General features: G+C 43.0%; 1 protein-coding gene across 1 annotated transcript; it reads right to left on the reverse strand.

The window, feature by feature from the left end:
• Positions 1–6,101: 6,101 nt before the first annotated feature.
• TOB2 (transducer of ERBB2, 2) lies at positions 6,102–41,952 on the reverse strand. The gene is made up of 2 exons (XM_083156546.1): positions 41,720–41,952; positions 6,102–12,375 (listed from the first exon to the last, which is right to left on the reverse strand). The coding sequence occupies exon 2, from the start codon at positions 12,368–12,370 to the stop codon at positions 11,474–11,476; it is 897 nt and encodes a 298-aa protein (XP_083012672.1). The 5' UTR covers positions 12,371–12,375; positions 41,720–41,952; the 3' UTR covers positions 6,102–11,473.
• Positions 41,953–72,089: the final 30,137 nt, after the last annotated feature.

Genomic DNA, 72,089 nt, shown 5'->3' on the forward strand with positions numbered 1-72,089 from the left:
GCTAACCTGCATCCAACACATCCGTAGATAGTACCCGCGCATAACAACAGTTGCTGGGAACAACTGAATATTAATCCTGAACTCAGGGTCACTCATTTTGCTCTGATGAAGCTGGATATCCGTCGAAATGCACAACAGTTTGATTAGCTGACGATATAGACTGTGTTTGACATGTGGTGTAAGACGCTAAAGTATTAGAGGACCGTGTTGTCAGCAGAGAATAGTATAAATTCAATAAATTGTCTATCTAACTTTTACTGCTAAATGATTAGGAGGGTGGTGAGGGGATACCTATAATACCATAGATGCTTCAATGTATCAATTTATACCAGCCTGAGAAATTGGAAAGGACGATCTGCCATACTCACATGCGGCACTGAACACATGTGTATTTAACTAGTGTGCATGTCAGTCTGAGAATATAACTCTTAGGGGCACTGCCACAATATAGCTACCACAGTATAGCAGGAAACAGTGACAACCCAGACAGCAATAATCCATATATTCATGATATGTTCACTGGCCTTTCAAAATATTGGTGTATTATATGCGGCAGATAATAGGGACCCTTTATGGCAGATCTGTGGACTAGCGGTCCAGCGGACACAGATCAGCTTAGGAGTATCAAATAATAGAATCTTTTGAGCATATCCCTTTAAGCCATACACAGGCCATGCAGACTATCACAGGCTGTGTTCAGTAATTTGACACATTTCCTAGAGAACATTTATGATTGTTGCAGATTGTAGAAATTACTACCAGTTCACTCACCACACCTCAAGCAGACACAATTGTATTTACATGCCAACCACGGTCACTCGGTGTGAATCACACCTATAAATGTCATTATACGCCACGGTAGCAATACATAGCTAATTAAACGCTCACAGTCTCTCCTATCACGGCTCCACTGTTATTTAACAGTTTTTAAACACATTTTTCTATTATTTGTTCACTTGTCTGTCATTTTTCTATATTTTAATAGTTTGATTTTGACACCTCACACACAATTTGTGGGTGGGTATCACATTTCTAATATTTTCCTATGGGACAGAAGTTAATTTTTATTGTAAACATTATATTTAGTAGAACCATAAATAAGTTAGAGTGTGCACCCACAAAGTCTCTTTTTTTTTTGATTGTTTAACAGTCGAGTGCAAAGATGAGCTGAGACTCTTGGGGTTTGAAGCTTCACCACACTTTGCAAGGTCACAATTTTGTCTGGTGGCAGGAAAACGCTTTCTACTCGCGTGTCGAAGACCATACCAAGAAAGAGCAATCTCTGCGTATGGTGAAGCTGAGACTTTTAAAAATTGATGATCCATCCCATCCACAAGAGAAATTGGCATGTTAGGAGAGCGTCCTGCTGCAATTTCTCCCTTGAAGGGGCTTTTAGCAGTAAGTCCTCTGAATAGGGGACGATGATTACCCCTTGGAGGCAGAGAGCTGAAACCATGCAGGCCATGATTTTGGTAAATACTCTCAACGCCGAGGACAGGTCGAATGGAGGGCCCTGAATTGATAATGCTGATCCTTGATGGCAAAACAGGAGGAACCTTTGGTGGGAGTCCCAGATCGGGATGTGTAAATAGGCATCCATGATGTCCAATGATAGAAGAAACTCGTCTGTTTCTTAACCTGCAATCACAGTCCGGATGGATTCCATTTTGAACTTGTTGTAAACTATATACTCATTGGAGGTACTTCAAGTTCAGAATGGGTCTGGCTTTGGCACAATAAAAATGCTGGAGTAATAGTCCTGGGCTCTCTGTTCCATGGGGACCTGTACAATGACTCCCGCCCCCAAGAGTTTTGAATGGACGCACACAGAGCTGTGCTGGACTCCTGGTTTGACGGAAGGTCCGTCGAGAAGAATCTCTTTGGAAGCAATTGAGCGAATTCTAGTTGGTATCTTCTTGAAATGATTTGAAGTACCCATGAATCCTGTCCTGAATTTTCTGTCCACTCCCCCCCTAAAAGACAGTAGACGTGCGCCCACCTTGGGATCCCCCAAGTGAACTGGAAGACCATCATGCCATAACTTTTTCTCCTGGCTTGGCGTCCTGCTTTCTGGTAGTGGGCTGTGCTGTGGAAGAGGCTCTACCGCCCCTTCCTCCACGACCATGGAAAGAAGAGAAAGCTCCCCGAGATCTTCCCCTATATGAGAAGGTCCCCCAAAAGGACAGTCCTGGGAACTGCCGTTTCGGCACTGGAACAGAGGATGGCAAAAATGTTAACTTACCTCTTGGGAGAGAAGTTTATCCTATTCTGTGCCAAACACTAAGTCCCCAGTATAGGGGAAACCCTCCACTGCTTTTTTAATCTCAGCTTCCGTCTGCCAAGAACGGAACTATACCGTGCGCCTGGCTAAGACAGCATAAGCAGAAGTTCTAGCTCCTAATTCAGAAATATCAGCGGCTGCTCCCCTACATAAGAGGCAGCGTCCTTAAGGAATTCTGCTAAGGGAACCAATTCAGAACGAGGTCTATTTTTGTTGAAGACCAAGGGATAATTCCTCCACCCATTTCTCCATGGCCCTAGCCACCCAAGAAGAGGCTAAAGCCGGTCTTAACAGAACACCTGCTGAACAGTAAATACACTTCAAGGTAGACTGGCAGGGTGGTGCATTTGGATAAATGATACGGAGATGTCAGGAGGAGGGGTCTTCTCCCATTTACACCTAGACTCCGTGGAAAACGAGTAGAGAGTTTTTAAACGGTTGGAAATTTGAAACTTCCTATCAGGAGTTTTCCATGCAGTATATAAAGGCTTATCCAACTCAGTCAGGAAAAAACAAACCCTGCCAAAAATGTAAACTTGTTCGGGGACAGCCTCTTCTGCGATATTTAAAGTGGATTTAACTGCCCTGGTTTAACCATCTACCCCCTGCGAAATTTCTTCTGCAGGCTCCTCCTCCTGTACTGCATTTTGCAAAGGAGAAGTAACTTCCCCTTCAAGTTCAATTTCCTCACAATCAGAATCTATAATTTAAAACAGAGGATATAGGTATTTTTGCTGAACCTGGCTGAGCAGTGTATGAGGGCCCAGTAACTGACTGAGCCAAATCATTAACAGACTGGATAAGAGAATGAGCCCATGCTGGTTCAGCAGCAGACAAGTTTGAAACCTGCACTTGTAGTGGCTCTGTCCCTGCCAGCTCCACAGCCAAATCCACCAGGACACTCTCCAAGGGGTCCCCCACCTCAGCTTGGACTAGGGGTGCAGGAGGTTGCTGGTGAACCACAACGGGACCTGAATCTCATAACACTTTGCATATAAAGGGGGTTTCCCTCTGTGCTGTGTGTACTGGTCCTTACAATTTTTGCAGCCATAAAGCTTTAAAGCAGCCTTTTCTGCCATAGTGTACACATCACATGTCACAGACTGCACACCAAAGCAACGCCCACAATATAAACAGGGGCCAGAGTGGGCACATGGAGAGAGGAGCTACAGCCAAATCAACCCCAATTGGTGTTCGTGCACAGCCCAAAAAAAACTCTGCAACAACTCAAAGTACTGTAGTGTCAGGGGGTGCAATATTGTAAAGAGTAGGAAGCTGGAAACCCCAGGGCCTATCCTTAATCAGGAGGGAGCCACTCGCAGACTTGTGTCCTAAAATGGTGCCGGCAGCAGAGAGGAGGAACGACTCCGCCCCCCCATCATCACCGCACCACACAGATTTAACTGTCCAATCTGGCGGAAACAAAAAGCTGGAAATGTATTGGGGCAAATGACAATCAAAATTTTGATCCTAAACACTGAAAAACAGACAATGACATGCACACAGTGCATGTTTTGCAGCTCCTTCTCACAGATTTGCAAGTGAAGTAATTTGCTCCACCTGTGGCTCTTTTCAAATGTGTCAGTAAATAATGAGTACACCTGTGCACCTGCCGGGTGACCTGGAAAATGTGATCTTTGTGGGGGACAGAGTTTGAGAACCACTGGATTAGTGAGACAAATTGGTTAAATCAATGTGGTATAACACTAGTGGTTAAATCAATGTGGTAGAACACATTTATCCAAGCAATTGTTTTGCAACATTTGAGAGCATATGCTGATGGTCATTGCAACAGATTTTTGTTCCCACCAGACAGATCAATATGTAGGTGTGTACCCCTAAGATACTGTAGTAATACTAATGTGAAGGCTACAGAGATTTATCCTGTAGTGTAAAGATGATGAAGAATAATATATATATATATCTGTCAATTACTTGGATGTGGCGGTGTCACTTCGCAATGGCTCATTTGAGACTACCCTGTTTCAGAAGAGCACGGATAGGAATACCATCCTTCACGCAGCCAGTTTTCACCCCTTACCTTTAAAGAATGGACTGCCTTATTCGCAGTTCCTGCGGGCTCGCAGGATCTGCAACACTGATGCTGAGGCTGCTGCTCAGATTGACTCCATGGTTGGACGATTTGGTGATAGGGGATATGACCGTAATTTGTTGCTTAGTGCCAAGGAACGGGTTATGTCCATTCCCAGGCAGCAACTTTTGAGTAAAAAAATCTCTAACCCCGGCACCAAACGCCTACCTTGGGTCAATCATTACAGCACAGCCAGCAATGATATTAATAAAATCAGCAAGAGGTTATGGCCCATTGTACAGGCAGATTCAGATGTGGGCATTAATACCACTCGTATTATGTCCTGCTATACTAGGGGGCGTAACATCCGTGATTGGGTGATGAAGGCTGATATTTCCCGTCGCCCGGTCACGGATGATACTACTTCTAAGTTCCTTGTTATTAACAAGGGATGTTTCCGTTGCTTAAATTGCACCACATGTCGGTCGTTGGTGGCTGGTACTAGCTTCTGCCACCCGTACAGTGGTAAACGTTATTTTATCCGACATCGTGTCACATGCACTACTCCATATATCGTTTATATGATAAATTGCCCGTGTGGGTTAAGTTATGTCGGCAAAACCGACTGCACACTGCGTGTTCGCATGGCAGCCCATCGATATGCCATCCGTTTGGCCCTCTCTTCTGGCTCCAGTGATCAGCCGGTAGCACGGCACTTCCTGGAGGCCGGTCATAGCCTGGCCATGCTGAGGTACATGATCATTGATCATGTGCCGGCAGATGTCCGGGGTGGTGACCGGTCTATTAGGTTGTTGCAGTGCGAATCTAGGTGGATCTTTCGATTAAAGACTTTGTCCCCTTATGGGCTTAATGAACAGCTGGGTCTGCATGCGTTCCTTTAAATAGTGGGTGCTGCTATTATGTTATGATATATATTTAATTGTCTGTGGAATCATGCAAGTTCTTTCTGTGCTTTATTAATGCATTATTATAACTGATCTGCTTATGCATATATGATTGTTTACATTCAGCGAATTCTGATCATGTTTTTAAATGGTTTTAAAATTCATGTGCGTCCGGTTGCTATGGTAACCCGTGTGTGAAGGGAGTGACGTCATCCTGGATGCGTCCTCCTTCCGGCGTGGGCTCCGGCAGCTGGCGGCACGTGTTCTCCGGTGGGGATATAAGGTAATCTGTTTTATTTGTATGTTTATTATTGCCTGAAGACGATGTGAACTATTAAAACATCGAAACGTTGCAGTTACATCAGCCTCCGTTGATTTATTTCCTGGTGTGCCGCCGCAAGGATTCTGTGTTGGAGTATCCCCTGGGGGATTACATTGGCTGGCACCCGCCACTTGTTGGATGTTTGTATGGGAGTGCTGCTCTACAAACCGGTATATATATATATATATAAATAAAAACAAAAACACCCCACAACCATAAAAGGTGCGTACACATGGAGCAATTTGAAGGACAATGTGGGTGTTCCCGAACGATGGGAACTACCAATCGTTCCGTGCATCGTAAATGATGCACTTACCCGCTGATTATTTATGTACTTCCATGTATGCAGGGAGATCATAGACTAATCTTTGACGAAGTGTTTCAGATCGTTCAGTGTGTACGCATGATGAACGATTTGATACACTCCTGAACGATGTTGGATCGCTTCCGGCATCATTCTGTGTGTATGCATCTTAAGTTAGACATAGGTGAAGCTATGTCCTGGGTTAACAAACCCAAGTAAAAATAAAAGCAACAAAAAAAAAAAAAAAATCACAAGACTCTTAATATCATGCTTTTAATACAAACTTAAAAAACTTTGGAACAATATAAACTGTACATCTGAAACTTAACACTCCATTAGGCCATCAAATATTGCACAATGTTCCAAAAGAAATTACACAAAAAAAAGTTATTTTATCATTTTGTTTTTCAGTAAATAAACTAAAAATTTTCCCCTCCCCACCCATCGACTTGCGTTATACATAAAGGTAAAACAAAACCTGTTATTGTGTAACATTTACAAGTCAATATTTTAATATAAAGATTATATCTTTAATTCGCAATTCTGTACAACATTAGACACTGTATCCGCTTTAAGAGGCAGTTTTCGGATTTTTTTTTAACTTTTTTTTTTTATATATATAGTTTTTTGAAAAAATATTTTGATTCCTTGTGGGGTTTTTTTTTTCTTCAAATTTTTCCTTAAGAAAAAAAAAAAAAAAACCTGAACAGAAGTGTAGCTTAATGTACATTAGAAATATATATTTAGAATATATTCCTCTCACATTTTACAAATGTAGCAAACTTTCAATATTTTTATATTTTTTTTTATATAAATGCAAATAAAAACCAAAAACACATAGGGACTAGTGTTTTTTTTTCCTTGTTAAAAAAAAAAAAAAAAATATAGAATATATATATATATATCTAGCTATTGGAGAAATGCAGTGTAGCAACCTGAAAATGTAGTAGTTCCAGACTTGTGAAGTAGTATACACTTAAAATTACATTTGCGAGATTAACATTATTTCTATTCAGTAGCTGAAGAGCCCTTCCGCTAATGAAAAGAGGTTTAGGATAAACCTTCAGGACTAATGTGTAGTCCACCTCAATAAAATCACATAACAGAGGTGTAATCTGAATTAATGCCTCTAAGATGGCCTAACCACAGAAAAAGTAATGGCATGCGATTCACTTATAGTATTGGACTTAACCATACAGTAAGAAATTTTTTTCGCAAACCTGTTTACATTTTAGCGTATCCTTACAAATACATGATACTTTAGTATATACATAGGGTCATATACACTAAAAACTGCAATTTTATTACAATACGCAGAAGTCCTGCTATTGTGGTTTGCCTTAGCTCACAAGTGACATTTTTCATCAGTTTGAGATAGAATTGGGTCATTATGGGTTGTGGTTTTTACCTTATAAAGTTCGGATATTACAGAACTGAACATGGGAATGTTTAAAAAAAACAAAATTCTTAAAATGTAAAAAGAAAAAAAAGGTAATACATATAAAGCCACACTCCCTGCAGCAAAGAACTTAAGTGTATGCAGCTTTGAAGCAGCCCATACACGCTGCTATGAGGGCATGCTTTCCATGCTGTACTAGCACGGATCACATTGCATTGCATGTGCATCCGTTGTGCATGCAATGCAATGCGATGAAACCTAAGTACAAAAAGTATGTGCAAGCACATACTTTTTGTACTTAGGTTTCATCAAATTGCATCGCATTGCATGCACAACAGATGCACATGCAATGCAATGTGATCCGTGCTAGTACAGCACGGAAAGCACGCCCTCATAGCAGCGTGTATGGGCTGCTTTAATAGAACAAAGAAAGCAAATCCTCACACCATTATCTGTGCAATATAAGGAAATATAGATTATGTATTAAATTAACAAACTCCTTTTGAGTGCGGAGCTGAAAAAGGATACTGGTCATATTTGCTAGAATGGAAACCAAATTTATCAAATATAGACCTCAATATTTAAAATGTCAATGTCTCCGCTTTCATTATACTTACATGTTACCTCTGCAAAGTGAGAATCCAATAAGAACCAGATTGCAGTCCATTTTGGCAGCATGTCTTAAGTGTAAACCAACCACTTATTTAAAACACTGTGGGGGCAATTCAATTGTTTGCACACCTGATCCTGTCTAAAGTAATGGGAGATCAGGAGTTGCAATTAAGGTTTTCTTTTTGTTTTGATTTTTTAAGCTCTGTGATCAAGCCCAAATAGACAGGGCTTATAATTGAATAACTGCTAATACTGCCTAAAGCCCTAGTTAGTGCTCCCAAACCACCCACATTACTTGGCTTATGGTCTTCTAAACAAGAGAAACAATTGCATTGGTCAGTTTTGTGCCCCCTAGTGGTAGCTGTGAGGGAAAACAATCAACCCTTATGTATTTAAAAATCTGCCTCAAGTAAGTTTACAATGGTGTCGGGAGGGGATGGAATATGCAAATAATGACGGTCGGTACCCCCCCCCCCAAGAAAAAAAAAAAAAGATTATGAGTGGGAGCATAGTACGTTTACTACCAAACCCCCATCCTACACAAAAAAAAGCCACCCACTCCTTTCCCCTAAAAAGGAAACTAGGTTTTCCCGTTACTTTTATGGTCTAGAGAGTTTAAGACCAAAATCTCTCCACTATTTTGTGATTACTAAGGTGGGCATCTGAAAAAGGTGACTAGGTTTTCCCGTTACTTTTATGGTCTAGAGAGTTTAAGACTAAAATCTCTCCACTATTTTGTGATTACTAAGGTGGGCATCTGAAAAAAAAAAAAAAATCCTTTAATTAGAGTTTGTTTTTTCCTCACATGCAAAGTTACTTCAGAATCTAATATATAAAAGATTCCTTTTAGTTTACTTTATTCCCAAAAGCTACATTAAGTGCTGGGCATGCAACACTCCGTAACAGGCTTGTAAGTTTTGCGCAAGTAGGGATCTATTGGCCTGTGACCACACCAGGGTATTTTCTCTCCCCCTCATTGCTTTTCTAAAGGCTTTATCACCACAACTTTTTGGTCGAAAATAAATAAAATAGGCTGGAAGGGGCTGTATGTGCCCCACAATTGTTATTGCAGAAGATTCCATGCAAGTGGACCTTATGCTATAATACCCTGGGTGAGATCAGCCACCTAACATAATGGTTTACTTAAATCAAAGCTAGAGAAAGGACTGGTTAAAGTTTGGAAATCTTGCAAATTGCCATTTTTAATGATTCATGGGATAAAACATGGCTCACAACACCAGTGTGCTAATGTATTAACTTTCGAGACTTACATCCCGATGAAAATCTGGCAAGTGTGCCACTTATTTAAGATGGCATAAATCCAGTTCTTGCTTTTTAGAGGATTGCCGCTTTAAACTACAGGTAGATTTTCCTGGAATATCTGCAACGCATGCAGCTTGCAGGCCATCATATACGCCCCTAGATCTTTGTGGGACAGATTTTATTTTTATATTACATATGAACTTAGGAGTCATAAATAACTGCCAGAGATATCCAATATATGGTCAATGACCATGCTGGTGATTTAGAACCTAATTTACGTTCCAAAAACCACACTCCAAATTTAGGTTCCGAAAGACCACCACCCAGAACTTCTCTAAAACCTACTCTGTTGCCTAATAACCAATGTTTTAGTGGTCATTGATCAAAAGGAGTTTTAATTGATGGCCATATTGGAAAAGGAAGGACCCTCAGGCTTCTAAAACTCAAGCTCTTTATTTCCGAAATCAACATGGACATTTGTGGTTAGTCTTGTATTAATCTGGTCAGTTACCCTCACTGTTTGGATCAAGCACACCTTTATAAATTACAGATGCTGGGCTATATAATTTAGTTATTTTGAATATAATCTATCATTACTTATTCTTGCAAAGCTTGTTCCAAAAAAAAAAAAGCCCAAGAGTAAAAAAATAAAATAAATAAAAAATGGATTTATAAACTGCTTTAAAAATATAGATATAATATAAAAATTTGTTAATATATTATCTTTTTCTTTACCCAATGCCATTTCTTTGGCCCTGCAATAGGAGGTGTATGTTTCATATATACCAAAATATGTGTTCTGAAGAGGTCAGAAATAATAGAAGAAAAACAAAACACCACAATGTAGTCATGAACACAGGAGATCCCTGTATAAAAAAGGAAAGTGTAAGGGGCTCAGGTGATTTTAATACTGCATAGCAGATAAAGTTCTGCTATAAATCCCACCTTAGAAGTGCTGGCAAGTGGAGTTCCCAGTTTTAGAACGCCTTTTAGTGATCCGGAGAAAGAAATATTGGCCTTATGTTGCCAGTTTAATAGATCAACTGTCGTAAAATCTAGTACATTATAGCACAAGAAAAATAAAAAATATATAGATTTTTTCTCCTCTGCTCCATAGTACCACCTCCATAAATCAGAGAGAAGGTATGGCTACAACTTAAGCAAAGTTGTAATTAAAATGTACCCAATATTCCAGATCTCTCTCTCGTCTCTCTCTCCCTCCCTCCCTCCCCCCCCCCCCCCCCCCATACAGCAACATTTCAAAGTTGGGGGGGGGGGGGGGGATCTCACAGAAAGAACCAGCCTTCTGTGTAGAGAAAGTGGGAGTGGGGATTCATTTTATGTGAATAACACAATTTTTAGTGACAGCTCCAGTTAAAAACATTTTAACTATCTCAGGCCGTGAACTAGAACAGAGGTAAAGAAGATGTTGCCTCTTAATTCTGTGGAAGAAAAAAAGTGCTCTGGTGGCAGGGAATTCTGAGGTTTGTGGTGTAAAAGCACAACATTGCCATAAACTAATCACCGTCTGCATATAGAGTGAAGGCAGTGCAGTATATACAGGACTAACAGAAGAAAATATATCTGTATTTAAACTTGTATGGGGGAGTCCTGCATTAAGGGAAAAAAAAAATATTAGGATGCACCAGCATGTTAAGGAAAGATAGGGAGGCAAGGCAACCGTAAAATAAAAAAAAAAATAGTTATATAAATATATATCCTAAAAGACAACATCCCAAACAGACAATGCTCTAGGAAAAGTACTTCAAGAGTAAAGGGAGCAGGTTGTATGAATACACAATGACAATAAAGATTTTCAGCAACAGAAAGGAAACATACAAAAAATATATATATATATATTTTTTTTTAAATTAAAGTGTCAGGCAAGTTGTTCTTCCAGGCTGGCAGAGGATGTTGTGAAGGATGTAAGATTGTACCAAGTTGCTAAATGTACCAATTACTTTGTTAGTATGGCATTCCGGCCACTGCTCTTCGGATATGCCCATTCAGACTAAAAGAAGCCTAGAACATTTTCCATTCCTCCTTTGGGCACATCTTGGGGGACGAGAAAGCCCCAAAATAAAAAAGGGAAGATATTCCAATGCATCCCGTGAAAAAAAAAAAAAAAAAGAAGAACAAAGAACCTCCAGATCTGAATTTCACATATATATATATTCATTTTGTAAAAAAGGTAAGAACTTCACAAGTATTCAGTAGCAATGCAACCAAAGTACTTTATCTCCCAGTAATATTCTCACTTGCATTAAATAAAAAATGTTTGATTTTCTTTATTCTGGGTCTTAACAAAAAAATAAAAAAAAAAATTTCATGAGAGGAAGAAATTCTTCAATAACCTCAATTAGCCAGGACCACGGGTTGGAAAGGTTGGCTTGGATAGGGAAGGCTGAAGTTTAATCCATCAACAAAAGGGGATTTATCATTGAATAGGCTGCTCCCAGTGTTGAAGGGAGAGCCAAATTGGCCAGGGCTTGGAAGGTTCTGGCTATCCCCATCAAAAAAGAGCCCTGGTGGTCCACTGAAGACGAACTCCTTGGCATTTGGAGAAAGCTGGGATGGAGCTCCCTGGGCAGGGCTGAAGTTCAGTGAATGCATGGACAGAGAGAGACCCTTGTGCTTCACCAAATTATTTGTGGGTGATCTTGCCATACGCTGTCCACCTTTCTTCATCTTGGTTGAGCCAAACTTGGTGGCTGCAAATGTGGCAGTAGTGAAGGTAATGGGTTGAGTGGCACGAGGGATGAAAGTGGGACTTGGAGACTGCCCAAAGGATGGAGATGGGGAGTTAGACAGGGAGGTCTCTTGAGTCGTGATTGGGATGAATGCTTGTGCCTCAGGATTAAAACTACTTTTTATCTCCTTGTCCAGCTCGGTGCTGCTCTCAACATCTTCGAGGTACAATACTTTTACAGTTCCTTTCTCTCCAATTTGGTAAGAGACTTCAAATGGATCAATCCACACACTAAGCTCTTCAGGTACATTTGCTCTTACATCTTCTATGTTAAGCCCACTCCTTCGAGCTGCCTGTTCTACCACCGGATCAACAGTTTCTCCAATGTGAACACAACGATAGCCAGAGCCCTTCAGTGGTTTTTCTGGGTACCAATGACCTTCATATTTGCTTTTCAAGAGCCTCTCTAACTCTTCTCCAAACAGGTCTGCTCTTCTCCTTGGAAGCTTATTGTATAGGTATGAAATAATAAAATTCAGAGCGACCTTGATCTCCAGATGCATATTCTCTATAAGAAAATAAATAGAGAGGAATAAGTTACACAAATTCCAAAATATATACATAAATATCTGGGTAACTAGGTAAACCAACTGATTTATAAACTATAATCCTTCATATTTTTATATTTTATAAATAAATACACTTTTTTTTTTAATTTAAAAACAAGAAAACATTTATGCAGAAATACTTTACCCAATGAAATTAATTGGCACACACACACCAAAAAAAAAAAAAAAAAAAAAAAAAAAGCTTATGTGAAGCTACATAACTGTAAACTTTTAGCTCAGTCCCATTAATTAAAAAACCCTTTGCACAAATAGAATAATCTGGAACAGTGAGTTTTTAATGCCAATCCTCCGGTCAGGTTTTCTGGATTTCTGTAATCTTGCACAAGTGCTTTCTCTGGTGTCCTCGTACACTCAACGTTGAGATGTACAGCAAGTGAAGAAAGCGGCACTCTTGAGACTGCTTCAGCTTTGAAGTATGCTTCCAAGTTTATTGACCAACATATGTTTCGGGCTGTCAGCTGGACGTCAGGGAAAAACATGCAATGTACATTACATGTTACTCCCTGAAATTGGGCTGACAGCCCGAAACAGGTCAGTCAAAATTGGAAGCATACGTCAAAGCTGAAGCAAGTCACTAGAGTGCCGCTTTCTTCACTTGATACTAGCTAAAAGGTGGCCATACATCTACAGATCGATTGCCAGATTGGGCTGGTTGGAACAAAATCCTGGAAATGGATGAGAGCAAATGAAAGTTTGCTTTTTATTGCTGGAAAACTGCCAAAAACTGTCATTCAGATTGGAACAAAAACCTGTTAATATCTGAATGAGTTTTTGGCAGTTTTCCAGCAATTCAAAGCAAATGGTCAACTGTCATTTGCTCTCATCTATTACCAGGATTTTGTTCCAACCAGCCCAATCTGACAATCGATCTGTAGTAGTAGTACGTTTATTTATAAGCCGCCACAAAGCAGACAAAAAACTAATTACGTACAGGGTGAGTTTATAAAATACAGCATAAATATGGGTATAGCTGGTAGAACTAAAATCAGCATCAGTTCTGAAGAAGGTGTGGAAATTTTCAAGGAGACTGAAGATGAAGTAGAGGAAGGGAAGAACCGGGCAGGAGCACTGGTGAGGTAAAGAGGTAGGGTGAGTATGTGAGGAAGGAGGGCCCTACTCCTAAGAGTTGACAGACTAAAAGGAGGTGGGTGGACGAACGAAAAACAATAGGATAAGTAGGAACGGATGGAGGGGTAGGGTAGGCAGGATAGGAGGAGCAAAAGAGGTTAGGAGGAGGGATAGGCTAATCGGAAGAAGTGGGTTTTGAGGGAGCGCTTGAAGGAGGTAAGGGAATCAGAAAGCCTGATGGGTGGCGGGAGGTTGTTCCAGTGCAGGGGGGCAGCGCGAGAAGTCTTGGACACGGGAGTGGGAGGAGGTGATTAGGTGAAAGGTCAGTCGGCGGAGCGAAGAGGATGGGAGGGAGTGTGGATAGAGATCAGTGAAGGGAGGTAAGGAGAGGTGGAGGAGGAGAGAGCCTTGTAGGTGGTGGTGAGGAGTTTAAAGAGAACCCGGAAAGGAATGGGGAGCCAGTGAAGAGATAGACAGAGGGGGGAGGCGGAGGTAGAGCGGCGGGAGTGGAAGATGAGCCTAGCAGCAGCGTTAATAATGGATTGGAGAGGGGCGAGAGGTAGCCCAGAGAGAAAGATGTTGCAGCAGTCAAGGCGGGAGATGACAAGAGAGTGAATGAGAATTTTGGTCGCGTCAGTGGAGAGGAATGGTCTGATGCGCGAGATGTTGCGGAGGTGAAAGCGGAAGACAGAGAGGGAGGAGTCAATGATGACACAGAGGCAGCCATCTGTAGATGTATGGCCAGCTTTAGTCCGCTCAAAGCAAAAGCTTTGAAAGCTTGTCTGCTACCTTGTGATTGCCTCTGTGTTTCTGTATGTGGGAAAGATGTAGAGAATATATATACATACATACACTTTGTTGTTTTTTTAATATTAAAAGATGGAAGTGCCAAACCAGTTGTGCCCAACAGATGGTGACGTTTTGAAATCACCCTGCTCAATTGTCCCCTAGCATTCTGTACTGCATTCAGCCATCATACATGCAGCCAAACACCACAATTTTAGTTGTGAAATTAGAAATTAGTCCTATAAAGGGCCCATAGATTACACACACAAACAACAAAATAGCCCTACCACTAATCAGGGATGACAAATCTTAAAGCTTTAATTATTTTCTAAAATACACAGTAAAAAAAAAAAAAAAAATAGATCCTACAGAATCCGTGGTGTCTGTGTAGCATTTCACAATTTTCAGTGAGATCGAAAGACCATTTCATTACCTGTGCCACAAGGATTTTAGCAAGCGATTAGCTGTAGGTGTAACTGACCAAAATGTAAATTTTCAGAACATAAAGCAAAGCCCCCCCATACACTAGTCTGACTGTCTGAGGTATAAACTCGGCCCTGATTCCCTTTGAACCCCCAGGAGTCCTTACATCTAGTTTGGCACTCGCCGGGGGAGTGCATGGGAAATCAGATGCCATACATCTCAGCTACTAAAAAAAAAAAAACCCTGTGATAGCACCTGATAGCTGCACATCCGATATATCCTATGTACAGCAGAGTCAATCTCCTGAGTGCAGGATGCCACGCATTGGATCAGTTGGGATGTCAAAAACGTGCAATTTTTGCTGATTTCAAGGCCTGATCCGACGAAATTGGACAAAATTGTACTAGTTTATGGGGGCCTTTACACTGTGGGGCAGATTTACAAAGCCTGGTGAAGTGATCAAGTGGCCAGTGATAACGCACCAGCCAGCCACCTCCCCTAAGTGTCACTGTTCAAACCCAGCCTGTAACCTGACAGTTAGCAGCAGATTGGCTGTTGAGTATTCTCCAGCCACTTTCACTTTACCAGGCTTAATAAATCTACCACTGTGTGACCATATTGCAGCGGCCTCCAAAATATCCCCCTCCACACAGGTTTAATGTAAAATCATTGAAAGTACATGGATCCAAAGGAAAGCAAAACCAATTCTGCAGCCTAACCACTCTATAATGTGGGAAAGAAAAAGGAAGGGTAGGAGGAAGATTATGCATTTAAAATAAAATAATGCCTTGTTCTCTCTATATTTCTTTACATGAAAGATGTTAGACCTGAGTTTCTCAACTCCACCAACAAGTCAAGTTTTATATATTTCTTTAATCATGCACTGGTGAGTCAATCCATTTTGTAAACTCCATAATTATCCCACAGACCAATCCTCCATCAAGGACACCTTATTTGCAAAGTGGCAGTGTCTGTAAGCTGCGGCTTCCCAGCGTGTTGGAGATGTAAATTTAAGACGGCACTTGCAGTACGTGTTAAAAACACACTAGGTTTTACACTGACTGCAAGTGCCAATTTAAAATTCACATATCCAATCCGCCAGGAATCAGAGCCTTACAAAAGCTGCCACCTCAAAAGTAAACCCCATCATTTCTGGAAAACGTAAGGCTTGAGAGCCACTGTGTTAGACAATCTTTGTACTGACCTAGGAAATATCTATACATATAAAAAGGTACTATAAGTAACCCTACATTTTGGAACCCATTTATAACTTTCCCCTATAATGAGCTTGCCTACTTCTCTAGTATTACTACATACACTTATTTATAAACACTCACACAGATTAAATGACTAGTGATTCATACAATTGCACATAAAAAACTTAAATTACGCCATGTCCAAATACCCCCTTTCATACTTCCAAGGATTTGGTTTCCCTTTGCAACCATTACATGGCTGTGTTTCTACTCTCTATTAGTATTGTAAAATCTTTCCATTTCAGTCCTCCCACTCACTGATTGTATTCATTTCATTATGCTCTTTACATAAACCGGCATGTCTATCTGCCACTTGTTATGCAATTTACTATACTTCAGTAATCATTCACAGGTGGGCAATTTTGATGGGTCAATATTCATACTACCTGCTATCAGAGTTGCAGTAAACAGCTTTATCAGGACCTTCGGATATTCTCACTAGAAGATTTTAGATCAGCATCTCCGACTGTTTTAATGGTAAAATGCCAATGAATACATCAGTATTCCCGCTAGTTTTTATTTCAGGGTTCTGCGCACTGCCCATTTTTTTTATCCACTTGTTAATGCGCTCCGCCCCTTCTGCTGCCCTCCGCTGTGCTGACACGCTGAGAGCAGTGGGGGACGTGATGCGGCTGGAACAGCTGAGCTGAAAGAATGTCAGATAAGGTGAGCGGGCTGCAAGAGCTGACACGCTGCTAAACTCAGGAGCAGTTTGAAAGCTCTTCCAGCCACATCCTACCCCCCACTGTGCTGACATACCATTTACCTCCTCTGATTAGAGCGGCTGTCAGCTGTTCCGGCGCAAACTGCCATTTACAGTGTCAACATGCAGCTCAGCTCTGAGAATGGCATGTCAGCTCTTCTAGGTGCCGCCCTACAGCCGCCACCCCCAACCTACCATAAGCTATTGGTGGTGTGGGGGTGGGTGCCCGTTCCTAGAGTTAACACTAAGGGGGGTATTCAATCCCAGGTCAAGACTGTCGGGACTTCCGGACCCTGGCCCGTTCACCTGTTAATCAGCAGGCGGTATTCCATGTCAACGACAAAAAGGGGGTGCGTCCATGGAAACGGACGTGGATCGTCAACAAACCACGGGCCTGACTGCTTTTAAAGTTGGGTCCATTCTGCCGAGATGCCTCTTCAATGCTGTCGAGACAGGCAGCATTGAATAGGCACCCGCCAATATTTCTCCTGTCTGAAATAGCAGTGGGCGATTGAATAGTCTTATGTTCTTTCAGAGGAGTCCTACTCCTGGGCTCTTGAGGAACATAAAAGCCATTCACAAAATAGGCAAAGATGCAAAATTGCTGCTAAAACATACATATTTGTTATACTCAACAACTCATTCTAGAGGAATGTGTGTAGGCTAGTTTGTTCAGGAAGAAAATTGAGATATTTCCATGTTTCCCATTGGTCCCTACTTGTGGTAGATTTTACCCGGGGGCAGCACCAGTAGTAAAAGCCTGCCACTAGGGACTGCCAGCGCAGAGTATGAACAGCAATCACAGCTCAGCTGCAGCCCTAGAAGAAGTTTTACTGTAGCTCCAGTAAATTTGTATATCCATAGCATATTAATGTACAGCAAGAGGCTGCAAAAATGAGCAGTAAAGAGGGGTTTCAGGAAAACCATTTAATCACTGCCTTTTCTTTCCCCATCTAGGTTTCTTGCCATGGTTTGGTTTAATGGGTTGGCACTTACTGGAATTGCTTAATTTTGAGTATCCAATAGGTTTTTATTGATTTTAGGTACAGCTTTTACAATACAGTTCGGTTATGAGTTTGTCCAGCATGGGACAGTGTGTTAGCTTAATAAATCACATAAATAAAGAGAAAACTGGTGCATAAACAGTAGTGCAAGTATGAAGAAAGGGGAAGATAAATGGGGAGAGGATGGATAGAGGTGGGGGAGGGGGAGGGGGGGGGGGGTATTCCGGTATATTTAAGAGTGTATCAATAACAAGGCTAAGACATCTGGTATATATGTATACGGAGATGTGTGAGCTGATCGACACATACTTTCACCAGAGGAGGGGGTCGACAGGAGAGAGAGCGCGGTGGGAGGGCGATGAGCTTCCAGGACGCTGGGGGGGGTGTGTGGGAGCACTAGGGGGACAGGGAGGCCATTACGTCCTTGTAGGTCTTTGTGTCCCTGAAGAGCAGCCATCTGGACCACGTAGTCCTAAACTGGGCATGTCTATCGTCAGCCGAAGACAGAATGTCCTCCATGTCCATGTAAAAGTCTATTTTTTTGAACCAGTCTTTTATTGTTGGAGGAGAGGTGGAACGCCATCTCACCGAAATAACCGATTTAGCTGCGTTGTTCAGGTGACACAGCAGAGTTTTTGTATCTCGAGAGAGGGGCTGGGGATAGGTGAAACAGCCAAAATAGTTGGTCGGTGGGGATCTGATCGCCTATGATAATCCCCGACAACCTGATGATTTCTGTCCAGAAAGGCCGAATGAGGGGGCACTGCCACCATATATGGAGTGGGTTCCCTGGGGCTCCCGTGCAGCGCCAGCAGATATTGGGGGCTCCGGTAACCATTTTGGAGAGAGTATCTGGGCATCTGTACCAGCGGGACAGAAGTTTGTATTGTGTCTCGCGAACTCCTACACTAGTGGAGCAAGCGTGGGCCAGACAGAAAATCTTTTCCCAGTTAGTTTCGCCTATTTCTATTCCCAATTCGTGGTCCCATGTTCTCGTAAAGTGAGGGAGTTTGGGCATAGAGGGGAGGAGCCAGCACACAGGATGTTAATTTTTATTAAAGTGCACCGGCTCCTTTGGACCCATCTATACCCCATTGTCTACCTAAACCCCAGTATACCCTAGGACGTTAGAGAAATAAGGTTATACAGCGTAGAGATGGTGCGTTGGGGAGGGGACGAATTGGCGCAGAGGAGTTCAAAGGGTGACGGGGGTGTGGTAAGTGCGGTGGGAGAGCCGAGGGAATGGAGGTAGTGACGGACCTGAAGGTAATCGCCAGAATTCCACTTCCGGCAGATTCCATTCAGCTTTAGCAAAAGACAAAAGGCGTCCCCCTCTTACCAGCTGACCCACCCGGAAGAGCCCCCTGTCTAGCCAGCAGCTGAAGGCCTTTAGGTCGGTACCTGGGGAAAAGCTGTTAAGGGCAAGGAAGGACTTAAACGGAGAGGCCTTTGAGGAGATAGAGGGGAGTTTCCTAAGAGATTTCCAGGTTTGCATAGTGGGTCCTATCGTGGGGTGGTCCAGACCAGGCAAGGAGGGGAAGGTATACCGGAATGTGTATTTCCTGCTGCTCAATCTGAACCCATTGCTTCGATGTATCCCTTCTTGACCATTCAAGGATTCTAGTTAGCAGGGATGCCTGATAGTACCCTTGAATGTTTGGAAGTCGAAGGCCCCCTCTGAGTGTTGTTCTGTGCAGGAGACCCAGTCTCAAACGCGGTCGCTTTCCTGCCCATACAAAGTCCCGTATAATGGCCTGTATGTCCTTGAACCAGTGTTGGGGGATCTTAATGGGAAGGGTTTGAAGGAGATATAAGATCCTAGGGAGGAAATTCATCTTCAGGATTCCCAATCTGCCAAACCACGAGAAGGGCCGAGCCCTCCACGCACACAGGTCATGTCGCAGTTTTGCAAGAAGGGGAGTGAAGTTAGCCTCAAAAAGCTGTGAGGGGCTTCTGGTGATGGTTACTCCTAGGTATTTTAATTGGGAGTCATGCCAGGTGTTACCATATAGGCATATAGATATTGTTTTATACCACCATTAATGTAATGGGATTATTAACCATAGTATATTATATGTATGTGTATATAAAAATAGGAATAGCTTAATAATTAGGATATCAGAGTTTAATGTTTAGACATCGTAGTATAGCTTTTTGTTTTACTAAAGAATATGAAGGACCACTTTGCAACATATCAAATGCAACTGAATTTATTTAGGAGACAAAATGTCTAAGGCATGCTAATTAGCAGAGATAGATGTGTTGATTCCCCCAGTTACATAATACTTATTAACCAAGTATAAACAAAGTAATGTACTTCACACCCCAGGATGCAAATAACAGAACAATAAGACAAACGGGTATTTAAGGATATACTATTTAGCACAGACTGTATATGTCCTGCTATTGTCTAGTTATATTACAGGACAAGATACAACTGTTTATAGTCACACCCTAGAGGTGGAATAAACCAGGCGCACTTCAAAGAGAACAAACAATGTCAAATGCCATCAAACACAAGGTCCCACCATGCCCACATCCTAGAACATCTGAACAAACAGGAAAACCATAAAACTTGACATCTGGGAATATCAATAATGCCCCGAGAACAGGCAAACTCAATGGGTGAATCTGTAATATAAGGGAGGTATGGATAGTTAGTAGTGAGTTCAGATCAGAGGGACGGCTGAGAAGGAATGGGCTGGAGTGTTGGTCACAGGTAGCTATTGGTATTCACTGGTCACTATGCCCATGTAACTTGTAAGTATGTCATTTATGTCAGTATTGTAGCAGTCTGTCTGTCAATTGTTTAATGTCGTTTTATGTAATATAAGCAAGGAGGCGTATATAAATATATATATAATAGCATATACATCAATTACTGTGTTAATGTATTCTGTAATGGTTTGTTTTGCCTGTAAATAAATATCAGACTTTCTGAGCTAAAATTACAAGTCTTGAACTCTCATATTTTGGGAATCAGGTTATGAGTAGTACTCTGCATATTGTATTGTTAAGTCTATTAGAATATAATTGCAGATGTCAAATATATATGTTATATCAATACAAGATATAATAAATATATTTTATATAATATTTCACTCTCAATAATTATTATTGGGATAAGAGAGATATATGATTCCGAAAACTCAATAATGGCGACCACGAAGGGACTTGTACATTTTGGTATCTGATTGTATGATTATAATATTTATAAGGAGTAGCAGATGCGTGAAGCTGGCTACCTAACCTACAGAATCACAGTGAGGATGTATCTAGGAAAACGTAATACTATTGTGTATTTTTATCTTGCATTGTTTGTAGATCTAGATTAATGTATTGGTGAAACAGAACTGATATTCCATTGTTACCATTATCTGGGAGTGCACGCTTAGATATTGATATATGGCATCATTCAGCAATATTTTTAACTAATACTATATTTACTAGGCTCAGCACAAGGGTTGGTTAGCCTGCTGACACATTGCAAGATCACAGTGGGGTATGTTACTAAATAGGCACATGATAATTGTAAGGCCTAGAATAAAATAGAATGGAAATTAGCATTTCCAAATAAATGATAATTAGTACCAGATATTAGAGTTAACTTTGAGAATCCGGACACTCTCATTGGGAGGATATCTTGTGTACAAAATATAAATATAGCATTGCAAAACGTGTGCAATGCTGAATCTACATAAAGTTGCAGTAGCATTCAGGAAAATGCCCAAAACTGTTACTTTAGGATCTAGAGAGAAATCAGGTTCATGCCTCAAGAGGGCATGCCTGAAAATGAATGCAAAGGTGCATTCCTTCTTAAAATCCCTAAAGGTTAAGAAGTGTACTCAGAAGAATTCTGAGACAAAAGTAAATTTTCTGGCAGATTGTGAACAAACTGCCCAGATCTCTCATGAAGGGATCACAGAAGCACCCAGCAAAGGTGTTAGGAGCAGGGATGAGACCACAGAGGGGCTCATTCACAAACAGACTACAAAGTCTGAAATGGTCACAGATGCTAATCAGGGCTCTGTAATAGAGGAAGAAAGTAATATGGTTTTGATTAAGGGGGGATATCAATACATTGAGAAGGAGAGTGATTCTGCAGAATCCACTCTCACAGCCCCCATTGTGACAAAGAAACTTGTGTTGCCCTCAGGGAAAGGGGAACAGACAATAGCCTTGTGTACACACACACACCAGTTGTAGGTAAAGTTGTCACAGAATTAAATGAGCAAATGTATTCAGCCACAAATATGTCTGAGCTGAGCAATGGCATGAATTTGAACATGCATGATCACGCAAAAGGTTCCACCATCTCTGTAACCCCCACACAGCAGTTAGAGACATCTAGTGGTGGAGCAAATGTTTGCAGTCTCTCAGAGAGACCAAATGCAAAGTGTCAATCTAGAAACACCACACCAAGTTTCAGCAATGATACAAAGTGTCACCAGGATGAATATGTTTTTGTACCCTGGAAACCTAACAATTTTGTTTTAGACCCGGACAAGCAGAAAACCCTCCTGAAACCCGCAAAAGGTATCCGGCACGGATTAACAAGTTTCTCTCCCCACAAGAATATTTTCCAGGGCTGGCAAAATTCTCCAAGGCTGAAGAGTCGCACTGAACAGCAAGCACTGCAGATGGAGAAGTGCTGGATTCAGACCACTTCAGGGAGTGCAAACACAAGTCAGACGGTGGTATCACTTATTTTACTTTTAAAACCCAATGTAGCCATTGTTTGCTTTGAGAGGATCTCACATGTTACACCAGCCCAGTTTTCCAAGTTAAATTTGCCCAGCATCATATATGCAGCAGAGTTTGTGCTGTCAATGACACACAAAACTACAGAAAGTAAAGACTGCCACGGACCAGCAACCGTTGCTAGTTATTAAGTATGGAAAGTCTGCATCTGGCAGCATAGAGGAGAGAAATGGTACAAACCAGAAAACATGGCCAGCAATGTTGGACCAGTAGATAGCACAAAAGATATAGTAGCATTGTCACACCAGTTTGTAAATAGCAATAATAGTAATTGTATTTCTTTTTGTTTCAATTTTAGTCCTGCACAGCAGCAACAAAGCTCCAATTCACACCAAAGAACAAGTTCTACTAACCCTTTTATTGCTGCAATTATGCAAACAGCCAGTCTCCTGCACAGTCAGTATCTGTGGCCTAAGGAGGATCCAAAAACTGTCACATGGACAAAAATCAAAGGACTTTTGTTTTTATTAGTTTCTTTTTCTTTCTTCAGTCCTTCAGAGAAGGAAAAGGTTTAACTACAGCAACTATTTGTTTTCTGGACACATGGACAAAATCCCCTTTTCTCTTCTTCAGGAGAAGTTCATTAACCCCCTCACTACCGCAATCATTGTTTGTTTGTTTGTGTGTTTGTCAGGACACATGCTCACACCTCTTACAGTGTGAATCTCACCCCTGCAAGCATGCAGAATCCTTTTGTACTGTACATACGTTTTTAATCGCTGATCTGGTCACACATATGATCTTCATTCTTATGTCATTGTATATACCTTGTAAATATTTGTTTTCTTTTTCTTCTTCTTATTATATGCTGATTATATATGTATATACGCTTCCTTCTTAAAAAGCTTCAAACTAATTTAAATATCAGACAAAGAATGGTACGCCTTACATCAAATTGGAAAAGAAAAACGTTTTGTTAGTTGTTGGGATGGATCATTCTCTTACTACAGACTTAACCAAGTCTAAGAGAATGAATAAAAGCATAGATGGGATATTGTAGTTATTGTATATGCACATGGCTGCATATCACACAACACTGGATGCCAAACCCATTCTTAACAGATATTTAATATTTGTTTGAAGCAAAACCATAATCATTTGTTGTATTGATAGGATGTTGTCATAGATATGTCAAATCAAAATATTATTGTTAGTTATTGGATTTAGCTGGTGTATGGTTATTTTAGTTTAAGATAATATAGCATATAGGAAGGTAGGTAAGAGATCAGAGACTGAATGGTAAATTATTATTCAGTGAGGAAATTTAGTATAAATGGAGTGGATCCTTTAGAATCTACCCCAGACATTTACCTGCCAATGCCTGAAGATAAATGTGCTTATCAACAACTAAAAGAAAAATACTTGGTTAAAGTTTCAACTGCTGTATTCAACGTCACAAACTGTTTTGTTCAACACACCGAGGTTGGGGTTAAAGAGAGACATGGACACTTATCATGATTGCAGCGCGATAATCTTAAAGGACGCCCAAGGACACTTGTCACGATCACAGCGATAATCGTAAAGGACATACAAAGCAAACTCGCTAAGGACTGCATTAATGAGGCTTATCAAAGGCCCCCTGCTTTGCAAAACTGTGGTGAAGAAATTTATCAAGACCACAGCACTCCAAGGGCCACACACATTCCCTCTATACATGGCAACATGGCAAGCAAGTCAACAGCCTCAATGAAGAATTCTACTTCTACGTCCACCATACTGCAAATGTAAAGTGTCTCCAAGAACTGCAACCCACACAGGTGACAGCCCTCAGCCAGGAAATCACTGTGAGCAACAGCACAAGGAAAGTGTCCTCACTCATCGACCAAACAAGATCGACAAGGCAAGCTGTGGCGTGGCATATAACTGTCTGTAGCAATGAAAATATTTTCCTCATGAATACTGAATATAAATAACCTCTGTCCCTGGTCAAATTTAGTTATTATAGGGTAAAATAGGTTAATTAAATGAAGGATATTTCATGCCAATGGTTAATTTATGTTTAGGATAGTTTGAAAAAGAAAGTTTGGAAATATATATGAAACAAGTATGGTAATTTACTGTGTGACCAATCAAAATAATTTCTCATGGTCACAAGCGGGGGACTGTTACCATATAGGCATATAGATATTGTTTTATACCACCATTAATGTAATGGGATTATTAACCATAGTATATTATATGTATGTGTATATAAAAATAGGAATAGCTTAATAATTAGGATATCAGAGTTTAATGTTTAGACATCGTAGTATAGCTTTTTGTTTTACTAAAGAATATGAAGGACCACTTTGCAACATATCAAATGCAACTGAATTTATTTAGGAGACAAAATGTCTAAGGCATGCTAATTAGCAGAGATAGATGTGTTGATTCCCCCAGTTACATAATACTTATTAACCAAGTATAAACAAAGTAATGTACTTCACACCCCAGGATGCAAATAACAGAACAATAAGACAAACGGGTATTTAAGGATATACTATTTAGCACAGACTGTATATGTCCTGCTATTGTCTAGTTATATTACAGGACAAGATACAACTGTTTATAGTCACACCCTAGAGGTGGAATAAACCAGGCGCACTTCAAAGAGAACAAACAATGTCAAATGCCATCAAACACAAGGTCCCACCATGCCCACATCCTAGAACATCTGAACAAACAGGAAAACCATAAAACTTGACATCTGGGAATATCAATAATGCCCCGAGAACAGGCAAACTCAATGGGTGAATCTGTAATATAAGGGAGGTATGGATAGTTAGTAGTGAGTTCAGATCAGAGGGACGGCTGAGAAGGAATGGGCTGGAGTGTTGGTCACAGGTAGCTATTGGTATTCACTGGTCACTATGCCCATGTAACTTGTAAGTATGTCATTTATGTCAGTATTGTAGCAGTCTGTCTGTCAATTGTTTAATGTCGTTTTATGTAATATAAGCAAGGAGGCGTATATAAATATATATATAATAGCATATACATCAATTACTGTGTTAATGTATTCTGTAATGGTTTGTTTTGCCTGTAAATAAATATCAGACTTTCTGAGCTAAAATTACAAGTCTTGAACTCTCATATTTTGGGAATCAGGTTATGAGTAGTACTCTGCATATTGTATTGTTAAGTCTATTAGAATATAATTGCAGATGTCAAATATATATGTTATATCAATACAAGATATAATAAATATATTTTATATAATATTTCACTCTCAATAATTATTATTGGGATAAGAGAGATATATGATTCCGAAAACTCAATACAGGTGAAGGGAAACGCTGCTTTGAGGCCGGTGATTACATTAGGGGGCGTGGTGATGTTTAGTGCAATTGATTTTGTGTAGTTGATTTTAAAGTTGGAAAGAGTTCCAAAGAGGCGAAACTCCTCCATTAGGTTAGGGAGGGAGGTGACTGGAGAGGTAAGTGTTGCGAGTAAGTCGTCTGCGAATAAGGCCAGTTTATATTCCTGGCTGTGGAGGGTAAAGCCGGAGATGTTGGGATTCGCTCTGATAGAAAGGGCTAGTGCCTCCATGCACAGAACAAATATCAGCGGCGAAAGGGGGCATCCCTGGCGGGTGCCGTTCCTAATATTAAAGGAGGGGGAGAGAGAGCCGTTTACCCTGACCCTTGCCGAAGGGCTATGGTAAAGGGAGAGGATGTGTTGGGAGAAGGTGGGACCTAGTCCCATGTGTTGGAGGATGCCCGACATGAAGTTCCAGTCTACCCTGTCAAACGCTTTTTCCGCGTCGGTGGAAAGCAGGATCGCTGGTGCTCCCGTTTTGGAGATGTGGTGGACAAGGGCCAGGATTTTGGAGGTGTTGTCACGGGCCTCACGTCCCGGGACAAATCCAACCTGGTCGCTGTGTATGATGCTAGGGAGGAGTAGTTTCATTCTATTTGCTAAGAGTTTGGCGAAGAGTTTTAAATCCGAATTCAAGAGTGATATAGGGCGGTAGCTGGGACACAGGGACGGGTCTTTGCCTTCCTTGGGAATCACTGTAATTATAGCTTCAAGGGATTGGGAGGAGAAGGGGGACGAATCTGAAACGGAGTTGAAAGCTTCCAATAGCATGGGGGTCAATCTGTCTTTAAAGGCCTTATAGTAAACAATGGGGAAGCCGTCAGGGCCTGGGCTCTTCCCGGTGGGAGTCGATTTTATGGCTTCTTCTAATTCGTGTAGCGTGAATGGTTTTTCTAGTTCCTCTATGTTAGCTGGGCTGAGCTTCGGGAACCCTACCCTGGTGAGATATTGGAATTGCTTAATTTTGATTAAAAAACCCTACCTTTCAGAGAGATCAGATCTGAATACTGTTTTTAACTACATCGTGCTTTCTCCTTACTAATACTGCTTTCACATTGCAGAAATGGGTAATGACACGGTATTCCTAAATGGGACTTTAAAACGGGTCTGAGCCTTGAGACCTTTCACATTGCAGGTGAAAACCATTTTAAAAATCATTTAATACCATTCAAACATTCAACCCGTTTAACCCCCAAGGGACACGTTTCAAGCCATTGAAATAGAGCTGTTCAAACTGCCAAAAAAACGGCTTTGAACCGTGTAGGACTCTGCTTTTTAACAGTGTTGAAATACCGGTTAACTTTAACCAGTAAATCAACTCTGGCACTTTCACATTGCAGCCTTAAACGTTTTAAAATGGAAAAAAACGGCAATATACCGTTTTAAAAGTGCGATGTGAAAGGGGTATAACTGGAGCAACTGCAAACCCTGCCCGATAATATTATTATTATTATTATTAATAATGCATTGCCCCTTAATTGCAGTAACTTACTCACTTCCCGCTGAAGTCTGTTCGGTATAGGTGCTGACCTCTTTCTGAACAAGGAGACCTCAATGATTGGAGCAGGTTTTTGTCCCACCTCCAGATACACAGAGGAGCTGATAGTTTTAGAAACAGCTGGCCTAGCACACTCATTAATGCATTATACCCAATTAACAAAATGGACCACCTGTAGCGCTTTCAGATTGTCAGGAGCTCTTAGAATCCTTTAATCACACGGACATCCCCTTAGACGGACATAAGAACATTGTGTTGTAATAATCCCATCCCAACCCTCAAACTTAATTTTTGATCTGTTCACTATTGTAACGAGTTCCACACACCTACTGTACACCTTCTTAAACTGGACTCGCATACATATTTGGTCACCCAGCTATTTCTCGGAGATGCTCTACCAGTCACCTGTTAATGTTTATAATTATAAGTAATTATCTGATTAAGCTATAATTATGATTAACAATGAAATTAATTGGAACAGGTACAGAAAAGGGCGACTAAGCTAGTAAAAGATCTCGAATCACTAGAATACATAGATAGGTTAACCAGGCTAAATATTTTTCACTGGAGAAATGGAGGTTGAGAGGTGATATGATTAGTATGTTCAAATACAGGATTGGGAATCATATGGAACTGGAAGATGATTTGTTCACTAACAGGCCTATACTTAGGACACGCGGGCATGTACTGAGGCTCGAAAAAAAGAAATTCCGTACTGAATCAAGAAGAGGATTCTTCACCATTAGATTGGCATTGATTACAGCAACTACTGTTAATGAATTTAAATAAAAATTGGATACGTTTTTGGCAACTAAAGGAATCATGTAGATATTACTTACTCAAGTCAGTAGTTACAAGTCAAACAGGGTGAACTTGATGGACTAACATATTTTTTCAGCCTCAATGTAATTACTATGTAATGTAACCACACAAAAACTCCACCAGCAGCACCAAAAGTCACCCACCTCTTGCAGGACAATCTCACCCATGACTCAATGGATTTCCATGTGCAGCCCCTTTGGAGTTGCAAACAAGTTTGTGAATACAGCAGTACATAAGTGCAGCATATAGCCACACTTATAGAAGAAACTCATTCCGAACTGAAACTTCCATTTATTTATTTTTTAAATACACTTTCTATAAAATTAGAATTTGTGAACCAGGAAATACCACTCCCAACATGTTTTTTTACTGCATATTTTTGCAGGGTTTCCCAAATTCTGTTCTCCAGGTGCCCAAACAGGTCCCATTTAGCTTATTTTCATCCAATTCAGGCCTATGGGGGGGGGGGGGGGGGTATTGAATGCGCAGCCGCTACTCCCGATTAGGTGAATAGCGGCAGCTCCCTATTCAATGGCGTCTTTAGCGACAAAACAAAAATGTGTGGAGACAATGAATCCCCACTAGATGGCGCTGCCACACTTTCACAGTAAGACTCTATTCGAGATATATGTAGCTTTTTAAACACTTTTAGTTTATTAACCCCTTCCCGACATTTGACGTACATTTACGTCATGGTCGGGATGTACTTCCCGACACATGGCATAAATGTACGTCATGCCTTTGAATTGTCACCGCATCTACAGACGCGGTGACAGAGGGACGATGTCTGCTGTCCCTGACAGCAGACATCCTCCCTCATTGCCCAGGGGGGGCAGCGATGCCCCCCGTCATGGGCGATCGCTGCGATTGGCTGTTCAAACATGAACAGCCAAAAGCAGCGTTAAACTGTGTGATGTGTAAAATTTAGACTCTGCTGCCCCCTAGTGTCCAAAAAAATTAAAGGAGGTTGAAATAATGATGTAATAATAAAGTTTAGATATGGTTTATGTTAGTTATTAACTATTTTGAGTGGTATGATTATTTGTCTCACAAGCAGAAAATTTTACATTTTGCAAATAGCAAAATGTTCCATTTTTTTACGACATTTTGGTATTTTTCACAAAAAAAACCTGTATCGACCAAAATTTACCACTAATTTAAAGTACAATGTGTCACGGGAAAACCTCAAAATCACTGGGATAAGTAAAAGCAAAAAAAAGTTATCCCCACTTAAGTGATACCTGTCAGATTTGAAAAAAAGGCCTCTGTCAGGAAGGCAAAAACAGGCTGTGTCGGGAAGGGGTTAAAAAACCATGGTATGTAAAATTAATAAATGCGCATTATTACATATAGAAAATTACACTCAAATAAGACGTACTAGACACACAACATAGAACATATAAAACAGCTTAAACACGGGCTGGCTATGAGGCTTAGGCTGCATGTATAATTTTTCATGAGACAATAAAGCTATTGAGCAAATATTTACCAGTCCACATGGATAGTTTCTCTGTGTTCCACTAGGTAGGATACCAGGTCCTATATCCGAGCAAGGACTATTTTATGTTTCAGCAATGGATGTCCATTCCCTTTAGCGACAGCATTGAAGCAGGATCATGGCAGAACGGGCCTGACTTTAATAGCTGTTGGGGGCCTGTTCTGCCGATAACGGCCGTGGATTGTCTCGATCCTGGCTGCAGATAGACATTCCACAGCTGTTTTCACGACCATGCCCCCTTTGCGCCGATTGACAGGCGGGATCATAGAATCCCACCTGTCGTTCAGCTGTTGATCAGTCCACAAACGGGCCGGGATCATGGCTGTCGGGAGGGATCGACAGCCGGGATCCTGGATTGAATAGCCCCCTATGTATCAGATGAATACTGGCCAAATCGGGGGGAGTTTATTGGCAGATCGGATCTAATGTGCGTTCCTGTGTGCATAGGATCGGATCCTATTGATGTACAATCAGGGCTGTAGGTGTGTGCCTGAACTCTCCAGGTTTTAATGGACATCCATATTTGTGAACAGATAGGTACTAAGCATGAATTGCTTAACATCTGGACTGTTAAAGGTGCTGAGAAGGAACAAGTTTGGAAACTACTGCTATATAATACCTCTCATTCTGTAGCAGCATCTATTAATGTGCACTACAGGATACACATAGGACTTGCCATGTGTATATTTCAGTCAAGGGAAAACATGTTTTTCCTATATAATATTTTTGATTCTAATGCTGTGTACACACGGGGGCGATAGGGGCTTTAATCGCTGGGAATATGGTGGCAGGCGACCATATTGCCAGTGATGGAAGTGTGCCCCGGCGATAAATTGCCGGGTGCGCGCTCCCGTTTTCTGCCCCATTGTAATCGCTGGTCGCAGGAGCTTGCTCCTGCGACCAGCTAATTACCTCTGCGGCTCCCCCAGCAGAGATTCCTTTTCATCAGCGACCATCTCTGGTCGCTGATGAAAGGGAGACACTAAGCAATATATTGCTCAGTAATATATTGCAAGCAATATATTGCTAGCAATATATCTCCCCCCGTGTGTACGCACCTTAACACCAAAAAACAACGATACCAAAAGGTCCATATACAAATTAACTTTCTAACTCAGAAATATTGGATACAAAATGGGCCTGATTCAGACTTGTTTGCTGCAAATTCACAAGGCGGAAGGTTTTTTATACAATTTACAGTACGTATATGCAAGGCCATCCTGCGATGAAGGTGATCGAAAGGAAGTAGGTGTCTTGGGGTCGAAACCGTCCATTTAGCGGGAGGGCAAAGAAAAACAAAGGCGTGTCTAGGAAACCGCCGGAGCAGTTTAGGGGAGGGTGTGTGACACCAGCTTTAGGCAAGATATTCCTTTTTTGCAGCGTAACGCCGAGTAAGTCTAGGGCTATGTGGCGCCTACGGTGAGTTGTAGCCAGAGTAAGAATCATTAGATGGTGAGCCTGTTACAATGTATTTTAGACATAGTCGCACGGCTGCAACCGGATGTGCAGCTGTACATAAATTAATATGCAAGATTACACTCTAGCGGGGTGGCAACTTAACGCTGGCCATGCGATCTGGTCTGAATCAGGCCCAATGTCCTCATATCCAAGCTCAACACGCAATGTAAGAGAGAGTGAGCTGCCAGGTGCCATGCATCTCTGCTAACAATCAGGTGCCTTTTTCTGCTACTTATTTACAACGCGTCTGTATACAGAGCAATACAGAACTTGTGATGGAGAAGAGCTGCAGCTGCTGCAATGTAGCACTTCATATACAAAGACTTACACAGTTGCACATGTATACCCCTTTCACACTGCACAATAACCCGGGTCTCTGTGCAGTGTGAGGGTACCATTTGGAAAAACCCAGGTCCAGCAACCCGGTATTCTTACCCGGGTTAAAAGAAGGGTTTTACCCAGGTTGCTGGGCAGTATAAAAAAAGGTAACCCAGGTCAAGGGACCCAGTCCCATTTACCCTATAGGGAGGAGGCAGCATCAAGCACTGCCTCCTCTCCCGCCCATCAATGACGCTCCACTGCCCCCGAGTGAAATCAGCGAACCAGCTTATTGCCAAGTCGCCGATGTCCAAATCCTGGATTGTAATTTGTTCCCAGAAACATCCAAGTTTTTATTCCAACCAGCCAAATTGGAAAGAATCTTCTAGATTGTAAGCTTGCGAGTAGAGCCCTCCTACCGCCATGTTTAAATCACTGTTGTTTCCAATTGTAAAGTGCAACGGAATATGGTGCGCTATATAAGAAACTGAAAATAAATGAATGAATGTGTGCGTCATTTTATTTTTTATAGATCATTCTATATTCTGATAAAAAAAACCCGCATCTAATAATACTAATTAAGAGATATATGGCACTATTCAATTGGTGCTTCATATCACACATTAGGGTCAGATTTAGACTTAAATGGGCAACTTTTGCTTATTTCAGCTCATCACCCCAAGAGGGTGTGCTCTAAAAAGGCCAGCAGCCAATCTGCTTGAATCAAAGCAACAATTGAGTAGCTCTATCGGGAACCATCTGCCTGTAGTCTGCAACAATTGAATAGCGCCCTAAAGGTGCGTACATGGGCTATAATCGCTGGCAATATGGTCGCTGAGCGACCATGGAGTGTGCACCGGTGATAAATCGCCAGGTGCGCACTCCCGCTCCTGCGACCAGCTGATTCCCTCTGTGGCTCCCTTTCATCAGCAACCATCTCTGGTCGCTGATGAAAAGGAGACACTACGCAATATATTGCCCCCTTGTGTACACAGCTATAGGGCTTGATTCAGACCTGTACACTAGGCTGCGTATGTTTGCAGCCTAGCGAACATGTAAATGTCACCCGCCCACATTTGCATGCAAGGGAATATGTATACTTACACATCCCCTTGCATGCAGCCAAACAAGTGAAGCATCATTCAATGGTCGCAAATAACAGTCAGTTTAGACCAGGGCTCGACAAACCCCAGTCGCCACGGCGACCAGATTTTCTTGTCTGGCGACTAGATTCTGGCCTGCCACCTTCTGAGGAGATAGCATAGCACCCAGCGGCAGTGTGTCCCAGCTCCTGCCTAAGCCACCTCCTCTCCACTCAGCATAGCGCATCCAACAGAGATCCGCGGTAGAGCGGAACATCGTGGCAGGTTATTGCTGTATCCAGCATCATTGCAGCCAGGGAGGAGGAGACTGTGGTCCGGGGGCAGCTGCTGAGTGACACCGCATGCTCTCTGCCTGCTCTGCTGATGTCCACAGTAATGTGTGGTGCTGTCGAGTGTCGCTGTGTCCGTCACCGTGTACGAGTGGCAGCAGCGCCGGCATCGGAGGGGGGACATGTAGAGGCATCGGAACAGGGGCAGCTCAGCCACATTCCCTAAAGATGACGGAGCGGCGCCACTGTGCACTGTGTGCAGGAGGAGCGATGTGCGGTTAGGTGAAAGACAGCACATCACCTCCATGCAGTGCAGGCCCCAGGTCCATTTGTATAATGTATAGCGCCTTCTCCCCCTCTGGCTGCAATAAGGCTGCTGGGGTATCCTAGGCTCCCTCTGCCCCATCGTGGCACTATGGGGGGTTATTATGGTTAATTCACAAGGCGGCAGGTTTGCAGCCTTGCAAGTCCTCCAGACGCCGAATGCCGGTAGGCCCCACCCCCATCGCACGCTGCATATGGTCACAGAAGCTGCAAATGGATTAATTTAACATGAACATCCATTTGCAGGGGAACACCCACATCAGTCAATGGTCGCCGACCATTGAATGACGTGGAAGGTCCACGCATATCTAAGGCCATTTTTGTTATTGCATTATTGTTATATGCATTTCCTGTTTAATACTGCTTTAAAAGTACACCTTGTACGAGTTTTCAGTCACTGTAATATTTTGGGCGATTTACTTTGTCTGGCTCCTAAACTTTTGTCCTGGCTCCTAGATTTTAGAAAAAATTTGCCAAGCCCTGGTTTAGACTGACTTATTTCTAATGGAGATGGACGAAAAGGGGGCAGGAGCTGACGTCACCATCCATCCCGAGCAGGCATCAACCCACCTGCGTTCCTCGGCGAGTGTGACACTCGCTGAAAGGCATTCGCCCAGGAAGTCTGCACACGCGCAGACCTGCACAAATCAGAAACAGGGCTGAATTCGGCCGAGAACGATTGGGTCTGAATCAGGCCCAAAGTATTAATTTAAGGCCCAAGCAGAAGATTACAGGTACAACCAATGCTGAGCACAGGTTCCATTAATTAGGGGCAGCACGGGCGGTGTAATGGTTAGCATTACTGCTTCCCACCACTGAGGTCATGGGTTCCATTCCCACCATAGCCCCAATTGTGCAGAGTTTGTATATTCTCACCGTGCTTTTGTGGGTTTCTGCCGGGTACTCCGGTTGCCTCCCACAATCCAACAATATACTGGTAGGTTCATGAACCCTAGAATGTCTGTGAGCGTGTGTACATGTGGTAAGGAATATAGGGGCAGATGTATCAAGCCTTAACAAGAGAAGGGTGATAAGGAGAGATAAACGTCCAGCCAATCAGCTCCTTACTGACTTTTTTCAAACACAGGCTGTAACATGGCAGTTAGCAGGTGATTGGCTGGATGTTTATCTCCTTATTACCCTTGGATTTATCTCTTGTTAAAGCTTAATACATCTGCCCCAATGATTGTAAGCTCTACTGGGGCAGGGACTGATGTGAATGTTCAACTATACTCTGTAAAGCGCTGTGAAATGTGTGCGTTATATAAATAACTGGTACTAAATAAACTGCTAGCAACATCTGGCAAGCCTAAAGAATTCCCACACAATCAGTCCTGTATGCACCCAGACGTACCACACAGTGCAGTTTACAAATATAAGTCCCCAGACCGACCTTTCATATGTGGTGATGCACAGATGTAGCCACACTCACTGTGGCTACATTGCAGCCGCTGGTGCCCTTCTGACACACCAAGTTGAACAGGTATACGGTCACCAGATCGACATTGCTTTTGGGAAGGTCTACAGTCAAAAGGTTTCTTGAGCTGAGAAGGCAGTATTTCATGCCCCAACATCCACTAGGGCGTGGAAGGAGAATATAATAGTGTGCCGAGCACAGCGATGAAGCGAGCCATGTGATATGGTGTACATGTCAAAATTTGGGACATTAAAAAAAAAGGGGAGCGTAAAACCCATGTTGACCTTTTGATGACCTACCCAATGTCGACCTAATGCTTGTGTAACATTAGTAGTCAACCTCATGATCCACACCCATTGCACCAGCCTCTTAGGCTGCTGGCTAATGCATTCTTAATGAGCCGAGGTCCAACCAAGACAGACACGCGCGTCATGTATGTTGCAGAATGATGCCACAATGAAAGTGGCTACATCTGTACCAAAATGAAATAGTTCCCCAAAGCAACCAATCAGCTTCTGTCATTTTAAAGACTGGTAGATAAATTGCAGAAGTCATTATGTTCACTTCCTTCACAAACCTGGAAAGTCATGCTCTTCTACAATTACAGCAGTGGTCTGTAACAGCAGGACTTCTGACTGACAGGAGGAACCAGAGAACTTAACAGCTTTATTTGAGATTTTGCTAAATTTCGGCAGCTCTAACAAAGAACAACATTACTGCCATGCAGATCATAGTTGATGCTGCCTGTGGCACATCTGGATCCATCCACTTGATACTCCATGCCCCATCAGCTAATTAGAGCAGAAGGAGGTTTTGAAAACTGTGGCTGTTTTGGGGGCAAAGAATGGTCCTGCAGCACATCACTGGGGACTTATGCCAACCATTGCATTTATGGTGCCCTTATCTATCAGGACAATCCCACAAGTCCAGGAAAGTGGTGGATTTTCTTGCCGATCCAGGAGCTTGATTATCTGCTATACAGACCAGAAGCTGCAGGAGACCTTCATCAAGCACGTAGAAGACATACCTGGTTCGGACTAGTCCACCTGCTTTACGTGGTTTGAGCACATGCAACTTTGCAGGGACTCTCTGGGCCATATTCAATAGTCATAGTATCACCTGATCTACTGTTTAAAGTGAGAGGAGATAATTGTGCGATATGCAATTGAAGGGATTTTTCACAATAATTGCGCTCATTATAGTCAGGTTTAGCCACGCATATTGGCTAGAACTGACCAAACGAATGGTTGCACCATAGGAAAAAATAAAATAAATAAATCTTATTTAAGCGCTTAAAAACAGCTGACTTTATAGCTAGATGCACCAGAACAGAGCTTTATTGAGTAACCTCCAGTGGGTACTGGCAAAAAATTAAAATAAAAAAATATTTCCCACTATTTGCACACCCGATATTTGCATAAAATTATTTTTTTTTCCCTTTACTGCATTTCACATGTTCTAACCACCTGGGAATATTTAACTAACTAAATTTTCATGCCAAGTGAACCAACACATTAAGGTTAATGTTTATATCCTTGTGACGGTCTTAGTATATCTATAGTTCAACCAGATTTAAGATATTAGCTGGATCTATTCTTCCATGGAAACAATGTTCAAGCAATAAAACAAGTTAATCTACTGCTGGACCGATGAAGAACAATTTATGCTTCTCCACCTTTAGGGGGGTATTCCTGTCCCGTTCTCGGTCCGCTCAACCGAGAACATGCAGGCATGATTCAAGGTCCCGTCTGCAGCGGGACAAAAAGGGGGCGTGGACGCGAGTTGCGGCTGGGTAAAGGCGAGCTGCAGCCAGTTACTTCCCAGCCGTACTCGGGAGAACGAGCCTGACAGCTTGTGAAGTCGGGCTCGTTCTGCCAAGATACCCTGCTCAATGCGGTCGAGGAAGACAGCATTGAATAGGGACCGGCGGCCATCGCTGGTGATTGAATGCCCCCCTTAGACTGGTCAGCTGGACTGTGTTGTGTACCTTAGGTTAAAAAATAAATAAATTCAATAGCACATTTCCCTCAGTCATACTGGTTGAGCAGAAATTGTTTTCACATTATTAAGTATTGTTTTATCCTTTAGTTTAACATTGTTTTCACAGTAATTCTAACATGTTGAAGTTAGGAAGCCCATAGAAGTATTTTTATCAGACATTTATAAAAAAAAAAAAAAAAAAAAAAAAAAAACCACACACACACACACTAGGAGACATGCTCTCTTCACAGATCGTGTGCATCTACATTTTGATGATAATTGGGGGCTTTACATAGAATATCTAGACCCAACAATTCAAGCTGACATTAAGAATATTTTTGACATTAAAACTTGGTATCTCTATAGACCAGGGGTGGCCAAACCTGTCCTCAAGATCTACCAACGGTGCATGTTTTCCAGGCAACCTGTGGATCTAATGTGACAGTTAAGGTCCATACACACTGGGCGACTATGCCCAGCGTGTATGGACAGTGATGATCGCTTTCATCGCTGCGGGGAAAGCCAAACCTGCTGTATTGAGCGACTTTCAGCTCAAAGTCGCCCAGTGTGTATGGGCCTTTAGTAATGACTGCAGCTGTGAACCAGCTAGGTAACCTGGAAAACGTGGACCGTTGGTAGATCTCGAGGAACGGTTTGGCCACCCCTGCTATAGACCATTATTTATCTAGAGGAGTCTAGATAAATGCTGGGTACACGCCACAACAATGCAGATCGTGAGCGGGTCATAAGATGATTGTGCGACCCGCTCACGATCTGATTGCAACCCGTAGCGACTAGAATGGTAGTTTACAGATCCTACCTGCTGCAGGTGGAATCTGAAAAACGACTTAACAACCCGCGGTGCCGCGCATTGGATCGGATCAAAGGACCCAAAACATGCCCAATTGAGATACAATCTCGACCGATTGTATCTAAATTGGGTAATTTTGGGCCAAATCGTCCTGGTGTGTACCCCACATAAAGGTTGTCATACATCAGAAAGACCTGCTTACAATCATGATTGTGTTCAACTTTCCCTTCAATTCCCAGGCAATCCTTGGTGATTTTTGGAGACACAATATACTCACAATCCACCATAGGATCCAGCTGCTGCATACGACCGCTTGACTCACAATTGATTGTATACACCTAAACTGCCACTCAAATGATGCCTGTTGTATGAGCTGTCTAAAGTTGTGTACACATGCTTCGATTTTTCCCCGTTTGATTCGATTTTGCCTATAGAAGCTAAATCAAATCCACATCGAATGGTTTTTAGGACACTTTCGATTCGATGCTCACTCCAGTTTTCTCAAAAATCGAAAAGAAACAAACTGTGCAGCCAAGGAAATATCGAATTCGATCCAGTAAATGTAAGTCGAATTCGATATCTAATGCAAAAGTACAGCTCTAATGCCAAACTGAATGGGAAGATCTACGATCTACTGCCAGATCCAATAAAAAAATCTAATCTAACATCGAAACTAAAGCAAAACGAAATGTGTGTACATAGCTTTATGATCATTTGCATGTGCTTAAAAGCAAATCCAATCAGCTTCCAATGCCAACGGATCAGACGTGCAGCATGAGTGATCAGAGGACCAATCCTCCAACCTACAGGACTGTGCATTGCAAGATTGCATGCACACAACCTGCATACAATCCTTTGAGATTGTATGATTGTGTGCAAAGTCTTTCTGGTGTATGGGGGCCTAATATTTATCTGTCCAATATATCTGGTAATGTATAAGAACATAGGAGAATGGAACATGTGCTCCCAAACACTGCAAAATAGTCAATGGTCATTCAAACAACTTACTTATACCCATTTGATTTAACATATTTGTCCACTTTCCAGTGTTTAGGAGGAAATGGTTGATTGTCATATGCTCCCATACATTATAGCATGATTTTTGCTCCCACAGACAGCCTGTGTCGGCAGACCCATACCCAGTATTAGGGACCCCCAGTGACAGATGCCTTGACGTACGGCCTGGGGGCTTAGCCCTATATCTGCAGATATATGCAACCAAGATCTCTGTATTATCTGATTATTATGTAGATATATCTCTCACTCAGTGTGAAATTGGGATACAAAATGTTGTTTTCCTAACCAGAATTACCCCTCCCTTTTGGCACCTGAGTGACAGACCTCTGATTGAGCAGCTTACCAACAAAAGTGTTGCCCACAGACAGATTGGTCAGAGAAATCTGTAGATTATTCACTTTGATTTCTGCATCGTATCGTGTTGTTCCCAGCATTTGGCCTACAGAGTCATGCTACCATGTATTATTGATGATTTCTTTTTTGCAATACACAGCGATTGATTTTATTGTAATTTGGGAAATTACAGAAGAGATGTGTACACACGTTTCGATTTGCTTTACATTTGATTTGTGATTCGATTTTCCATTAGATCTCTCAGTACTTGTGTAATATCTGGGCGCCCGATTTTTACATTGGATCCAATGTTAAATGGTGCCTGAGACCCGATTTTACATTGGGTCCCATGTTAAATGCCCCTCAGACCCCATTTTTTATTGTATACCCACCCTGTTCATACCCCCACTATCCAAGTGGGCATGGAGTTGATTTTATATAGTGTGGCGAGCGCCACGTTTTGGGCTCGTTGGCTCGCCACACTATATAAAATCAACTCCATGCCCACTTGGATAGTGGGGGTATGAACAGGGTGGGTATACAATAAAAAATGGGGTCTGCGGGGCATTTAACATTGGAGCCAATGTAAAATTGGGTCTCAGGGACCATTTAACATTGGATCCAATGTAAAAATCGGCTCCATCACATCTGATTGTATGCCTTAACTTAAGGCATACAATAAAAAATGGGCACCCAGATCGGTACAAAAGTACCGATCTTTTGGTACTTCCTCATCTTTGCAGCCACCGCATACGTTAGCCGCTTTCAGTATAGGGGGCTTGCGTTGGTCGCCACAACTTTACTAAAAGGTAATAGATGGTGGTGTGGACCCAGGGTGGTGCGCCGTACGCTACATGTGTAAGCGGGGGCTGCAAAGATGAGGAAGTACCGATCTTTCCATTCAATTTGGCAATAGATCTGTACTTTTGCATTAGATTTGATATCACAGTGTACACATTCGATTTACTAGATTGTATTCAATAGTTTTGCCTGCACAGTATTTTTCTGTTTTATTTAGACAAAAACGGGAGTGCGCATCGTATTGAATGTGGATCGAACGTGTCAAAAAAAAAAAAAAAAAAAAAAAAAAAAAACCACATTCGATTTCGGGTTGATTTGATTTTGCTTCTAGAAGCAAAAATCGAATTGAAATCACGTCAAAATCAAAGCGTGGGTACACTCGATAAGTGGTTTTAGTTTTTTACTTCAATATTTCATTGTAGGAATGAGCCAAAAAAATTATAATAATTAACTCAGGGAAAACAGAGGATTAATGTATCCAGAGTAGAGCTAGCTTCTTTCAAAAGGTCAGATGTCATATCCATTTTTAGATTTCAGCCTCTGTAAACCCTTTTACTAGCAGATGGGCTGAGTGCACTGTCAGCAAAGGGGTTAAAACAACAACGAAAACATTCTAGATGGACATGTCGAGTGGGTGTGGAGTGGACCAACCAATCACAGGCCACCTTCACTGCATGTTTAAAGGGCTGGAGCAGCTGACATTAAATGGCTGTTTACACATTAAACAAGGTGAGAGGGAGGAGGCCAATAACCTTGTACTTCTGGATCTGTATTCCTAGGATTTAGTGCCCTTTTTGTTCTACTAGCAATGTACAATTGTGCCTAAAACTGACAAGGATTTAACACAAACCACTCATCACAATTATGGACTAATAGACCATAAACACTCAGACCCTGCTAGTGTATAACACAAGTATATCTGCTTCCAAAAGTTTTCTTTTTTTATATATACATATACATTGGGTAGTCATGTCTATGCCACAGTTCACACAAAAGAAAACCACTAATACCAGGTACCACACAACAGTTTCCCCTATCTGCTAAAGATTATAAAAACGGCTGCCAATGCCAGATATATATTTTTCTACATAAACTGGCTACAGATTTATATAAGAAAATCAAAAAGGAAATATAACACCTTATGTTTGACTTGATCATGTTTTACCAAACAAAATACATAGATACATTCCACCAATTGGTTGAAAAATAGGATTACTAGAATACCAGACAATAGGTTTTATTAACTTGTAAATAGTATCGATGCAGGCTTTGAAAAAGGGCCAACAAAACTATAAACTAACAAGGGGTTTAGCCATCACAATAATCCGGTTCATAGTAAGTGTAGAGAGGGTACACCAGCTTTTAACACACGACATACGATTCCTTTAAAAAAAATGTTGACGTACCAGTGTTAAACAGATATGCTGCTAAAGAATAATATGTATTTATGTTCTAGATCACTGACCAAAGTCCACTGATCCAAAAGCGTCACCAAACCCTTCAGCATTAAAGCCCAGGCCTTTGGTAGGAAAATTGTAATAAACAGCTGCTCCCTCACAGGCAGCCATATTAGATCCAGCAAACTGAGCAAAACATACAACCTACTACCCATCATATGTGCACCATTAATCCCTATGGTAGATTTCACAAAATGTAAGTTACTTGACAAGCAAAAGGTTTCATTCTAATCCATTCACAATGCTAACATCATAGGGTCTGGTTTATAATGGAGCCCAGGAGAACACACACATACAGGGGGGGGAACAGAGATGTATATAAAAATAGTAAAAAGGATAGATTATATGCCATCCCTATTACAGTAATAGATAAACAGTAGTGCTTCTTACATGTAATATAATATTGACTATTAAGAGGCATCTTGCATAGTACTAACAGGGAACCCTGTACAGTGATCTGTCACATTACACAAGGAAGGACATTATGATCAGGTACAGTGCTGGTACATGGAGAACACCCTCATTGGGTACACTGAAGTGTAGGGGTTACCATAACCATATGCTGCATATAAGTCAGGCTCTCACCCCACCACCCTACACCCACAAGACAAGTAATTATACACTACATGCACACCCACTTACATGAGAAACACTACGAGCCAGGCAGACGTTCATACCGTGGAATAAGCTACCATAGCTCTCGCATTAGGCAGTCCCTAATTAGAGATGCACCCCACTGCAACTTTAAGGGTGACATTACCACCACCACAATGCGAGTAGTATCACTATCTTCTATAAAGCGTCGTTAAGGTAGAGATAATAATACAAAATAAATACAGATATCCTAAACGCACGGTTCTCCTATAAAGCGATCCTTACTTGGTCGGTAGTTGTGTGTCAGAATCCTATGACTTGGGCTGGCTGTGCTTTGGGTGCAGCAGGAGGAGGTGTAGAAAGTGCTTGTATTGTTCTTTATGAGGGGGTCCCCTTGTGTTTTTTTAGGGTGCTATGTCGGGGAGGGGGGTCACTGAGTCCGCTGGGATCCCGCAGCCTCCCTCCTCCTGGCCCAAAGTGAGGGAAGTCAGGGGAAAAGTTTCACCCTTAGCAACCCTGCGGAGGGATCCCACATTCACACACCCAGGGTGCTGAGGCTTGGGAGAGGAGTTGACGGATCTACATTCTGAAGCTTTCCCTGCAACCTTAACTGTTTGAATACCGCTTATAATAGTGTCCTATGTCAGTGTAACTGTAATAACATTTATTGATACATATTACAATATCGGTTTGATTTTTCATTTGTGTGAGATACCAGTCAATTGAATGTACATGTTTCCATTCCTTTTAAGTGTTTATGAAATGTTTACATTTACACATAAGCATGGACTATGTGGTTTTTCCAGTATTAAAATAGTTTTATTGGCACATAAATCCAAACATGGTAGATAGTTTAAATTTGACTTGAAAAATATTTTTCACAATTAATCCTTTAATTAAAATAAATTTCCATACACAGAACTCTCTAAATAATAGACTTGTGCAGAGTCTAACGATGTTGTCTATTCCAACCATAGAACTTCAAAATCGAAATCTTGTTTAGTGTGCACACTATGGCCCTTATTCAGATCTGATCGCATTACAAATTTGTTCTCAAAATGGGCAAAACCATGTTCACTGCGGGTGGGGCAGATATAACGTGTGCAGAGAGAGTTAAATTTGGGTGGGGTGTGTTGAAACTGAAATCTAAATTGCAGTGTAAAAATAAAGCAGCCAGTATTTACCCTGCACAGAAACAAAATAACTCACAAAAATCTAACTCTCTCTGCACATGTTACATCTGCCCCACCTGCAGTGCACATGGTTTTGCCCAATTTGAGAACAAATTTGTACTGCGATCAGATCTGAATAAGGGTTTATGTTTTTGCCTATGCACGCTCCCATATGCATGGCAGCCAGGAGACATTGCTAGAATGGGCCATGTTGCATTCCCCCCCCCCCCCCCCCCCCTCCCCTCCCCTCCCCTCCCCTCCCCTCCCCTCCCCTCCCCTCCCCTCCCCTCCCCTCCCCTGCTGTCTCTCATTTCAGCCAGTATGAATGAATGACATTGCACCTAATTACAGGGTTCATGCGGTTTCTTGACGGTTCGACCCAGTAATTGGTGCGATGTGAAAGGGCTTACCAGGTCCCGCAAACCAGTAGCAACATGGCAATATCACCGAGTAAAAAGAAAGGTTCTTACCGGTTCGTTGACGGTGTGAACGGGTTAATCAGGTCGAGCAACCCGTTTCTCGTTCACAACAATGGAAGAGGCAGTGCTTGTAGCAGTGCCCGCTCTAAGCGCTGCCTCCTCTCCTGCCCCTGATGATGCACCGCCGCTCTACCGTGCCCCCGGATGATGTCAGCAAAGTAATCTGAAAAGACTAAAATGCAGGGTTGCACCGGGACTGAACCATTTCAAAGTCCCGGTGTGACCCTGCATTTTGCAGTCTGAAAGGGATATTACTTAAACCATCTTTGGTTTTCTGCCACCCTGATACTTATTTCAATGCGTCCGCTGATGAGGATAGGGGGTTATATACCCTGTACTTGTCCTCTATTGTATTCAACTATAAGCAGAGGCGGTTTAAGAGAGGAGGAGGCCCGTGTAAAGCCTCCTCCGTTCGGGCCCCCTCCTCTCTCCGGGTGGCCTCCACCGTATTGCTGCACTAGTGCACAGCACAGTAGAGTCTGAGCTCTAGAGGGCTCAGACACTACTACCAATGCCCAGAACTTCAAAAAACTGTAAGTCACTGTTTTGCTTTTTAGTTTATGCACTATGTGATTGGGCTCTGCAAATTGTGTTGCAATATAAATTAAAGATTATAATAATAATCAACAAATGTGTATGCACTTGCTGAAGCTGGTATCACCCCGGGTCTATCACCCCCGGCGTCGCATTGTGTACACTTTGGCCCTTATTCTGGTTCATTCGCAGTGGCCGCTCGTCGCACGGGTGCATGCACCAGCCTTGCGAGCGGGGGGTGGAGAGGGGAGTGGGATGCTGGGGTGGCACATTAGCATATGTGAACGCCTGGTGTTTCATGGGCGTTCACATGAAAACGCTGGGCGTACACATGCTAATGCATCCGTGGCACATGTGTAGGGGGCGGACAGCTGACATAACCGGATGTCAGCTGCCCGCCTAATTCCCTGCAATTCTACATGCATATGTAAGGGTGGTCTGGACCACCCTTACATATGCTTGTGCCTTCGCCATCATTCGATGGTAGGTAACCATCGAAAGATGGGGGAGTTTTCACACTGGCATGCTAATGGATGTTTATGTAAAATAGGGATAGTAAACCTTCGGCCCTCCAGCTGTTGTTGAACTACACATCCCAGCATGCCCTGCAACAGGTGTAGCATGACCACATAGCAAAACTGTAACAAGGCATGCTGGGATGTGTAGTTCCACAACTAGCTGGAGGGCCAAAGGTTTTTCATCCCTGATGTAAAACATCCATTCGCAAGCCTTGTGAACAAATCCCAAGTGTGAATGGGTGGCGTCAGCTTACCATTCACAAGGCGGGGTTAGGGTGACTCGCAAGGATGCAAATTCGCATCTGAGCGAGTCAACCAGAATAAAGGCCTTTGTTTAGTGTGTCCCTGGCATAACTTATTATTGTTATGTTCAGTCACTGGCTTCACTGGTTATATAGTGTCCCACCCAAATTCATCAAATGGCAATTGTTAGGACAGTTATCTAGAATGTTGGCAAAATGATGTGGGAAAGCATTATGTGTTCGGTACTCTTCCAATCAAATGCACTTTATGACACACACTATAATGCTCACTACACGTCATGCCGCACACTGTAATGCCCATTACACATTATGCCACACACCATAATGCTTATTTCACTTTATGCCACACACTGTATTGCCTAGTACATATTAAACTATACTATACACCAATGGTGTCCAAGTCATGGCCCTCCAGCTGTTGTGGATCTACATGTGCCAGCATGCCCTGCCAATGATTTTATATAATGGATCGCTAAAACTGTGGCAGGGCATGCTAGGACATGTAGTTCCATACCTCCCAACTTCTGTGTTGGGGAAACAGGGACACTGAGCGTCCGGAAAGGGGCGGGGTGTATGCAAATGAGGGTGTGGCTTATGCTAATTAGCCGCAACCTTATTTTCATACGAGAATAGACGCTGTGCGCATGCGCACAGCGTCTATTCTATTAGATTGGGGGGTCTCCCAACTGCCACCCCCCGCAGCGGGACAATGCCTGCCGCGGGTGGGACAGCGGTACAGGACCTGAAAATCGGGACTGTCCCGCTGTAATCGTGACAGTTGGGAGGTATGCAGTTCCACAACAGCTGGAGGGCCATGAGTTTGACACCACTGCCATAATGCATATTACATATTATGCCACAGAGTTATGCCCCTGACACCATTTTGTCTCACACACAAAAATGCACCTTACAATTTATGTCCCACAGTAAGGCTTCTAATTACTTTTAAATTACATATAATGCTCTCTGTGGTGCCACTTATGCATATAATGCCCCCAGTGGTTCCGCTAATACATATAATGCCCCCTGTGGTGCCGATTACATATAATGCCCTCTGTAGTAATGCTTATAGTTCTGCCTCTGCATAATTTGACCAGTTGCAGCTGGGTACTGTGGCAGCCCTGGGACTTCCTAACTCGCATCGTTTGTTTATGAAGTGGAGGTGGAACTGCTGGGGCTGGCGAGTGTGATGCCCGCGGTCCCTCCCCGTAATGCTTTTAAGCTGTGCAGGCAGTTCTCTTGAGTGCGGGGGCGGGTCACGTGTCATTATGATGTCATGTGGTGTGGCTCACACTGGGCTCGCAATGCATCTCTAGACTGCATTGTGTAAGGGCCAGGGAAGGATTTCTGGGACCCAACCATTGTACCCGCAGGACCCAAGTTGACTAGTGGTAAATCCTGACCTGTTAATATGGTTTACGTGTATATGAATATTCAAGATGCGTATTAGAAGTGAGACACATTTGTAAAAATATAAAGTGAACTAAATCACAAAAGATAATTATTTAACAGATTCCAAAATCCTGCAATAATAATATGCTATGCCAGCAGCTTGATATTCCAGAGTCATTTTCATTATGTGGAACTCATGGACTATGGGGTTTATTCTAGTTCATTCTTTCTGACAAAATCCTTCTTACATGGACAAAACCATGTGCACTGCAGGGGGGCAGATGTAACATGTGCAGAGAGAATTAGATTTGGGTGAGTTATTTTGTTTCTGTGCAGGGAAAATACTGACTGCATGAGTTTACACTGCAATATAGCTCTCACTTTGAAGTAAAACCCCACCCAAATCTAATTCTCTCTGCACAAGTTACATCTGCCCCACCCGCAGTGCACATGGTTTTGTCCATCTAAAAAGGATTTTGTCAGAAAGAATGAACTAGAATAACCCCCTATGTCTGTCCTGCAAAAAAAAAATATTAATCAGATATCATATATTTAATAGTTGTGCTGGAAATTACTATAGTCAATTACAGTATAAAGTGTCCACAATATCTAATTTGACAGTCAACAGGTAGACAACAAATGGTCGACATGAACAAGATCGACAGACAAATGGTCAACATAAGCAAAATATTGACATGGAAATGGTCGATATATGAAATGGTTGACAAGGGTTTTTCATGTTTTTTTGGAGTTAATATATCATAGTTGCCTACCCTCCTGCATTCTGCAGGAGACTCCCTGATATAGCAGCAATCTCCCTCTCTCCCTCATTAGTCTAGCAATCTCTCTCATGTCACCTAGCCCACATTACACTGTTACATTTTGGGGGGAAAAAGGAATGAGAGACAGATACATTTACAATGAACCATCAGCACCATTTCCCAGCACTTTACCAAGTACAGTAGCTCTTACTAATGGCTTTGGGGCTCATCTACATTTGTACTAAAGTCATTTTAAAAGATTGCTCTCAGATGTAGCAGTACACACCCACGCTTCTAGGTGCCACATTCACAACCGATTTTCACAATCTCTCCATATATGGAGCTAGACACGCCCTTTGGGTGGAGCATGACACGCCCCCTCAATGGGGCGCTGTGCAAAATTCTGCTACCAACTATAATCTTCCTGAAATGATTTTGCAAAAGTAGGCAAGTATGTAATAAAAAGATCATGTGGACCCCATATTAGTGTACCACTTCACTCGGCACTCTTACCGTTCCCAGAGTTCAGGTGGATGGTTAAGTATAAAAAGGCCAAAAGAGATTCCAAAAAAAATAATAATAATTGTTGACTTTTCATGTGATTATTGACATATCAATCTGTTGTTCGTTCCGAGGTTTTGTCTATGTTGACATTGTGCATCTTGACCTTTTGGTGTCGACCTATTGACCGGATACCAACAATGTTATAACATTAAGTATACCATGGTTGCACTGTGAATATTATTATTAGTAGTAGTATATAAATGACTTCACAAATGATAAGAGGAATGATCTGTTCCTGGTAAGTAGAATATTCCTCATTTACAGCCACTCTTGCATTTTAGATATTTTGCCATTTAATATATTGTATACATTTCCTATTTAATAACTGGCATCACTAGTAAACAATCGCAAACATGGACATAATAACAGAGGTTCTGCTTCATTACAATAGTGTAAACTTGGAACGGGGGGGCTATACATCTACTACCATAAGGCAGCTTTAAATATGTAAATATCCCAGGGTTCTGGATGAGACGTCATCGCTTTAATTTACTTCGGGGAAGGGAAATCAAGGAGTTACTGCTGACATCACAGGGACTATTTTGTCCTTTTGGAATCAGCGTAGGGATTTCACATGATCTACTAGAAGTAAATATACCACACTCCGGTGAGAAGAGCAAATGCTAAAAATAAAGGGCACTGTAGCAACAGCTTTCTTATTGGCTGAACTGGGGCCTGAGTCGACAGTGCATTGGAGGGGAGGGTTTACCAATCACAACTCTAGTTGTGTAATGCGTCAGCCCTACGCAAATTATCACGTAGATTCTGTGCGCAAAGAGTAACGGGAGTTGTAGTGTTTTTGAGGTGTTGGCGTGGTAGGGACTAGATCTCCTTCGCCGGAAACCTCGTCCGACGTCAGACTCTGGGCAGAGTTGGGGGCAGAGCAAAGCGGCCCCGGGACGTTTGAATGTATGTATATGTATAGCAGTGATGGACAAGTGCTGACCGAACTCCTACAGTGAACATCTATGCTGTATATTTGGCAGCGTGGTACTGTACCTGATTGGCATAAGGTTTCTATGTGTGCCCAGGGAGGGAGGCCGGTCGCGGAGCTGCCAAGTGTTCCTAGGGAAGACGTGTGGGTTAGGTAGCTGGTATAGCGGGGACTATGTAAAAACCGGACTGGACTAGACTCCGGACCGCCGGACAGGACATCAAAATCTGCAGTCCGGAGCTTATAGGGTCCGGTCCGGGGGATGTCCTGTTCGGGGGGTGTCTTGTCCGGGGGGGTCCCTGTGATAGCTATTATCAGGGACAATGGGAAGGGGAGATTACAGGGTATGGGTGAAAGCCGGACCAGGACAAAACCCCCGGACCGCTGGACCAGACATCAAACTGTGCATTTTGGAGCTTGTAGAGTCCGGCCCGGGGGGTGTCCTGTCCGGGGGGGGCTGCCTGTCACACCTGTCACCAGGGAGAGGAGGAGGGCTAGAATAAAGTCTCCCTGAATGGTCCGGGCATGTAGCAAAAACCGGACGGTCCGGACCACACGGGGAGGCTGTAATATCCCCTCCCCCATGTCCCTGGTGATAGCTATCACAGGGACCCCCTCGGACAAGACACCCCCCGGACCGGACCCTATAAACTCCGGACTGCAGATTTTGATGTCTTGTCCGGAGTCTAGTTTAGTCCGGTCCGGTTTTTACATAGTCCCCCTTATACCAGCTCTGGGATGTCTAATAGGCCTATATGACGGCAGTCCGGCATACCTCTCAACTGTCAATTTTGGAACTGTTCCCTTAGGGCCGGGAGTGTCCCGTGGTAGGGTGCAGTTGGGAGTCCCCCCTGGCTGCTTCTGCTGGACAGAGGGGAATAAATAAACGCTATGCTCACAGGGTTTGGGGCATTGCCAGCTGCTTACAAAACGCTGGGCATGCCCCCATAGTGATGAAAAATGGGGGCATGGCTTGTAGCCGCAGCATCCCAGGCACCGGGGTCATAATTTTAAAAGGTATGGCACTGATCAAGGGTATACCCCTCCTCCCCCAATGCCAGCACTGAGCAGGAGTATACCCCCCCCCCCAATGCCAGCCCTGAGCAGGGTTACACCCCCCTCCATGCCAGCCCTGAGCAGGGTTATTACCCCCCATGCCAGCTCTGAACCGTGCTTTTATACAACCCCTGCTATGCCAGCACTGAGCAGGGCTTTACACTCCCACCCCATGCCAGCACTGTGCACAGTTAATATCACCCATGGGGGGGGGGGGGGGCTTGCTGTGCCTGTGTTTTACATTTTTCTTTTGTTACTAAAGTGACGTTTGATAGAATAATAAAAGCAACTCCCATTCATTGCTTTCTTGGCTTCTCTGTCTATTAAATATTAGGATAATTATCCATTACTCATTAGTGCATACAATATAATTGTCTTTCATCTCACCGACTGGGACCATAACCCCACTAAAACCTAGCCAGGATCCAAATCGAAATGGTCTGTCTTGTGTTACTGAGAAAGCAACCCAAATCACATATGTATGACATACGATCCGATGCGCGGTCTCATGTGTGTTGAAGGTTGGACGGGCAGAACATAAGCTGAGTCGGAATCAGACTCATCAGCAGTACATTGCTGGTGCTTTTTAGCACCTGCAGTGTATTGACTATGATTTCACTTGACTTCCAGGGAGTTGTTTTACAGGGATGCAGTTAAAATCCCGGCGTTCAGAATCCCGACGCCGGAATCCCGACCGCCGAAATACCGACACATACCGACACATTCTCCCTCCTGGGGTGTCCACGACACCCCTGGAGGGAGAATAAATTAGCGAGCCCGCAAGGGGGGGCGATCCACGTCCCCCCCCTTGTCGGCATTTCGGCTGTCGGGATTCCGGCATCGGGATTCTGAACGCCGGGATCCCGACCGCCGGGATTCAATACTGAATCCGTTTTACATACGATAAATCGTGTTCAATATAAAATACTTCTACTTGCATATAAAGCTATTAACCATACTACACCAACGTATATCTCTTTACTTATCACAAAATATCTTCCATCTTGACCACTCCGCTCTGCACAAGATCTGCGTCTCTCTTCTGCACGGATCACTAGCTCCCATTCACTATTACAGGACTTTCATCAGGCTGCTCCCAACCTATGGAATGCCCTTCCACGCACAATAAGACTCTCCACTAGTCTCCAAACTTTCAAGCGTTCCCTGAAAACTCACCTCTTCAGGCAAGCCTATCATATTTACGCTCTACACCTGGGGTAGCCAACCCTAGTCCTCGAGAGCTACCAACAGTGCATGTTTTGCAGGTCTCCTCACAGAATCACAAGTGAGCTAATTAGCTCCATCTGTGTATCTTTTAAAATGTGCAAGAAAAAGATATCCAAGAGGGATATCAAGAAGTCTCCCGGGTGGGGCACAGCCTTCTGGTTTAACAGTAATATCACAGTTAAAACTGAATTTTAATATTTAAAAGAGGTGGTCTGTTTTTAGTCAGACCTAGACAGCGTAGGACAAAGACACAACAACATCAAACATATATTAAATTCCCACTGACTTTTAAGGTGTGGGAAACAATTAATTCATTGATTGTTAGAAAGCAGTGAAAATATCAGCTTTCCTGTCTGAGAATTCCTCTGAGTATGAAGTAGATTATTTAATAAAGCCTGTGAGGGTTAATGAAACAACTTCATACTAATAATTCAGACAACTTGCCTCAAAGTTTTTGTATGACAGTATGATATATTTCTCCGATTGAGAAAGCAAGACGTGAAACGTACGTCTCGGAGCAGAGGTTCCCGCTGTGCACGAGCGGGCACCTTCCTACCCCACTTGCCTCCTCCACTACTAACATCGTGATCCCGACAGTGTTATACCGGCAATTGAAATCCTACACCAGCAGCTGTTTTTTCTTCCCCTCCCTTACAAACGGCTTTTGCAGACTTGCAGCCTCACTCTGCGCAAGAGTGATCAGAGCACCCGGTGCTGACTCTGCAGAGACACCGGTTCCGGCAGAACCTAGCAGAACCTTACTACATCTACAGATACACCCGGCATCTGGCTGACAACGCATATTAACCCGAACAGCCACGCATCATTATTGACGGCTGCTTCTGACATTCAGAGCCTTCCATCACTTGTCACGCTGTGCGTGAGCAACCAGAGCACCCGGGGTAAGCGCCCAGATTCTACAGAGACACCCGTGCCGGCTGCATCTACTACCCGTGAATTACTACCTACGACCACCCTTGACACTCAGAGCCCTCTCGTGCAGACGCGCGCATACACACTAAGCGATATCTCCCTGACTGAGGTTATCCATTGGTCTTGGTCCGTAAGTTTGGCAGCCAATGCGGCACTTATACACAACTGTCTCTGTTGTTATTTTCCTGAATTGCCCTCCCCTCTTCATTGTTACACTGTAAAGCGTGCCACTATATTGGGAAACCATTATTCAGTTGTTCAGCTGTTTATCTAAGGCTTTACATTTCACTCATACATAGGAAATCTAATCCTTAGGTGACAAACAGCTTACCGACAAAAAACTGTAATAGTGACTTACTACCTGCCGCTAATAGGATTTATTATATGATGCATAGAACACTGCTGTGATTTCCATATTATTGCTGGTTATTACTAAAGAAGGGATCCCTAATTGCTGCTACTCATTAACTATTACTCCTCTTTCCTTTCCTACAAATGGCATCCTAGTGGTGTACTTTTGGACCCGTGTTGCTATCCCTGCAATGTCAATCCTAGACAACAGGGTTCTGATTGGGGACATTTGAGGACCGCATGCCAAGGCGCACTTTAAAATCTTTTCTATATATTTCACTACCAGAGTGTCATCGCTCACCCATTGTTCACTACAGCAATTACTGCACACAATGGGCAGCAGCATACACTAGGGAAACATAGTGATTGATTTTCCACTTATCTACTACTCTCACTAACTATGGTTCTCTCATTCCCAGAGGTGCTTATTCTGACTCTGCACTGTTGTATAGACAACAGGGTCTGATCGGTTACCCCTGGCAACAGCAGAAACCTTTTTTCTTTTTCCCTATACCCATACTTGTGACACTCATGGGGTCCGCTCAACTGTGTATTCACTGAATTCCATCATATACACAGGCAGCAGCCACTCTCATGAATAATATTCATCTCAAGTATATTTTTCTCATTTCATCTCCATCTTCTTTCTTGAAATCTTATAGCAGCTATGGTGTATTGATTGGACGTTAGTAAATAATCATATTATATCAATATACTGTCATACAAAAACTTTGAGGCAAGTTGTCTGAATTATTAGTATGAAGTTGTTTCATTAACCCTCACAGGCTTTATTAAATAATCTACTTCATACTCAGAGGAATTCTCAGACAGGAAAGCTGATATTTTCACTGCTTTCTAACAATCAATGAATTAATTGTTTCCCACACCTTAAAAGTCAGTGGGAATTTAATATATGTTTGATGTTGTTGTGTCTTTGTCCTACGCTGTCTAGGTCTGACTAAAAACAGACCACCTCTTTTAAATATTAAAATTCAGTTTTAACTGTGATATTACTGTTAAACCAGAAGGCTGTGCCCCACCCGGGAGACTTCTTGATATCCCTCTTGGATATCTTTTTCTTGCATATACTTACCCTACTCCCAGGGAGCACCTCCGCAACTCTACAACAAATTATTTAGCCACTTTTGTTGCACGGAGTATGCCTTCATAACTATTGATAAATTAAACCTGTGCCCTAGGCCCATCTCCTCTTCCCCCTTCTACCCAAACCATTATCAGTATCTTTTAAAATGTGTCAGTGATTAATGAGTGCAGCTGTGCAGTAGCTAGGTTGTCTGGAAAATGTGAACTGTTGGTAGCTCTCGAGGGCTAGGGTTTGCTACCACTGCTCTACATGCATAACCCTCTGAGGCACTTATGTATTATATAGCTTCCCTTCTGGACTTGTAACTTGGTGGGACTGCTATGCTATTACTGGTGCCTGTCCTTGTGTTTCCCTCCTATATCCCTATAGATCAGGGCTTGACAAATTTCTAAAAAATCTAGGAGCGAGGATGAAAATGTAGGAGCCAGAAAAAAAATAGTGACAGTGTGCGCCAAAAAGTAACACCATAATGCCTATTACATATGTCACATACCCATTACACATACCACAATGCCCATTACACATTATGCCACACTCCGAAAAACCTTTTGCATACTATACCACACACAATAATGGCCATTACATATACAACACACACCGCAATGCCCATTACATGGTGAACCAAACACCATAATGCACATTACATATAATACCACACAACGTAATGCCCATGGCATATTATGCCACAGTGTTGCTTACTTACATGCTCATTGCTATGGGTTTCTGGCTTGATGCCAGGCAGGGGCAGACTCTGGTGTCTGGTGCCTCTGGAGTCTGATGCCTCTGCGTGAGCAGCGGGTCCCCGTGGCTGGTTATGCTATCAGCATTTACAATAGCCTCGGGTGCCCCTGTTAAAACAAAGACACTTAAACAGATGGCCCCGCAGTGGTATACTATGTTCAATATAACAGCCAGCACGGCGGCAGAGCGGTGCACAGCTCTCCCGGCTGCCGCTGCATCAGAGCAGGTCCGCAGTGCACCTATTTCAAAACTCAAGCACAGAGCATCATTGGTTGCTCCCGATTAGCTTGTGAGCCGCCTTGACTTATGTAATAGTCGCGCTGCGGACCTGCTCTGATGCAGCGTTTGCCGGGAGAGTTGTGCACCGCTCTGCCGGGCTGCCTGCTATAATGAACATAATAACACGCCGCGGCACCATCTGTTTACGTGGTCTGAAACGAGCACCCCAGGCTGCTGTATGTGCTGAAAGGATAGCAAGCCACGGGGACCCGCTACTAACGCAGAGGCTGCTGCCAGCTCCCTGCCTCTCCATGTCCCTCTCCCGGCAGCCGGGAGAGTTGTGCCCTGCTCTGCCGGCTGCTGTCGCGGTGGCTCTTACCGTATAACCCACAGCGGGGCCCGCTGCTGTAAATCCACTACTCTGCCCGGGGGTTCTGCTTCCTGGCAAATCTGGTCGCCAGGAAGCAGAATCAGGTCGCCATGGCGACCTGGCCCCCGGGTTTTGTCGAGCCCTGCTATAGATTGTAAGCTTGCAGCAGGGCCCTCTTACCTCCAAGTCTGTCTGTTGTTACCCAGTTTGTTTTATTACGGTCTACTATTGTAAAGCGCAACAGAATCTGCTGCGCTATATAAGAAACTGAAATAAATATCAACTCAACAATTACATATTGGGATACTGTATCCAGTATCCAAATAGCCCCATTAAATTTACTTCCCCCCCCCCCCCCCCCCCGCCCCCCTCTCCAAAAAAAAAAAAAGTATATTTTATCGGGCTATTATTATTAGCCATTTTTTATCAGTTGAAAATTGTCTTGTAACATGGGATCTGGGTTCAGGTCCTGATTCAGACATGATCACAAATGTAATATCTTTCTCAAATGGGCTAAACCATGTGCACTGCACGTGGGGCAAATGTAAGTAGTGAGGACTATACCAATGTGCTACTAGGGGCTGGTGGCCAAAGATGGAGATGAGTGTGTGGACAAAGATGGTCGCTGAGAATGGGAGAGCTGTGAGTGAAATGTGAAGAGATGAGGGAAGAGGGCTCTGTTCTGAAGAGCTTACAATCTAGTAGGAAGGGGAGACAGATTACATGAGGTGCAAGCGAGTATGAGGTGGCTTGATAACGGTGTAAGCAGGCAGAGATTGTCAAGGCAAGGTGGCAGGTTATTATTGGCTAAACTAACAGCCCAAATTAATAAATATAAACAGGATTTAATCCAATTCAAAAAGAAAAAATTACTAATGGTCAATAAAGACTATGACGAGAAAAGAGTTTACTTATGGGCTTCCTCAACTTCACAAGGACAAAGACAAACCAGATTTCGCCGACGCACTAACAAGCGTTTTCCCCTTGACACAGATACCTCCGACAAACAATCATCCAACAGTGAAGCAGAAAGCGCTGAACCCCAACAACAGCGTCCCCCTTTAGGGAACTTGAGCAGAAAAGCCCAAGTCGCAAGCGCAAGAGAGAACGCACGAGACGTGCAGGCCAGTGCACGCAAACCTTTAACGCGAGCAGTAAAATCCAAGTACAAAAAGTAATATACAACTTGTCAAGCCGCGACCTATCTGACTCTGAAACTGCTGTCTTAAGCAAAGGTTTAAGTTTTGTACCAGTTACCAAATATAACCCCTTCCAAGCTAAAGTCGACTTACACAGATTCAACCGTCAACTTCGATTGAAGGAATTCTTTGGAAAGCAAGAAAGCATTCAGCAGACGACCAGTGAACCCCCTAAAAAAAAAAACATCTTGAAATCTAAGTACCTATTTGATCCCTTGTCAACCAATCACACAATCAAAACTTTCACTTCTGTCATCACAAATATCTCTGAGAATGAGGCTAAAAATGACATCAGTAATTTCAAGAACCTCACTAAGCAAGAGAACCAAGCACTTATGTCGCTTGCTAAATATGATGACATAGTGATCCGCCCTGCCGATAAGGGGGGCAGAATCGTTATATTGAACACCAGTGATTATATCAACGAGGCAAATAAACAATTATCTGACACCCAGGTCTATAAAAAATTAACTCAAGACCCAACAGATGTGTTCATTAAGGAGCTGAATGACACCCTACAGAGGGGTGTCGACAGGGGTGCAATCACTGAGCGCATACATGGATCGCTGCTAAACATGTCTCCAACTATTCCGGTTCTATACTTAGTACCAAAAATCCACAAACAACTTGATAAACCACCGGGGAGACCCATAATAGCAGCCCGAGGCTCCCTAATGTATGAGGTCTCCAAATACCTTGACTCACATCTTCAACCGCTGATACAATCTGGCAAAACATATCTAAAGGACACGGGTATGTTTCTTACAGAATTACAAAATGTCGACTTCAGGTCACAAAAACTCCTATTATGCACTGTGGACATTGTAAATCTCTACACTAGCATCCCACATGATAGAGGATTGGCTGCAGTTAGAAGATTACTAAGGGGTTTATTCTAGTTCATTCTTTCTGATAAAATCCTTCTTAGATGGACAAAACCATGTGCACTGCAGGGGGGCAGATGTAACATGTGCAGAGAGAATTAGATTTGGGTGAGTTATTTTGTTTCTGTGCAGGGAAAATACTGACTGCATGATTTTACACTTCAATTTAGATCTCACTTTGAAGAAAAACCCCACCCAAATCTAATTCTCTCTGCACAAGTTACATCTGCCCCACCCGCAGTGCACATGGTTTTGTCCATCTAAGAAGGATTTTGTCAGAAAGAATGGACTAGAATAACCCCCTAAGTAACAACCCACAGCATGATGGACCTGAAATGGAATTATTTTTGGAACTTTTAAATCTAGTACTCACTAGAAACTACTTGGTCTTCAACAATGAGATCTTTATCCAACAGCAGGGCTGTGCGATGGGGGCATGTGTGGCCCCCACGTACGCAAACTCTTTTATGATGGACGTAGAGGAGAACTTGTTTCTTACTAACGTACTTTATGCTAAAAACCTCAAACTTTTTCGTCGCTTTATCGACGACATCTTCATTGTCTGGAGTGGCACTAATGAGGAATTTACCACTATGATGTTCGATGTTAATACACAGGATGAGCACATCAAATTCACTTACAGCAGTAGTGAATCTGAAATACCATTCTTGGATGTAAAGGTTAAGCTACTAAATGGCAACATAACAACTACACTTTACAGTAAGCCAACTGACTGCAATTCCCTGTTATTAGCTTCCAGTTATCATCCGGAACCGTTAATAAAATCTCTACCGTACTCACAATATTGCAGAGTGAGACGCATTTGCTCAACTATAGACGATGAACAACAACAAATCTCCCTGATGCGTGACAAATTTTTACAAAGAGGTTACAGTGCCCAGATTCTTCAGGAAGCATATGACAAAGTAATGGCAGTACCCAAAAATCAATTCATGCAACCCAGAGTTCAGGAGAATTCAACTGACAAATCCATCTACATCATGGACCATTCTTCCTCGACACATATCATCACCAAAGCAGCTAAGCAATTTTGGCAGGCCATAACGAGGGACCCTGAACTCAATGCTCTAAAAAATTACATACTTACACCATGCTACCGCAGAGGTCGCAATATAAAAGACTGGGTCATTCGTACCAATGTAACCACTCCTAGCCCTACTACATCTATGCATTTCTTAAGTAAAAAGCCTGGTAATTATCGGTGCTTAGGCTGCACTACATGCAGCTATCTAGAAACTGGAGACCCCTTCACCCATCCGCACTCAGGGAAAACCTATAAAATCAGGAAGATTTACTCCTGTAACTCGTCATTCGTGGTTTATCTCCTCAAATGTCCGTGTGGTCTTGCCTATGTCGGCAAGACCACACGGAAATTCAAAGAACGTATGGCCATGCATCGGACCTCCATACGTCAAGCCATAGAAGGGAAAACGTCTGACCAGCCAGTAGCCCGGCACTTTGCTGCAGCACGCCACAGGTTATCTACCCTACTATACAAAATCATTGACAGTATACCGGACACTATCAGAAGAGGCAACCGTGCTAAGCAACTTTTACAAAAAGAAGCACGCTGGACCTATGAATTGAATACAGTCAATCCTGCGGGACTGAGCGAGCAATTAAATCTCAACTGTTTTCTCTGATATATCCGCATCTCTATACTGCATGATCATTAGCGCCTATATATGCGTTTACATTGTGTTTCTATACTCTGATCTTTTACTACCCATGTCTCATTTGCTCACTCTTTTTTTCTTTCTTATTTGGTGTTGTTTACGGTAACTAGGCAACCAACATTGCTTACGCAGCGTGACGTCAGCCATGAAGCGCCACGGCAAGCTGCACGCACGCGGCGGGGCAGTACTGCGTTGCCTACACGGGAGGTGAAGGTGACGGGATACTATAAAGGTATGTTTATTATCACATGTCTAATGCTTCTGAGTAAAATTCGTAATAGAATTGAAACGTTGACGACATTGGTGTTCTGTCTTTATTTAAAATCCTGTGAGTGCCGCCTACCCCCCTCCTACTATATCTGATTGACCCAGGAGGGCACCCAGGGACCGTACAATTCACTTACCAAGTGGAGTGCCGACACACCAACCTATTTCTACCCTTGTTCTGGGCAATTTAGCACCAAGTTACACCTCTGTTCCTCCTAATACCATGTCAACCTTTACTTAAAACTGTACCTTAACTAAAACTGCTAAACCAACCCTAATATCCTAACCAAAAACACCAAACCTACCCTAACCCAATAACCTAAATTAACCCTAATCCTAAAGGACAGATTGGATGGGCCATATGGTTCTTACCTGCCATTAAATTCTATGTTCCATATTAAATTCCAGTGGGGTGAGGCAGCTTCTTTGGGTCTGCTTAAACCTACATCTACACCAGTCATTCCCAACCACGGTCCTCAAGGCACACCAACAGTGCAGATTTTAGTGATATCCAGGCTTCAGCACAGATGGTTTAATCAGAATCACTCAGGTACTATTTAAGTCACCTGTGCTCAAGCCTGGATATCACTAAAACATGCACTGTTGGTGTGCCTTGAGGATTGTGGTTGGGAATGCCTGATCTACACTAATGGAAGCAGTATGAAAACCCGGCGGTCGGGATCCCGGCGTTCAAAATCCCGACCGCCGAAATCCCGACAAGGGGGGGACGTGGATCGCCCCCCCTTTGCGGGCTCGCTGCGCTCGCCACGCAGCGGGCCCAGTGCCTCGCTACGCTCGGCACACTAATTTGTTCTCCCTCCAGGGGTGTCGTGGACACCCCAGGAGGGAGAAAGTGTCGAGATTCCGGCGTTGGGATTCTGAACGCCGGGATCCCGACCGCCGGGATTTTAACTGCATCCCACACTAATGGTTCTTTTTTCTTTCCAGGAACAAATAAGCACAAAAATTTGGATTCAAACATAATCATGTTTCTACAAGCTCCAGTTTGCAATAGCACCCCCTAAGGACATAAAATTAGCCATTTGCAAACATATTTAACATATAAACACAAGACAAATAATAAATTCTATTTTTCTTTGGGATACTTATTCCCTTAAATTAAACATTTACATGATTTAAGAGTCAGCTTGAAATAGCTTGTGAAACTTTATGTAATAGTTTCTAATGAAAACTAGAAGTCACTCAGACATTATACTTTTTGTCACACTAACCAAGGTGTGTGGGAAAAGTGGGTTTTAAGGGCAGTATTCAATGATAATACTCAGCATGTGCAGCGAATCCTGTTTAGGATTCACAGCACAGTCGCCATGTTCCGGAGGGCTGGAGCATTCGCTGCCAGCCCTCCCTGTCACCGTATTCAATGCCGCAGGGGCTCGCTGCCCCTGACAGCGATTCTTAACGGTAGGCAGGGAGATGGAAGCCTCCTTGCCTGCGCCGGACACTGTGGGACAGAAGCAGGGCTCCCGGGGACACAGGCAGCAGAAGCTGCCCCCCCCCCCCCGGAGAGCTAGCAGGGGACGCGGGTAGGGAGCCGCTTGCACTGCTCCAGATCGTGCATATGTAATGATCGGGAGCAGGGAAGATATGAATATCTAATGAGCGGCTCTCGGCCCCCTGCTGGCTGTTATGTGTAAAAAATAAATGAATAATGTTTAAATTAAATATATATTCATGTGCTGTAAGCACATGAATAAAAATAGCATGCCCCTTCATATAATAAAATTCCTGATTTTTTTTTTTTACACCAAATTTAAAAAAATAAAACGGTACTTGTTTCCTAGAACGGCCACAATCGCGGGCATCGTGTACGTTAAAGTTAAGGTACACGATGCCCGCGAAGGACCCGATTTCCTTTGAAATCAGGTCCATTTTGCCAGCAAAGACAAAATCGGGGGCATCGCGTCGGTCGCGTGCATTAACATGGCCCCAGACGCGATGCCCGCGATTTTGCCATAGGCTTCAATGTTAAATTATTTTTAACATTGAAATCGGGAGCATCGCGTCGGTCTTGTGCCATTATAATGGCACAAGATGAGATGGACTTGATTAAGTCCATCTCACATAGGAAACGATGTGAAATGGGCCAATATGACCCATTTCACATTGTATATGGGCCCGTCGTCACCCCACGATTGACCACAGCGAATTACGGCGACTATCAGATGGCGAATTGTCCGTCATTCACTGTTCACCGTCGGAGAATATTGCACATTAGAATAGGGTGAATCACTTTTTCAGTAAAAAGATTCACCTTAGAGCACGGAAATAGCACACATTCGCCGTAGAACATGGCGAATCAGCCTCATTGAATACTGCCCTAAGAATTCTAAGATAACGCCCAGATCCCAATACGTTTGAATCTATTTACATGCAAGTACATGTATAATTAGTTTAACGGCCTTAGGTCCAATGGACGTCTACTTATTCTCTTTAATAAAGCTGTGAGGACTTACTTGTCTGTGCCATGAATGTATAGTAAAGGATGATCAGCTGATAATCCAGCTCAGTTGGTGCTGATGCCATCCAGGATAGTACAGTTATAAGAAATCAGGCACACAGTGACATCTGAAGGCTACTGTAAGTCAAGTTTTATTCTTAGAATTCCAATACAATATATTTAAACAGTGCAAGAACTCAAAACTTCAATTACAAATTACAATGTAGTAGTAGTAATTTTTCCTGCTGAATTTAAAACAGCAGTTTTCCTTTTACGGCAAAATCCAATCCGTTGGATTGGACAAAATATATTTTCCAACCCACCAAGATGAGTTTTCCTTTTAATAAAATTTAGATCTTTAATAAAAACATATGGTCATTAAATGTATAATAATACATACTAATGCTATACATAGCTATGTACATTACCATTTGCTACAGAACACAGGGGCAGATTTATTAAGCTCGGTGAAGTGATAGTATTGTTTTTATCACTGGCCAATCAGCTCCTACCTGTTAAGTTACAGGCTTGGTTTGAAAAAATGACAGGTAGGAACTGATTGGCCGGTGATGAAAAGCAGACACTTCATCACTTCACCCAGCTTAATAAATCTACCCCACAAGGAGAAATATTTATGAAAATCCTCAAGGTGCGTACACACGTACAGATTTTCTGTCTGATCTACCTGGTGGGAACAAAAACCTGGAAATGTATGGGGCAATCAATCAATTGTTCCCAAACACTTAAAAACAGACTGTGATCAGTCAGACAAATTGTTTAAATCATTCTGATATAACAAATGTATCAAAGCATTTTTTTTTTCTGTTTTCCTGCATTTGGGTGGAAATTTTTGATTGTCATATGCTCCCATACATTTCCAGGTTTTTGTTCCCACCAGATAGATCAGACAGAAAATCTGTACGTGTGTACGCACCATTACTCAGGTAACATTGTAGACCAGGTGATAATGACAACGGCAACCAAACATTTAGAAAATTAAAACACTAGAATCATCAGCTTATTTTCAGTTATCTGGAACACATCTAATTAAAATTTCCCTGTGCATGTAGCAGGCCAGATAAAATTTTATGGGGCCCCTACCAATAAAATGTTATATGATAGAAATGTTATTAAAAAGTATAATGTGTTAATACTCCCAGCACCACAAAATATAGTGCCCCCCAGGGGCGGGCTGGGCCGGGGGTCAGAGTGCCATGTGCCCCCCGGGCCGCTCAATCAATTTGTTTGTGGGCCGCTTTCGTTAGGCTGCTGCAGCCACGGCTGGCTGTCCAGCCTCAGACTGGTCTCCAGAAACATGGCCGCCGACCTCCTGCACTGAGGACATGTCTAGTGAAGGAGGCCGGTGGCCATGTTTCTTGAGACCAGTCTGAGAGAGAGAGACTGTGTGTTCTACTTCCCGCCTGTGCGTTCCACATCCTCGTGCCGTGCTGCAGCCCACCTCGGTCCGGCATTAAGATCAGGTAAGCCAGAGCAGCCTTTGGCCGGGGTCCAGTTATTTATACAGGAGGGAGCAGCCTGTGGGGGTCCAGTTATTATTATTAGGGGGAGCAGCCTTTGGGGGTCCCTTAATTATTATACAGGGGAAACAGCCTGTGGGGGGTCTTATTATTATTATTATTGTACAGGGGAGCAGCCTGTGGGGGTCTCATTATTATTATACAGGGGGAGCAGCCTGTGGGGGTCTCATTATTATTATTATACAGGGGGAGCAGCCTGTGGGAGTCCTGTTATTATTATACAGGGGAGCAGCCTGTCGGGTCCAGTTATTATACAGGGGGAGCAGCCTGTGGGGGTCCCGTTAATATTATACAGGGGGAGCAACTTGTGGGGTCATGTTATACAGGGGGAGCAGCCTGTGGGGGTCCCGTTAATATTATACAGGGGGAGCAGCCTGTGGGGGGTCTCATTATTATTATTATTATACAGGGGGAGCAGCCTGTGGGAGTCCTTTTATTATTATACAGGGGGAGCAGCCTGTGGGGGTCTCATATTATTATACAGGGGAGCAGCCTGTGGGGGGCCCGTTATTATTATACAAGGGGAGCAGCCTGTGGGGTCCTATTATACAGGGGAGCAGCCTGTGGTGTCCTATCATTATTATTATACAGGGGAGCAGCCTGTGGGGGTCCTATTGTTATACAGGGGAGCAGCTTGTGGTGTCCTATTATTATTATTATTATTATTAAACGGGGAGCAGCTTGTGAGGGTCCCATTATTATTATGGAAGCGGTACATCTGTCAGAATGAACTTAGGTCTACAGTCATTAGGTCGACCCCACTAGGTCGACTGGCAGGAAGGTCGACCTGACTTAAGGTCGACATGGGCCAAGGTCGACATGACTTAAGGTCGAATTTGCATAAAGGTCGACATGAGGAAGGTCGACTGGTCATAAGGTCGACATGGGTTTTTCACTGTTTTTTGATCCGAATGTCGACACAGTCGACATGGACACAGTTGGCAATGAGAATCGGACCCTTGCATCGCTCGCTTCGCTCGCGATGCTTCGGGCACGGTGCCTCGCTGCGCTCGGCACACTATTTTATTCTCCCACCACGCCCTAGTGGATGGTAGGGCATGAAATACCGCCTGTCGGCTCAAAAAACAGTGAAAAACCCATGTCGACCTTATGACCAGTCGACCTTCCTCATGTCGACCTTTATGCAAATTCGACCTTAAGTCATGTCGACCTTGGCCCATGTCGACCTTAAGTCAGGTCGACCTTCCTGCCAGTCGACCTAATGACTGTAGACCTAAGTTCATTCTGACAGATGACCGCATCCCATTATTATACAGGAGGAGCAGCCTGTGGGGGTCCCATTATTATTATTATTATACAGGGGGAGCAGCCTGTGGGGGTCCCATTATTATTATTATACAGGGGGAGCAGCCTGTGGGGGTCCCAATATTATACAGGGGGAGTAGCCTGTGGGGGTCCCGTTATTATTATACAGGGGGAGCAGCCTGTGGGGGTCCCGTTATTATTATACAGGGGGAGCAGCCTGTGGGGGTCCCGTTATTATTATACAGGGGGAGCAGCCTGTGGGGGTCCTGTTAATATTATACAGGAGGAGCAGCCTGTGGGGGTCCTATTATTATACAGGGGAGCAGCCTGTGGTGTCCTATTATTATTATACAGGGGAGCAGCCTGTGGTGTCCTGTTATTATTATACAGGGGAGCAGCCTGTGGGGTCCAGTTATTATACAGGGGGAGCAGCCTGTGGGGGTCCCGTTAATATTATACTGGAGGAGCAGCCTGTGGGGGTCCCATTATTATTATACAGGGGGAGCAACTTGTGGGGTCATGCTATACAGGGGGAGCAGCCTGTGGGGGTCCCGTTAATATTATACAGGGGGAGCAGCCTGTGGGACCCATTATTATTATACAGGGGGAGCAGGCTGTTGTCCCGTTATTATTATTATACAGGGGGAGCAGGCTGTTGTTGTCCCGTTATTATTATTATACAGGGGAAGCAGCCTGTGGGGGTCCCGTTATTATTATACAGGGGGAGCAGCCTGTGGGGGTCTCATTATTATTATTATTATACAGGGGAGCAGCCTGTGGGGGTCTCATTATTATTATTATTATTATTATACAGGGGGAGCAGCCTGTGGGGGTCCCGTTATTATTATACAGGGGGAGCAGCCTGTGGGGGTCTCATTATTATTATTATTATACAGGGGAGCAGCCTGTGGGGGTCTCATTATTATTATTATTATTATTATTATACAGGGGGAGCAGCCTGTGGGGGTCCCATTATTATTATTATACAGGGGAGCAGCCTGTGGGGGTCCCATTATTATTATTATACAGGGGGAGCAGCCTGTGAGGGTCCCATTATTATATAGGGGGAACAGCCTGTGGGGTCCCGCTATTATACAGGGGGAGCAGCCTGTGGGGTCCTATTATTATACAGGGGAGCAGCCTGTGGTGTCCTATTATTATTATACAGGGGAGCAGCCTGTGGGGGTCATATTGTTATACAGGGGAGCAGCTTGTGGTGTCCTATTATTATACAGGGGGAGCAGCCTGTGGGGGTCCCATTATTATTATACAGGGGAGCAGCCTGTGGGGGTCCCATTATTATTATTATAATACAGGGGGAACAGCCTGTGGAGGTCCCATTATTATTATACAGGGGGAGAAGCCTGTGGGGGTCCCATTATTATTATACAGGGGTAGCAGCCTGTGGGGGTCCCATTATTATTATACAGGGGGAGCAGGCTGTTGTTGTCCCATTATTATTATTATTATACAGGGGAGCAGGCTTTTGTTGTCCCGTTATTATTATTATACAGGGGGAGCAGGCTGTTGTTGTCCCGTTATTAATATTATACAGGGGGAGCAGCCTGTGGGGTCCCATTATTATTATTATACAGGGGGAGCAGGCTATTGTTGTCCCGTTATTATTATTATTATACAGGGGGAGCAGCCTATGGGGATCCCGTTATTGTTGTTATTATTATTATTATTATTGTACAGGGGGAGCAGCCTGTTGTGTTCTGTTATTATTATACAGGGGAGCAGCCTGTGGTGTCCTGTTATTATTATACAGGGGAGCAGCCTGTGGTGTCCTGTTATTATTATAAGACAGGGGGAGTAGCTTGTGGTGTCTTGATATTATACAGGGGGAGCAGCCTGTGGGGTCCTATTATTATACAGGGGAGCAGCCTGTGGTGTCCTATTATTGTTTTTTTTTTTTTTTTTTTATAATACTTTTTTTTTTTAAACTCAAGTTACGTATGCACTGTTACTTATGGGCCGGTGCTCTGGACTTGCCCCCCAGGCTAAAAGTTGCCAGCCAGCCCCTGGTACCCCCTGTTCAGAAAATGCCACATACAAACCCGTTTGGTTGATGAAGCCCCTGGGTGATCACTCCGCTTTCCCAGTTGTTAATCCTATTCTGGTATGTAGTAACAAGAAGTTACATGCTAGTCACACATGTGAATGGAGCATCATCATACAATTAATCCACTAGAACTGGTATGTACAGATGCAATCATTGATTTCATTTAAATAGTTGGTATAGTAACAAAGGACCAGTTTATTTACAGTTGTTGGGTATATACGGTCCATGACAATGCTCATCAATATTGTATGAGTTAAATAACTTCCTGATTGCACAGCAATCTTTTCTGTAAGGGTGGAGCAGGCAAGGGAGGAACCTAGTAAAACCAGTAAGCTAATATCTGCTGGTATCAGCACGCTTCTAGTCACAACAGGGTGGAATTGCAATAACAGACTCACCAGGGTAACATAAATACCCCACACCCACTTAATGAGAATAGTTAATAGAAGAGAACCACTTTTTGGCTGATATATTAATTCTTACATTAATAGACCAAGATGCCCTGGTGCCAAACACGTGTTATCTTTCTTTGTGTACAATATTTATCTTGCCCTTCACTTTCTCGGGTAACTGTTATCTTAGTTTTGTTTTTAATTTCACTATGTCCCCTATGTAACAGCTTGCAAGTTGCATGCGAATCCGGTCGACGTATTGATAGTGTCTAGATCTGGGGTAGCCAACCCTAGTCCTCGAGAGCTACCAACAGTGCATGTTTTGCAGGTCTCCTTACAGAATCACAAGTGAGCTAATTAGCTCCATCTGTGGATCTTTTAAAATGTGTCAGTGATTAATGAGTGCAGCAGCTAGGTTGTCTGGAAAATGTGAACTGTTGGTAGCTCTCGAGGGCTAGGGTTGGCTACCACTGGTCTAGATCGACCATGTTATTCAAACGCATCTAGTTAGATACCTAAAGATGTATAGAAAAAGAATGGGCGATCTTAGGCGCTGTATCCTCCCTGTCTCTTTCACAGTATATTCGGTCTCCTCGTCCTGATGTTCAGGATAGGACACTGTCAACTGACCTGTATTCAGTGCCCTATGTGCACATAAAGGTTTTTTTTACTCCTCCTTCTAGTCCACAAGGCTACTGCAGGGCATCAATCACACACTCCCACACTCTGGAACTACTACAAAGATGGAACTCACCAAGGGTCAAAGCCCTATGTTCATCGAAAGGTTTCTTTTGGCCGGGTTCGATACACACCAGGAATCACCGATATCCAATCCAATTGGTGAAAACAGTGGATACTTTATTGCATAGACCAACACTCCAAAAGTAGATAAAATTCAATAAAAAAAGTCCATAAAAATAGGGATATACCTGGCCCTTGCAAGTTTTAATGGGTTGCTCTCCTATCCGGATGGAGAGGTTTCCCAGAGCTGAAGATGACTCGCAGCAAAACAAGCAAAAGATATCCAGGCAATCAACCTCCTCCCACCAACGCGTTTCAGGCTACTAATAGCCCTTTTTCAAGGTGTGGAGGTTACTGGTAGGTTGCTGGTTTAAAAACCTTGCCATAATGTCCCCGTAATCTGTGGTACCTATGACTTTCATGGGGTCTGTGGATGGCTAAATTCAAGATAGCATTTCATCTAGTTTTACGTCAGCCTCAGAATCAATGTAAATGATAGGTGTCTGGGATATATTACGGCAAGCCTATAAATGCAGCACTTAATTTCCTTTCTGTGCCTTTTCACCCTGGGAGATAGTGTGGATAATCTGAAACCATGCAATACATGAATACAGGTGTACAAATTCTCTAGGTGGGAAATAATCTGCTGACTTTCCTATCCCAAGGACAAACACTCCAGAGGAATTACATATTTAAAAACAAAAAAATACAGCTGTAATGAAAGTGGATTGTAAATCGAGGGCTGCTTCTCATCATTAATATTAAGTGCTTACTTGTGTGTGTGTGTCCATTCAGATGATAACGGCGCTCCAATGTATTTAGCCCTTGTAAGGGCTGTAATGTATTAACTCTAATTTTTACTGCAGGTCTCTAGTAACAGTGGTGTCCGCTTATGCTGAAGCTATCAGCACTTATCGGCACACGCAAACACCACTGACACGATTTCTGACACCCAGTATTGGTGCAAAAGCGCATATATAGTGGTTGCGGACGCACCACACAGAGCTAATAGTCTTCATTGAAATAGTCTTTAATTGGCAGCTAATATCTGGGTCAGAATCCTAAAATGAACAACAATTTATGCAATCTGTCTCCGACAAATATTTCTTTGTGACAGTTATCTACATAGTATTCATCCTGATGAGTTTGCAACATTGTCTCACTTTTAGTATAACATGGTTTACCAATACAGCAGGGTACAATTCTATCCTAACTGTTGGAGCCACGCATTGCCTATTACTGACTTTGTTGCACTAATTGTGCTTTTGAAGTCCTTCTCCTGTAGAGTGACCACCATTTCAGATCCCAGTAGGGACAATTAATTTGAATAAGGTCACACTCGGCAATAGAGACTTGCCTAAACCCACAGGAGACGCTGATTGACATATAACATAAGAGACATATATCACACACTTGATATGCCCGCATGTGCTGTTTTAACATGCACTTTGTCTCACTGTCTTTTGATGTTTGTATGTTTTAAAATATTTCGCAGTTTTTATTAATGAATAAATAAAAAGTTATATTTTATTGTATCATCATTCTTCTGTGGTGCACTGCAACAAGACACACCTTTTCTTTCCATAATAAAATTGTATTTTTTGTGTCTGCGGGAGCACACCCCCTAAACCCTATGTAGAGTACAGGTTGAGTATCCCGTATCCAAAATGCTCGGGACCAGGAGAATTTTGGATAACGGATTATTCCGTATTTCGGAATATTTTAATATTTCAATGATGTATTTTGAAGTATCTTGCATTTATGCTGTATAAACACATAATATACACACAAATATATTTTATTACCACAAAAAATACACACAAACATATTTTAATTGTTCAAAAAACAAGGTTTCAAAACGTGAAACAAAATGTGTGTACTATCTCAGCACTGAATTTGAATGCCAAGCAATCATTGTCTTGCACATATATAGTGCCAGTTACATATCATGTCCCCAGTGAGTTTTAAGCAAAAAAAAAAAAAAAATTTCACTTTCTGGAATGTCCGTATTTCGGAATAATTCGGATAACGGATATTCGGATACGGGATACTCAACCTGTATTGGACTCTGATTGGTATAAATAGGGGGCTGGGTTCCAAAAATCTCATTATTTGTACTTTGCATCCTGTGCGACTGGTCCACATCCCTGAATGTCAGTCCTACTCAGCGGCAGCCGCCGGACCGTGGGACGGCTGCAGCAGGACAATTTGTAAGAGAAATTTTTTACATATGGCCCCCTTGGCACAAAAAAGGTTCCCCACCCCTGCATTAAACAATTACACATCTAGTCAATGCAGGCACACTATTGCACTTTAAACATTTCTACCTTTCATGCTTCATAACTAATATAGATGTGTGCTTATATGTAAAGGTGGCCATACATCAGAAAGACATTGTACCCAATCATACAATCTCAATGGATTGTATGCAGATTGTGTGCACACATTCATACAATTCCGTCCCCGGGAGATTGAAAGGATTGGTCCTCTGATCTGACGTGCTGCACGTCAGATCAGTTGGGATTGGGAGCAGATTGCATGTGCAATTGCACATGCAATCTGTCTTTAGATGGCTCATACAACCAGAGTCATGTGACACTCCCTCTCTAGCAGAGAAGAGAGGTGCAGCTTCCTGGCGGCCCGTGGCAGTGAAGAGGCTGAGAGCTGCAGAAGTTTCCAAGCGGCAGATGGGTGGGCGGCTGAAGAGAGTGGTGGACATCCTTTTGCACGATTCTGTCACTACTCTGAAAACAGTTTTCGGTACTTATGTATTATCTGGGCTCCCATGTTAAATGCACCCCATTTTTTCATACCCCTACTATCCAACTACGCATGGAGTAGATTTTATATAGTGTGGCGAGCGCAGCGAGCCACCGTGCCCGAAGCGTGGCGAGCGCAGCGCGCCCCGCAAGGGGACGCAGTCTCATAAGATAAACGGGAGCCCAGATATTGCATAAGTACCCAGTTTTCAGAGGATTGCTGCATTCGGGCTATTTAATAATGGCATAACACAGCAGATGTGAGCAGATTGGTAGTTGCTGGCAGCCTGTAAATTAAATAAATAAATAGATTTTTGGTACTCCTATCCCTTTGATCCTAGTAGGCCAGCCCCCTATTTAAATGAAGCTTCAATCATACATGCATGCAGCAGATGGATTGTATGACAGATTGTGAGTACATTGTGTGTCCAAAAACAACCAAGGACTGCCGGGGAGCTAAAGGGAAATTGGACACAATCATAATTGTAAGAACGGTCTTTCTGATGTATGGCCAGCTTAACACCTTAATAACATTTGCGTTACAAACTGTTGCTGTCTGGATGTGGACACTATAATTTGGAAACATGACTACTAAATCTCTATAATGACCAAAAATCCTTCTCCCAAACATCTTAAACCTATACACTCTCACAACCCGCACATATGTTTCATTCCTTTAAACCACACTTCACATAATTATTTTCAATGTACCATCACACAAACTGCTTGCATAATGTCAACAAACAATTGTTTATGTGAATTTATAAATTTACACACAATTACAACAAGTCGACATGTGTCAACTCTTATTGTCGGTAGCAAACACAACCATGATGGTGTGCTGACACTACACACATCCGTGTTATGTTTTAATACACCAGTGTTGTGTTTTAAAACGTGACTGTTACAAAATTTGACAAAAAAAAAAACACTCAAGGGATGCTTTCAACACTCTTTTTAGTATCCACATCAGCCACCCACTCAACCGCAGGGCCGACACGGCCATTGCAGAATTCCACGTGTTTATAGCGCCCAATTCCTTCTGTGCCTCACAAAGCGCCCGTGTCGTGTCCTGAATCTGTCGCAGATTTTCACCTGAGCCACAGACCTGTCCCCCAACAAACCCTCTTGGATTTGCGTGGACCAAGTATAAATGGCCTTAGCCATCCAGCAACTGGCCAGTACTGGGAGTTGGGAAGCCCCACTGGCCGTGTACATGGACTTGAGCATTGCTTCAAGTCGCCTATCTGCACCATCCTTGAGTGTGGAAACCCCAGGAACAGGTAACAGCACCTTCTTTGAAAGGCGGGAAACAGAGGAATCCACTACTGGTGGTTCCTCACACTTCTTCCTACCCACAGGATCAAAAGGGTACGCCTCTTTTCAGGGTTCTGCCAGGCACTTTTAAATGCACTCTCTAATTCAGCCTGTTCAGGGAAATACACAGGCTGTCTCTTCTGGGTCATGAAGAAAGAATCCCCTTCAGAGGGTTCCTCCATAGGAAGCTCTAACACTTCTCTAATGGCTTTAATTAATGCCTCAGACCCATGAGCTGAAGACTGCTCCTGAACAGTTTCCTGTTCATTTGCCTCCTCTCCTTCTTCAATGATGTCCTCATCATCATCTGTATCAGGGGCCATTGAAGTAGCAGGCCGCTTTATAGGCTGAGCAGGAGTGAGAATATCAACCCTGGCAGGCAATATGGCTAATTCCCTCCACACCCTCTGTGTCTGCAGACAGCTGTTTTAATGCTGCTGGCCCAAGCAGGCTCCTGAATATCTGCCTGTGACCCATCCACAAGTTGTGGGGGCACCCCACTGACCTGAGTTGTCACACCACTAGGCTGTGGTAGCATACACGGCTCACAGGTAACCTGTGACTGAGGGGTGAATTTATGAAGCTTGGAGAAGTGTTATCTATCCCCATAAAGAACGTTATGAGCAAGGTGATAATGGTTCAGCCAATCAGCTACAATATGTAAATTGACAGGTAAGAGCTGATTGGCTGAACCATTATCACCTTGCTCATAACGTTCTTTATGGGGATAGATAACACTTCTCCAAGCTTCATAAATTCACCCCTCAAGCTGGTATGAATTTAGTGCTGCACACCAAGCATGTTAACTTTTTTACCATGATGAAAGCTGCGCACAGAAAAACCCCACAGAAGCGCACACACACAGACTTGATCAAACTGTAACTATACACAGTGTGAAGCGGTCTAAATGTACCTCTATGTGTTAGAGACTACAGGTGTGTGTGTGTAAAAGTGCTTAACTAGCCAGTGGGGTAGAATCAGAGCAACATGGGGGTACCAGTACACCGTAAACCATAGCTCACAGATCAGAGTGAGCTGGTAACGCACAAAAAAAAACAGTGATATGGCATACACAGTGTTAATACAAAGCTACAGTAGGTAACGCTGCTGCGCCAAATAGCTTATAACTTGCTGTCTCTGCCGCAAGGGATCAATCCACCACGCCACTGAGGAGCTGTAATGGCGACCTCTGGAAGCGTGAAGAAGCAGGAAGCAGAGACAGGGGGTGCCCAGCAGAGCCTGGTCCCGCTCTGAGCTTCTTAGCACCATTATGCCAGTATAAATAGACTTTCACATATAATAAAAGCCGCCCTGGGTATCCCTGGTGGTCCAGTGGCAATCCCAATATGCCAGTGTGATGAGGGAGAGGGGGGGGCCGCGCAGTCCCTGCGTGAGGGCCGCCGCCATCTTGCCGCACAAAACGGTTGGGGTGTCCCTTTGTGGGACCCTCAAC

This window comes from Crinia signifera, chromosome 8 (assembly GCF_055691185.1).
Source record: "Crinia signifera chromosome 8, ASM5569118v1, whole genome shotgun sequence".
Lineage (NCBI taxonomy): Eukaryota > Metazoa > Chordata > Amphibia > Anura > Myobatrachidae > Crinia > Crinia signifera.

Excerpts from the sequence above, each read along its gene's own strand:
- TOB2 (XM_083156546.1), bottom strand. The coding sequence starts at position 12,370 with ATGCATCTGGAGATCAAGGTCGCTCTGAATTTTATTATTTCATACCTA.